The 67,446-nt window shown below is 52.9% G+C and overlaps 12 protein-coding genes across 12 annotated transcripts; all 12 read right to left on the bottom strand.

Annotated features, from left to right (window-relative positions):
• Nucleotides 1–26,892: 26,892 nt before the first annotated feature.
• LOC126159951 (trophinin-like) lies at nt 26,893–28,530 on the bottom strand. The gene has a single exon (XM_049916758.1). It carries the CDS (start codon nt 28,528–28,530, stop codon nt 26,893–26,895), a length of 1,638 nt encoding a protein of 545 aa, XP_049772715.1.
• A 2,278-nt stretch (nt 28,531–30,808) lies between these two features.
• Nucleotides 30,809–31,423, bottom strand: LOC126159950 (uncharacterized). The gene has a single exon (XM_049916757.1). The coding sequence runs from the start codon at nt 31,421–31,423 to the stop codon at nt 30,809–30,811; it is 615 nt and encodes a 204-aa protein (XP_049772714.1).
• A 141-nt stretch (nt 31,424–31,564) lies between these two features.
• On the bottom strand, nt 31,565–33,031 carry LOC126159949 (uncharacterized). The gene has a single exon (XM_049916756.1). It carries the CDS (start codon nt 33,029–33,031, stop codon nt 31,565–31,567), a length of 1,467 nt encoding a protein of 488 aa, XP_049772713.1.
• A 232-nt stretch (nt 33,032–33,263) lies between these two features.
• Nucleotides 33,264–33,794, bottom strand: LOC126159948 (trophinin-like). Its single transcript, XM_049916755.1, has one exon. The coding sequence runs from the start codon at nt 33,792–33,794 to the stop codon at nt 33,264–33,266; it is 531 nt and encodes a 176-aa protein (XP_049772712.1).
• Nucleotides 33,795–39,609: 5,815 nt separating this feature from the next.
• Nucleotides 39,610–40,224, bottom strand: LOC126159947 (uncharacterized). The gene has a single exon (XM_049916754.1). It carries the CDS (start codon nt 40,222–40,224, stop codon nt 39,610–39,612), a length of 615 nt encoding a protein of 204 aa, XP_049772711.1.
• A 789-nt stretch (nt 40,225–41,013) lies between these two features.
• Nucleotides 41,014–43,766, bottom strand: LOC126159946 (nuclear envelope pore membrane protein POM 121-like). The gene is made up of 3 exons (XM_049916753.1): nt 42,609–43,766; nt 41,909–42,466; nt 41,014–41,802 (listed from the first exon to the last, which is right to left on the bottom strand). The coding sequence occupies exons 1-3, from the start codon at nt 43,764–43,766 to the stop codon at nt 41,014–41,016; spliced, it is 2,505 nt and encodes an 834-aa protein (XP_049772710.1).
• A 1,128-nt stretch (nt 43,767–44,894) lies between these two features.
• On the bottom strand, nt 44,895–45,629 carry LOC126159945 (ovarian abundant message protein-like). The gene has a single exon (XM_049916752.1). The coding sequence runs from the start codon at nt 45,627–45,629 to the stop codon at nt 44,895–44,897; it is 735 nt and encodes a 244-aa protein (XP_049772709.1).
• Nucleotides 45,630–46,944: 1,315 nt separating this feature from the next.
• Nucleotides 46,945–47,865, bottom strand: LOC126159944 (uncharacterized). Its single transcript, XM_049916751.1, has one exon. The coding sequence runs from the start codon at nt 47,863–47,865 to the stop codon at nt 46,945–46,947; it is 921 nt and encodes a 306-aa protein (XP_049772708.1).
• A 717-nt stretch (nt 47,866–48,582) lies between these two features.
• On the bottom strand, nt 48,583–49,248 carry LOC126159943 (uncharacterized). Its single transcript, XM_049916750.1, has one exon. It carries the CDS (start codon nt 49,246–49,248, stop codon nt 48,583–48,585), a length of 666 nt encoding a protein of 221 aa, XP_049772707.1.
• A 3,607-nt stretch (nt 49,249–52,855) lies between these two features.
• Nucleotides 52,856–53,608, bottom strand: LOC126159942 (uncharacterized). Its single transcript, XM_049916749.1, has one exon. It carries the CDS (start codon nt 53,606–53,608, stop codon nt 52,856–52,858), a length of 753 nt encoding a protein of 250 aa, XP_049772706.1.
• A 4,953-nt stretch (nt 53,609–58,561) lies between these two features.
• Nucleotides 58,562–60,040, bottom strand: LOC126159941 (trophinin-like). The gene has a single exon (XM_049916748.1). It carries the CDS (start codon nt 60,038–60,040, stop codon nt 58,562–58,564), a length of 1,479 nt encoding a protein of 492 aa, XP_049772705.1.
• On the bottom strand, nt 60,037–61,140 carry LOC126159940 (uncharacterized). Its single transcript, XM_049916747.1, has one exon. The coding sequence runs from the start codon at nt 61,138–61,140 to the stop codon at nt 60,037–60,039; it is 1,104 nt and encodes a 367-aa protein (XP_049772704.1).
• Nucleotides 61,141–67,446: the final 6,306 nt, after the last annotated feature.

Raw genomic sequence — 67,446 nt, 5'->3', positions numbered from 1 at the left:
CAATCAAAAAAAATTTGCAAGATTGTTTTAATATATGGCAAGAATATGAAGGACACCACGGCAGAGTTTAGAGATTTGCCGAAGGTACGGAACACGGTTTGTGTCCAAAATTTTGCACAGGCGGACGTGCAGCGTGTAACGCTTTCAGGCACCGTGAACAAAGCTCCTGTGGCGTTGGTTCTCTCTCGCGAGCGGCTCTGCCCAGCAACAGGACAGAAGAATATGGATGAGACAAGTTTTTTTGTTTTAATTTTCTACCGCCTTGCCAGTGAATTACTGTTTGACTTGAACGTGTTCTTTGTCCTCACAGTTGCAGTGTCTAAAGGTTCTGGATAGATACATTTTATTCTGTTTCCAGTTACGAATGGAATCTATCGCACACCGCGTTTAAATTACGCATCGGCACAAAGCAGGTGACATTGTCGACAATTTTTTGTACATCTTCACAATCGATGTCTGTTGACGATATAGACGCTGACAATGCGTATATGATTAAGACTTGGCCGTGACTCAAGACGAATCTTTCTAGCCGTTGCAAGTCTTGATAACCTTGAAGCGTAAATACGTAACAACTCTTACCACACAAAGCGTGTGATCCGTGTGAGCATAATAAAACAGAATCTCATGCATTAACTGACCCGGATAAAAATGTTTTGACGGTGGTTTTTGACGATTTCTATACGTGTTTTCTGGAAGATTTTCTCACACAACCTCCTCCTCCTCCTCCTCAGAAATTTAGGATACCGTCAGCTGGAGGCAGCTGGAACAGAAGGCCGGCCATGAATGTGCGGACTGCGAAACAGCACTGTCGGGATGCATTAAAATGGTGCAACTGGCCATCGACTAGGCGTGTGATTCGCATGTTGGAACGGACCCGCATCTCGTGAATGGCGGGCGACGCGACATCCTGCTGTGGGTAGATTTTAAGAAAGGCCAGATAACAGCCGTCACTCGCGAGAGAGTCGAACTGCTGTCGTTTCGGAGCGCCATCACTGGCAAAGCTCTGTAGGCCGCAGGGGACGGAGAACTGACGGAGAAATGTGTTCGGCTTAACTATGTATAATATTTCGCACTTGGGTTTTAAGCAAAAATATTGGCAGCACTGTTAACGACGCAAAACCGAGACAAACAGACTTTTTTATTTCATACAAGGGTTTTACGTATTCTGTCATCAGAGAGGCCGCACAGATCAGATTTCGCAGCTGTAGTTTAATCCTGGACAGAGGCTGTACTCCAGAGTAATTCGTCGAATCATTGACGCCCCGACGTGGGGAAACAGCGTCGCAGACATCGACATCTTCCCTGGCAGCACGATGACAATGATACGGTCACCGAAAGAAGAGCCATGGAACTTTATAAGATAATCCTGAATCGCTACTCAAGTTTAACTCGGCGAGAACACGGACAGCGTCTGACGCGTCTGTCGCGAGCAACTCCATTCCCAGTCGTAACAGAATTTTCGGCCCACAGCAGGTTTCGTGGCAATTTATAAACAACTCGTCACTTTAGTTGTCCGTTTATCTCATAGCGAAGAGCTATAGAGCGGTGAACGAGAAAGAAATGCGATTACGATGATGAAGTTAAGGCTTTTCTGAACTGTAGTTTAATCGGAAGACCGTAATATTTCTTGTCGTGTTTTCTATGGGTTAAGGGAGACAACACTACGGTCTTTCAGTGAATTCCCCTAGGCAATGAAAGTAAAAAAAACATTTACCCAGAGTTGGGAAATCGCTTCATCGGCTCACTAGTAAAGGCGACCTCATTTCATGGCAGATGTGGTTTGGAAACTGAGTTTCAGCTGTGGGCAAAAGTTTGCTACCGAAACTAACTAGAGACGCTCCTTACTTCCCAAATAAAGCATCGCATACGGCGAGAACTGAATAACAGGCACAGAAGTGAAAGAGAGGAACTCATATATAATGATTTCATCATTGTTTTTCCTTTCTGGTCTCAATATACACCTGCGGCACAACCTGAGCAAAACGCGTGTGACGTTGTGGTCCACGTGTAGGAACGGTCAAGCATAGTCTGTCGGAACAAAGAGGTGCTATCAGTTTCTGAAGACCAGAAGACAAAACAGCTTCATTTGTCACCAATCCTGATTAGACTGAAAGCTGCTACATGTAGCCTCTGGAACCGTACGTGGATAAACTCCAAAGCAGTTTCGATGTTTACTTCGAAGCGTCGGTCGGAACGAAAGAAAAGTAGTAAGCGTCATTCACAGAAATATTCAGTGTACGTTATAGTGCTACAACGATGAAAAATAATATTACGACAATGTCAAACCTTAATTTCATAAAATAAAGAATAACTGACGATATTAAAAATGTAATTACAATTTTATTATTTTAATTTTTGTGCTCAGTGAATCAAAGACTTTCTATTGCACGGAATAAACTAGCATTGTTTGTACTACTAAACTATATATGATTCTTAAGTGAGAACTAATTCTATGTAAGACATTTTGTCTGGGCGGGTTTTGTTCTCGCACTGGTCGGTAGAGAAAGAAAAGTTTCTTAATCGATGTATGTAATGTGAATGTATAAAGGCTATAAAAAGGAGAGAGAGAGAGAGAGATAATCCTTGCGGAAAATGACCATATTGTATAAGAAAAGGTAAATACAAGTTATTCAAAACAAATATCTCTAAAGCGTATCGTACTGTGATTTAAAAACACTGAAAATTGCGGTGTTTAATCTAAACCTGTCCTGAATAACAGCGAAGGACATTTATGTCATCATATATTTTCTTCGTTTGACCACGGTTGCGATTCGCATGTTAGTTTTTGTTACGCGACGTGTTAGGAATATTTTCATTATACGCGCAAAAGTGCACACAGCTTTGATCGAACCTGCATATTTCGGAAACGATAACTCTTAATCAGTACAATTACGCGAATACCGTCTGAATCGCAACCGTGATCACTAAAGTGTTTCCTGGACCTGATTTTTATAAATGTGTAGACTTGAAAGCGAACAATATTGCACCATCGCTGGCTCGCAACAATTGAAAGAAAACAAAACAGGGACTGAACAACTTTAAATTTTAAGGCCGTCATCGTTACGAAATCTGAACGGCCTAAGTTACTTAATTAAATATTAACAGGAAGAGAATTATTAAATTTTAAAGATTAAATGATAGCAAGAATTTAAGGCATTTTAGCATCCGTACGTTTCTTTGCATTAGGAGTTGAGTATCACATACCATCATATCTGTTTAAAAGATAGTGCGTAAATAACATTGCCACCTTCTATAATTATTGTTCTAGCAATTCAACGTGAGACGCTTTCCTATGTAAAGTCAGTGTATTGGAGACATATTAAACATTTTATTGGTACACACTAGCTTTAGCTTAGCAAGTGTGCTTGCCGTAATTGGGACACGGTTTTTAAAGATTATCAACATACACAATGCGTGCCATTTTGTAGTGCGGTTTCCTGGTATGGACTGTTCTGACACGTCGGAGAGCGGACACCACACTTCGTACGAGCACCTAGTAATGTCAAATTTCTTCTCCATTTTCATTACGGCAACTTTCATGCTGATTTGATACGTGGATGGAATGTGTAAGAAATCACAGCACTACTTCGCAGAGGAGGAAGCAAACCACAACGAAAACTCTTTGGCAACAAAGGCTGTGCGATCCGATTGTCGATGCAGAAAATAAAGCGATGGAAATTTGTGCGTTTGGAACATGTAATCCCCGTTTTCCTAACGACCGATTAGATGTACGCCATTTATATGTTTAGATAACATATTGAAGCAGTAGCAGAACAAACAGTACACCATTTAAACGCTAAAACTTAATAATAGGACAAATCTTTCGCAATACTAAACGCATCGTCTTAGTGAGAAGACTGTAAGGCCGAGCTCTGTGGAAGGCAGGGGCTGCACGTGTGGCGCTGCAGAGTCGGCCGTAATAAACAGGGCGAGTGTGTCCGTGTTGTGGCGTCACGGTTGTGTACCACGTAATGCGGCCTGCCGCGATGGGTACAGAATGTGCGTACACTTTCCAAAGTAGGTGTCTACATCTGCATATTGTGCGTTTTCCGGGCTGGGTGGACGGCAGTGAATTATCAGCACTGCGGAAATACGGAAGCGTACGATCCAACCCGTCGGCTTTGACCCATGACGTCACAAATATGGCGGAAACGACCATAAACGACAATTCCAATATGGCGGATATAAAAACGTTGCATACGTATCACAAAGACGAAAACACATAGAAAAACAACACACACAAAGGTTTCAAAAGAACAATCTGCTAACATTGATAGCAAACAAAGATAATAATAAACAAGTGGTACTCAAGGCCAGGCAGGGGGGGGCTGAGCCCCCCCCTGACCCCCCCGCCAAAAAAAAACTCCCAACCTAACCTCGTATTCAGGGCTATGCTACAGATCAATGTGTAGGTCAATCAAAGGATAAAAAAAAAGAAACAAATAAAAAAAGTAAAAAAACAATATTGATTCATTAGACATAACGAGTAGCGACAAAACATATAGACCATAAAGATTGAACAATCTAATGGCAAACTGATAAAAGCCTCATAGACGACGTTAAAACAAAAAGTACAGTAAAAAGGTAAACTATATATTACAGGCCCTAAAACTCCTACTAAGGTAACGTCAACGAGGCAACATCTACAAACACGCCACACTCACAAACCAAACTCCGCGCCGTAATGACGTCACACACCACAACACCCTTACGTCACGGGTCAAAGCCGACGCGTGAGATCGGATGTTTCTGTTGACCCAGCACTGCTTACTATGCAAGTGCTTGCAGACCGGCACAAACGCACTTGAAACAAAAGTCGTTACAGTCTGACCAGTGACGGAGCACTGAGTAATGGTTGGACACTCTTCTTTCAAAAGGGAGGATTTTAACCCAACTGGCTCCACAAGCTACGCACCAAACCTGCTTCAGAATCCTTCCATGGGTTGAAAGCAGGGATGCGTGTCGGTCGGCAGGTCTAAAACGCTACGAATGGCGAAGATTTTGAGACGACGGGATGTTAATCTCTAACTCAGTATACGGGCGTCCTCCATCAGTAACGTATTCGGTTCTTCACGCTTCATATCTCGATACTGTGTCGCTATCTGTACTGGAGTATGCAGGGACCATAGCCTCTTATTCTGAGTAAATTCGGACATCACAGATGTTACTTCTTAAGGCATAATGACACACACCACACGTACTCCTGAGGAAACGGCCAGAAAACTGTGTGCTTCCTGCCAGGCCGATATTTGCTCTTCTGTAGAAGCGGCCAGCTAAATGAGCCACAGTCTAACAAGAACAGGAATTCTGTCGTTCGTGAAAATAAAGAATTGTCAGGACAGTGTGTGAAACGTTTGCTGTCGTCCCACCTGACCGAACGCAACAAGGATAGATGCCGGATTGGCACTGCGAGTCTTGGGGAAATTAGCTTAACGGAATTGCTACACGTGTGACGCTAATACGACACGGAGATCCGTCGTTGAAATGAGTGCTTAATACTGCAACTGTCGTATCCACCTGGTTTCGAACCTCGACACGGCAAGGATAGATGCACGGTCTAAAGTATGAAACGCTGTGTGTGTCCAAAGTTTCACGTGCGCCAACGAGAGCCGTACAACGCAAACAGGCGCCGTAAAATAAAATAAAGTTCTGGTGGCGTTCGTTCTCGCGTTCGGCGCTGCCCAGACACGACAGAATAATATCGCTGACGCAAGATTTTTTTTAATTTTTATTAACTTTCCAGTAAATAACTTGTTAGTTTCCATACGGTGCTCCTCTTCACATGCGCAGTGTGTTAGGGCCGATTATAGATCTTTTTCCTTATCCGTTACCATGTACGAATGCAGTCTGTAGAAACACAGAAGGACAACAGCTGGACACATTGCCACGAAGTAAGACAGGTTCTCACACTGCGATTATGTTCCGCCTCGATGCGAAACAGACGACGCTGTCAACTTGTTTATTAAACCTTCACAATCGATGGGTGGTGACAACATATCTGCTAATCCTGTGTACGTGTTTAAGGTTCCGCCTCGAGTCGACAGGAATTTTTCCAGCCATCACACGTCTTCAAAGCCGTGGAGTGTAAATACGTTCCACCCCTTACCGCTACGCATATTCTGCACCACGTGTGTCATTAAAGTGAGCATAATATAAGTAGCACAAGCGGTAACTGGCTTGGATGGAAAGGTTCTGAAGGTATTTTTTGACAATATCTATACGTGTTTTCCTGAAGATTTTCTCACAGAATGGTCTCCCTCTTAGGAGTGTAGGATACCATCAGCTGGACGCAGCTGAGACACAAGTCCATCCATGTAGGTGCGGTGTGCGAAAGAGCACACTTCGAATGCATTACAATGTTACAACTGCCAGCGACTGGGGGTGCGATTCACGTGTCGGAATGGACACGCATCTCGCAACTGGACGGCTACGCCAGGCTCTGCTGCCCGTAAATATTAAAAATTAAGTCGCTGTGCTAATTAGGGATTCACTCTCGATTAGATTATGCACATACATTTTTCTCCCGTTTTCGTTTGCTTTAGAAAACCGCCATTACTCGCGGCAGACTTTAAAATTGACATCGTTCTGGGTAGTAGCGGCAACAATCAGTCGCTGAGGCAGCGACAAAGCTCTGTCGGTTGCAGGACGCGGAAGACTAACGGAAAAAGAAATTCATCTTACACATTACTACTATCTACATTTGTCATTATCGTTTAAATATGGACATAATCGGTACAGTGTAATTACGCGGATCTGATACTGGTTTCGTGATTTTCTGTGTCGTGTGCTAGCCTTCTAGTGACGTGGCAGAATATGTGGGTGGCAGTCACCCAGCGTTCGTAAAAAAAGAAAAATTTAAGCTGTTGTGATTCAGCGAAGTTTGCCATCCGGCGTCGTCATACAGGGTGCATAGAAACAATCTGACCAAAAGTGTATCGTGGAAACGCAGCATGAAACACAAAAATTTGAGTATAGCAACTAGGCTTCGCGATTGAATATTTTCGGCGGCACCGGATCGTAATTAAAATCCCACACACGAGCGTCTTGGCTCTAAATGATTGGTAGTTTACAGAAAATGTATACGTAAACACAGGCTGTGTGAACTAACCAACCGCCACCATGAGAACAAGATAAATTTAAAGCGCCACTTACACGTGTATGGCACTTGGCTGACTTAGGACACTGCACGTTTTTAGAGATGATCAGAATCAGATGTCCATGTCTCATGTTTCAATACGTCTTAAAAAGGTGAAAATGAGTAAGAAGGGAGCCGCCACTTATTGCTATAAGTATGTCATAGCAAATCTTCAAAGTGACCACAGTTGCCATGTTGGGATAGCGCCCGAAATATTCAACTGACACTTGCAATACCGAAATTCCTTCATTTGATGCTGCCTTCCTGCTCTGCACTTTCGGTCAAATTATTTTCCCCCACCCTGTTTCTTCTAGACGTGACGCGACAGTAATGGTCGAGTGCTGAGCCATCCAATACACTTCGTCTATGGTAGAAAGTGCTAAATACGGCAAAATGACGGAATGCGTTACGAGCGACTTATAACTTTGAAGTTCAGTAGACAGTAACTATGTAAAAACACATGCGATACATTTAACCAAATCGTTAGGAAGCAAGGTGTAAAATACGTTTCTTGATTAGAAATCATTGCCCATAGTAGGCAATGATTTCTGAGGAGTATGTAGATACACAACTCATACCAATCTCTGCTACAACTGTGCTATGTCGGTCACTTAAACGCGACGGATAGCACACTTCAGAAGAAGAAATAAAAATGATAATTTTGTTTTTCGTGGTCGACAAAAAAAATTGCAGTATTTTTTAACGTATAGCAGAAAGGTGAAACAGAATGCTGTAGAATTTCGAGGTGGAAGGCGTGACGGGAACAATGTCAGCATGTTGCCAACAGAGGACAGGAGATTCGTTGGTCGAGGCGAAGACAATGCCTTAAAAAAGTATTTTTGCGCTTATCGCCCAGAGAGTAAAACAGTCGAACAGATATCCGCCATTTCCACGTTTTCAAACTGTATTACACTTACACTAGAACAAAAATGAGACGCTTTGAAATAGCGAAGAGTGTGTGTGTGTGTATTTTGGAGGTTTACAGGCGCTAAACAGCGTGGTCATCAGCGCCCATACGCATAAAAACAGGAAAACACGCAGTGAAGGGACTAAGACGAACAGCAAACAAGGATAACGGCTAAAAGACACAGACCTGACGCATGGCCAAATCCTCACATACGGAGGCAAAACGAGACGAGAATGAATGAGTCGCGAGTGTGGATGTCATGACGTCACCATAGAGTATCAGCAAAAGACGCCTGCCCTGATCATTAGATAATAAAGTACTGTCGCAAAGAAACTGCATAGGTACTCACTAAGCTCTTGACAGTACGAGACACAATAACAACAACTTTCTCTTTTCCATCATCATTGTCATCATGACAATCGTAACACTCTCTTAATATGTGGCCGGAATATGTAAAGGGCCACAGCCCCACTTCGCAATGGAAAATGCTGTAATAAGGAAAACATGTCACCAGTCAGCTAGTAGAAACACGGGTAAGGCGAGAAAAATAACATGTAAGGTGCAGAGTTGCAAACGGTTACATATACACGACTAAATGTTTTTATGGCGTTTTAAAGCTAGAGTCAAACAAAAAGTACGCCCTTTGACATTCCCTGACTTCCTAAACAGAGGGAATTTTTCGAGTGCTAATTTTATTTTCTTAGTGTGGCCAATAACAGAGTAAGCTGTGTAGGTTCCAGAATACATGTAAACTCTCGTAAGTAGCTACCTTTCTAGGTACGCAAATTCGTCTCCGAAGTTGGTTTGACGACGATGAGTTTTCTGCGCTGCTAATGATGCACTTGCTTGCCGACGACCACAAGCACATACGAAAACAGTTAAGGTATTACGAAACCTGTATACATTTAAGATGAGTAATGCGAAAAAGCAGTTACTAGTAACTGTAAATATTGCTGCGGTTGCTACGGCTGTAGACGCGCCTCAGCCGCTGCGGTCACGGCCAGGGTTTCATGAACCACTCGGCTGCAACGGTAGCTCTGTGTTGCCACTATTCTACAGCCAAATCTCGGCATTCACTGGTTGTTTGTTGTTGTTGCCACCAAAATTGCAGCAATTATTCACACTGTGCAGTATGTAATTCGGTTGGCCCACTTACTAAATATTGAGTACATAAAGTTACAGATGAATTCCATGTAGATGTAATCACAAAATCATTCCTATGCCGCAACAGAAAATGCTCTGACTGTAGAAATTGTATCCTGGATGATTGCATGCTAAACGCAAAACTGCTATTTTGCTAGTTCTTTAGCTAAGAAAGATACGATAGTAGTAATAGAAACAGACAACTTCGACATGAGTTATGGCCTCAGTTAAGTGCAGTTCATAAGAAGTAGTCAGAATCAGTTGTCTGTAAAATGAGAAGTGGCAAGGACGAAAACTTTAATCAGTTTGTCCATCGAGGGTATATTGCAGATTCCTGTGATAGCCCTTAGTTCCACTGCGTAGTTTATTGTTTAAAATTGTCATAGCATTAAACCACCAGGATCGTTGAGTTTGACTGCTAGTTGCCGCTTTCGTTACTTCTTTCCATTTTCATTTATATCGTAGAACCCCTTATACTTGGAGGAAATTTGAATTTTAACTGCCATCATTCCGTGGCGGCAACAATCGACCGCTGATGCAGCGATAGAGCTCTGTGGGTCGCACAGTACGGGAAACGACCGGAGAAACTAGACGAGACATATTCATCGCTGCTTTCTGCAATTGCGATTAATATCGAAAGTAGCACACGATTAATACAATAGCTTTACAAGAATGTGATGCATGTATCGTAATCAAAGTCTTAACTGTATTGTTCGCCGAAACTTTCAAAAATGACCATTCTACGTGAATCTATTGTGAAACGAATCAAAATTATATACACCTCTTAACCGAGCCAGTCAATTTACTTCCTCGCATCGTCAGTCAGGATGACCATGTGTGTCTTTGCATTAAGCTTTTGGAAGATGTTCACTACAACAACAACTTGCAATGTCATTTTACTTACGAAATTTATATTATCTCAGCAAACAAGAAGTGAATCATGACGATGTGTGTAGCTTACCTGACCCCATAAACTGAGTAGCTGTGACGTAAAGTCTTTATGTTATCTCGTTATATGCTGTAAGTAGGCTGTTTATGTTTTCTTTATGTAAGTTTGCTGTTTATGTTTTTTATTGGCAACGTTACGTAGCGCTCTCTATATGAAAATCACTGGCTGTGCTGTGTGCAGTATGTGGCTAGTTTGAATTGTTGTCTGCCATTGTTGATGCGAACAGCGCGTAGCGCTGGGCAGTTGGAGGTGAGCCGCCAGCAGTGGTGGATGTGGGGAGAGAGATGGCGGAGTTTTGTAATACAGGATGTTAATTATGAATATTAAGGTAAATACAGTGTTTGTTCTCTATTAATATCTTTCATTTGCTAACTATCCCTATCAGTAGTTAGTACCTTCAGTAGTTTGAATCTTTTATTTAGCTGGCAGTAGTGGCACTCGCTGTATTGCAGTAGTTCGAGCAGCGAAGATTTTTGTGAGGTAAGTGATTTGTAAAAGGTATAGGTTAAAGTTAGTCAGGGCCATTGTTTTGTAGGGGTTATTGAAAGTCAGATTGCGTTGCGCTAAAATTATTGTGTGCCAGGTTAAGCACAGTCTTGTACAATTGTTGTAAGTGGACGTTTCATATGTATAAATTCCTCTAAGGGGACGTTTCATATGTCGACCCTTAGCCTAGGATACCTCACTGGAATCTTCTGATTTTTTCTTGTAGTTTGTGTATTTAGTGTAGCTTTTGTTTATTGCTAGCGCGTAATTGTAGAGAGAATCTCCTTTGTAGTTGCAGTCTTTCATTGTTGTACAGTAAAACAGTTGTGGCATGCATGTAGCTTTGCGCCAAGTATTTCGCTGCTGCAATTAACTAGATATTATTTTCAGTGCTATGTTAATGTGTTCTCTTGTTTTTGCTATTCAAGTTGTGCTTTTCTGTGTTGTCGTGTGAAATATTGTGACAATAATGGCGTGTGAAAAACGTAACACTAGGCTCCAAACTAAATTGAGAAATAATAGTGACGACGAGCGTAGCTTATCAGCACCACTGGGTAGTGAATTAACTAATATTCAAAGTAGTAATTTGGTAACTGTGCATAGGGAAATGGAGCGGGCGTCAGACAATGGCGTAGGCAGTGAAACAGGTAGTGAACAGGGAAGCATTATCGATCGATCGGTCGGCAACAGCTCGCCTCAGGAATCCGAAATGACAGGACACAATTTTGCAAATACTGTAGATTCAGGTTTTGCGTCCTCACCGTTTTCTCAAATGAGTCAAGACACATTTTCTGCTTGTCAAAATGTGAATGCTGCCGGTGAAAACGCACTGCCAAAAAGCATAGAGAAACAGATTCCAGACACTAATACATTATTATTGCAATTAATGCAACAAATGGAACAAAATCTGAGACAGATGGGACAAAATCTTCTAAAGTTAGACACAATGGAACAAAATCAGAGACAAACACAGCAAAAGCTTCAAAAGTTAGACACAATGGAAAAAAAGCTTCAAAAGTTAGACTCAGTGGAACATATGCTTGAACAAACACGTGAAGATTTAACTACTGAGTTACATAAAATAGAATCGAAATGTCAGAAAGTCTGTAATGACGTAAAAACACAAATTTGTGAGCATTTCCAACCTATTTTTTCGCGTCATGAGAATGTATTACAGAATCACGAAGCAGCCATAAAAGAGCTGCAAACCATTGTTCATGAAAATCATGAGACCTTGTGGGCTAAAATTGACTCAGTTGCATCTACCGATTCGGTTACGCAACTGGCAAAAACTCAGGAAAACTTAAAGAACACAGTAGATTCGATTTCAACACAAATGGACACTCTGAAACTTGGTTCAGAAAAACACACTGAGGAAATGTGTTCACTATCGGAGAAAGTAGCTGAACTTTCGGATCAGGTCACTAACTTATCTACAAAGGTAGATGATGATCTGAATGACACAAGACCCGTAGCCTTCACTGACACAGAAGACTATGAACAAATAAGAAAATTCAAACAAAATCAAAATCAAATTAATACACAGTATAAAAGAGAAATCCGGGAAGTACAAGATCAGTTGACGCAGGTGATACAAGAATTACGTATTTCAGAGGACACTCGCGCCCCAATACTGGAAGAGGGACATAGAAATACGGAAAAGCCACAATATAATAACACAGAGCATTTCGGTAATTATGAAAGAAATTGGCAAGGTGCACCGAATTTTGAGATGGAACCGCCGACACGACGTAACAATGACCGATATGTGACTCGCAGACATGATGATTTTGACTATAAGCTGTTCATTACTACACGTAAATTCAAAACATTTAAGAATTCTGGCAACGACATTCATCCACAAGCGTGGCTCCATCAATTCTCTCATTGTTTTCCTCCCAACTGGTCATTAGAACACAGATTAGAATTTATGTGTGGCTACTTGGAGAATGAACCAGCTGTAAGAATGCGATCGGTCATTCACGATTGCCACAGTGAAGGAGAATTTTACCATGCGTTCCTCTCAGCATATTGGTCACAAGCTACACAAGATCGCGTAAAACATAGCATCATGATGATGAAACACTTCGAACAATCTGAATTTTCCAGTCTTGTGAAATATTTTGAAGACATGTTGCACAAGAATCAGTACCTGTCAAACCCATACAGCCCCTCAGAACTCATCCGCATTTGCTTAATTAAACTGCCCGAACATTTGAGACATATTATTTTAGCAGGACGTTGCAAAGACGACATTGAAGCTTTTCAGGGACTGTTACAAGAACTGGAAATTGACACAGACAGTCGCGGGATGCGAAAACAGGAAAACAATCACTACAGGTCACATCCGTCACAATTCCGTGACGACAGAAACAATAAATGGCCACGACAAACCTATTCTTACAACGTAAATCGTGACCAAAACAGACACCACCCATATGACAACCACTGGCAGAGTAATAGTTACAGGGAAAGATCACCTTTCCGCAGTAATGACTATCACAGAGACAATCAGAGAAACAGACAATATGGGAACCAAAATAACTATTATCAAGGGAGACAGAATAACTTTAGACGCAACGGTCCAGCACGCAGTTACGACTCAGGCAGAAATTCTCCACCACGTGACAGACAAGAAAGAAACTATCAAACCTACCGACATGACGACAGACGATATGATCGTAACGACAGACCTGAACTGCATCAGAACTGGCGAGTTTTAAACAGAGCTGGGCCCTCTCGGCAAGGCGAATTTGTGGAAGTTAGGCCTCCTAATCCCAATAACGGCGCGCGCCAACAAAGAAACAGACAATGACTCGCACCGCAGGCAGCTGCGTGCGCCGGCTGGCTCCGAGAAAAATAACATTGACGCTAACCTTGAGCAAAATTCCCGTATTCTTTACGGACGAATACCGCATGATACTTGCATTCAAGTTGAAACTCTGCGTACTGAGAAGAGCAAAGGGTAAAAGATTGCACCACATTTCTCATGTAAAACCATTTATTGACAGATAATCTGCTTTTTAACTTAGTCTTTGCAATTTTCACTTCACGCTACTTGTACAGTTTGTCAGACTTAAGAAACTGTTAACATGCAACTATGTTTTAAAGCTAACTAACTATCCAGTCAAGAACATAGCTAACTTAGACAAGTAATTGCGAATGCATTGTTATTGCGAACAGACGACACAGTGTTGTTATTTATACATTCCTCCTTGTTAGTTGCACGATTTTATCACGACGTTACTAATGAGTGACAGTTTACAATGTTGCTTTTGCGGTGTATCTGTTTGATATCTGCACAGTTTTTCTGAATTCTTCTGTAAAGTAAAACATGTTTTAGTAGTAACTTTTGTGCTATTGCTACAAGGAGACAGCCTTTTCCGTAGGACAACAATACGTTACAGCACAGTACTTTCCTCATCACGGCAATAAGCGTAATAAGTATGATATCTATACGCAAAGCATTTCACTTTTGTGTATCATGAGGTAAGTACATTGACTTCTGCAGAACTTAGCTTTCGGAGGACAATAACTACGACACTTCCCAGAGATTATCTTACAGCAAGACGCATATTTAGCGCTACAGGACACGTATTTGAATGATTAATTTTGTACTTAAAACATTTATTTTTAGAGATTTTTGAATTACAAAGAAAGTTTTTCGTGATACATTTCATTCCATTGCTGTAAGCTATTAAACCTGAGGATACAATTACAATAAACCTCAGGGGGGTACACGCCTACTTTGTGTACCATGTGTTTGGCAAGCACAAGGAGCCCTAGCTAATATGGTATTTGCTTATACAATTTAACACATCGGTACCATATTTCTCTAACACATAAATTACACAGCTATCTGATCATTTAACAGAGAAACAAACATTTTTTTTCTACGTCAGTGACACATGTTTACGCAATTACACCGTTGGATAACTTCACACTTACGAAATTGTATTTTGTCTGTACTGTGTGAACTCTTCATATTTTTTCGGACCCATTGTGATACTATGAGAGCTTTGAATGATGTATTTGGTAAGGGAGTATGATTTTAAAGTACGTTTGAGGTAGATGACACTACTGAAATGAGAAGAGAATTTTCTTTAGGTTTTGAAATTATTGGAGGAAGCTACGACGATTTTGAGATTTGACTGAGGTTTTATGATGTTATTTTTACGACGACGATGTGTATTATGCTGTTGCGGTAAGTTTATGATCCATAAGCTGATGCTATATGAGTTATTTGATTATGCTATGTATCTGTTATGATGAAATATGGAAAAAGTGTCGACGAATAAGGTAAGGAGTAATGAATAGTGGTTAGGGACTCTTGACCTGTGAAATATTTTTATATGAGACTGTCACTGTAGCGAAAACTGCTGTCGTAAATATTTCCATAAGAATGTTAAGTGACCACCTGCACATGCGTCGTGGGCACACAGCTGTGTAAGACACCTGGAGAACAAGCCATTAGTTTGAGTGCCTCGTTAGAAGCACAGGTAGAAAAAAACAGAAAGGGAAGCCCATTGTACGCGCCACTGACATTTCCTCGTTGAAAGCATACTGTGGAGCTCGTAATTTATGATATTTACTGAAATGCCTCATGAAACGATGCGAAACATTTCACCGCTATTGTCTTGCTAGTTGAGAAAAATGCCATATGGCTTGCTTTATGTATTTATTTACACATTTTGTTTAATATCAAGTTTCTAGCTGCACTGCAGCATTGGTTAAAATAAAATTTAATATATGCACTAATATAAATATTTTATGCCTACAGATCCAGTAAATAATTTTATGATCTATCCAAAAAAATGAGGGAGCACAAAAAAGGACATTTCCCTTCACAGGAATTGTATAAATTATTTTTTATGATTTGGTAACTTATCTACTAGCGTAAGTTTTTGTGATGCATCACTCTAATGTTAAGATGTGACATAGGTATTAGACATGGCCATTTTAGTGTAATATTTTTTCTGCTTGCGCTATGTCATGTCTAGGTATAAGTTGCTGCTGTTTGCCAGGCATAGTGTTATTGAATTTGACTTTTGCTAATTTCTTAATGCTGCTTGCTTCGCAAATCTGCGTTTTTTTTTTCATTGCTGTTTATATTAACTGTGTTTTGTGATGCTGCATTGCCTCGTCCCTTGGTATATACACTCCTGGAAATTGAAATAAGAACACCGTGAATTCATTGTCCCAGGAAGGGGAAACTTTATTGACACATTCCTGGGGTCAGATACATCACATGATCACACTGACAGAACCACAGGCACATAGACACAGGCAACAGAGCATGCACAATGTCGGCACTAGTACAGTGTATATCCACCTTTCGCAGCAATGCAGGCTGCTATTCTCCCATGGAGACGATCGTAGAGATGCTGGATGTAGTCCTGTGGAACGGCTTGCCATGCCATTTCCACCTGGCGCCTCAGTTGGACCAGCGTTCGTGCTGGACGTGCAGACCGCGTGAGACGACGCTTCATCCAGTCCCAAACATGCTCATTGGGGGACAGATCCGGAGATTTTGCTGGCCAGGGTAGTTGACTTACACCTTCTAGAGCACGTTGGGTGGCACGGGATACATGCGGACGTGCATTGTCCTGTTGGAACAGCAAGTTCCCTTGCCGGTCTAGGAATGGTAGAACGATGGGTTCGATGACGGTTTGGATGTACCGTGCACTATTCAGTGTCCCCTCGACGATCACCAGTGGTGTACGGCCAGTGTAGGAGATCGCTCCCCACACCATGATGCCGGGTGTTGGCCCTGTGTGCCTCGGTCGTATGCAGTCCTGATTGTGGCGCTCACCTGCACGGCGCCAAACACGCATACGACCATCATTGGCACCAAGGCAGAAGCGACTCTCATCGCTGAAGACGACACGTCTCCATTCGTCCCTCCATTCACGCCTGTCGCGAAACCACTGGAGGCGGGCTGCACGATGTTGGGGCGTGAACGGAAGACGGCCTAACGGTGTGCGGGACCGTAGCCCAGCTTCATGGAGGCGGTTGCGAATGGTCCCCGCCGATACCCCAGGAGCAACATTGTCCCTAATTTGCTGGGAAGTGGCGGTGCGGTCCCCTACGGCACTGCGTAGGATCCTACGGTCTTGGCGTGCATCCGTGCGTTGCTGCGATCCGGTCCCAGGTCGACGGGCACGTGCACCTTCCGCCGACCACTGGCGACAACATCGATGTACTGTGGAGATCTCACGCCCCACGTGTTGAGCAATTCGGCGGTACGTCCACCCGGCCTCCCGCATGCCCACTATACGCCCTCGCTCAAAGTCCGTCAACTGCACATACGGTTCACGTCCACGCTGTCGCGGCATGCTACCAGTGTTAAAGACTGCGATGGAGCTCCGTATGCCACGGCAAACTGGCTGACATTGACGGCGGCGGTGCACAAATGCTGCGCAGCTAGCGCCATTCGACGGCCAACACCGCGGTTCCTGGTGTGTCCGCTGTGCCGTGCGTGTGATCATTGCTTGTACAGCCCTCTCGCTGTGTCCGGAGCAAGTATGGTGGGTCTGACACACCGGTGTCAATGTGTTCTTTTTTCCATTTCCAGGAGTGTATATCTGAGCTCAGTAGATTTAAGTTAGCTTAAGAGGGGGTAGACTATATAAGAAACTGACTATGGAGAATAGGTAAAGTATGCATTGCAAGGTTACATGAAAAAGATTTGGGCCCAATGAGTATGGTACAATCAGAAATAATTATTTTGAAAGAAATATGAATAGAATACAGGAACGAGGTATAGGTAGGATTTTCTTGGAAATAAATGATGAGGTAAGCAATGTGTGAACATATAAATACAGAAAGCATGCTTGGATAGGATTTTTTTGGTGGAAACAAATGTTGAAATAAGACAAAAGATCTATCGAATGAAGTTGTGGGGTGGACTGCAGTACCAAATGTTACACTGAAAACACACCCTGTCCTTTCCTTTTGTGTTATTCCGCTATATGTTTGTGTACCCTTGTGTATTTGTGTTTTTCCTGTCCTTATGTGTTTAGCTGATGAGAGCTATGTTGTAGAATTTTTCTAATACTCTGTTATTTTCTTTGTAAAGATGCTTAGACTTTATTTATTCTGTTTTGTTTTAATGCTCATGTGTGAAGTTGACGTTTCAAAAGTGATTCTGATCTTTTATTTTTGTACTCATGTCATCATTCCTGTAACACTGATGTATCTGTTTATTTCTATTCTTTTGTAAAGCCTGTACTACAAATGTTATCTGTATTGTTATGTTTATAATGATGTATTTTGTATCTTTGTAATTGTATTCTTATGTTATAAAATTGTAATTGACGCCAGTTAATCTAATTAAGCAACTTGTACGCATTCATTTCACTGCACACATTCTGTTGGTCATAGTATATGGACAATATGTGAGAAGTAGGGACTGATAGTGTTTGCACGTGTGTTAATAATTCAGCAAGGGACTGGATAACAGCATTGCTGGTTATAAGGACAATTCCAAAAAACTTTGTGAGTGCACAAGTGGTGGTTATGGACTTGCTCTATTAGCCGCAAGACTCTTCAATGGTGATTGTGCACCTGCACAGTCGCAACAGATGGCTGCTGGCCATCTCTACAAGGACTACAGTGGGTCTACACCTCTGGTGGCCCACAAATACCACAATCTCTACAAGGACTACAGTGGGTCTACACCTCTGGTGGCCCACAAATACCACAATCTCTACCAGGACTACAGTGGGTCTACTCTTTGATGACCTATCTACCAATCTTCTTCAAAACGTGAAATGACTCTGCTGTGGGTTTGCTCTGTTGTGGCCCATTACCTGTCAGCATGTCAAGAGTCAGCACTGTCTTTCTGTTGGAAGGACAACACTACTTCTTCAAGACTGCATGGAAATCCACTACTTCTGTGTGCAATTTCTTTTACTAATGAGACTTTGTGAAAAAAACTGTAATTACTATTATGATGAATGATCAGGACTGTCTTTATGGACTGTGAGAAAATTTTAGCTTTTGACCAACATTGTATCAATAAGTGTGTGCATTGGATATCTTTGTTAGTGTAATTATGAAAAATTTTATCAAATCATTATTGGCCACTGGCCAAAAACATTTGTAAAATTTTTTGTGGGGAGCATGGGGGCTATGTAAGTAGGCTGTTTATGTTTTCTTTATGTAAGTTTGCTGTTTATGTTTTTTATTGGCAACGTTACGTAGCGCTCTCTATATGAAAATCACTGGCTGTGCTGTGTGCAGTATGTGGCTAGTTTGAATTGTTGTCTGCCATTGTTGATGCGAACAGCGCGTAGCGCTGGGCAGTTGGAGGTGAGCCGCCAGCAGTGGTGGATGTGGGGAGAGAGATGGCGGAGTTTTGTAATACAGGATGTTAATTATGAATATTAAGGTAAATACAGTGTTTGTTCTCTATTAATATCTTTCATTTGCTAACTATCCCTATCAGTAGTTAGTACCTTCAGTAGTTTGAATCTTTTATTTAGCTGGCAGTAGTGGCACTCGCTGTATTGCAGTAGTTCGAGCAGCGAAGATTTTTGTGAGGTAAGTGATTTGTAAAAGGTATAGGTTAAAGTTAGTCAGGGCCATTGTTTTGTAGGGGTTATTGAAAGTCAGATTGCGTTGCGCTAAAATTATTGTGTGCCAGGTTAAGCACAGTCTTGTACAATTGTTGTAAGTGGACGTTTCATATGTATAAATTCCTCTAAGGGGACGTTTCAATGCATACGACAGAGTAACGAATCTGCCCCTTGGATGGGACAGTGTACTGATACGAATTGTTAAGCTCTGTCTGTGGAAACAAATAATCGCTTTTAGTTTCTCCTGACCAGAGACTACTTTTATTCTACTTACTAACAATGTCAACAATATCGGAAGGTGGTAAATGTTTCCCATATTCCTTAATGTAGGTGAGCGACAAGAATAAAATACTTGCTGTAAGTTACACGATGGCGATATCGAGACATCAGTATGAACCATGCAACAGAATTCTTTGCGGAGGTTTCAAACACATGGTGGCATTACACTAGGCCCTGAATCACAGCTATCGAACTGATTCGGTCAATTTAAGAGTTTCACATGTGTGTCTGTGCACGATTTTCGCTGGATGCTCACTAAGATTGCAAGGGGGGGGGGGCGGGAATGGTTACCTCATCCAAACTAAGCGACAGAGGTGGATACGTATGTGACACTTATCCATAGCTTTCATACTGACTGCATGCGATGAAAGAGTTGAGTTTATAAAATGTGATACATTATGAATCCATAAACAGCATAGGGAGCTCCCTAAAAGCAAGTAGCTTGAAAGACTTTATGTATGAGGCAAACACTGATATTATTCTAGTTACAGAAGTAAAGGATACTGCACTACACGATGTATTGGGATATAGTGCTGTAATTAATGCTGGAACTGGATATGAATTAGAGACCGTGATACTCGCGAAAGAGGGCATAATAGTGGATCACGTTGAAAACTCACATGTAATACAGTTGTAGCTTGTACTGTTTACAACACCTGGCTATTTAATATATATGTTCCACCTGGTAGCAGTAAACGACGTAAACGAGCAGAGTTTCTTTAAATACGAAATTGTCCCTCTCTTCAGATTTCAGTAAGGTAATATCATTTTGGCAGAAGATTTCAAAGGCGCCCGTCCATTGTCTTCTGCTTTTCTAGTGTTTGCAGCCTTTCAGTGTGTGCTGCCTATCCACATTGTGACACTTTACAGTGTGTTGTTATTTCATTGTATGCTTGCTTCCCAGTGCATGCTGGGTTTCAGTGTGCAGTACCTTGCCATTGTGTGACGCCTTTCCAATATGTGCTGACTTTTCAGTTTGTGCTGCCTTTCTCAGCATGGGCTGCCTTTGCAGTGTGTGTTGCCTAGTATTGTGCGCCGCCTTTGTAACATGTGCTGCCTTCGTAGTGTGTGCTGCCATTGCAGCATGTGCTGCTGTTGCAGCATTTGCACCCTTTGCATGGTGTGCAACCTTAGTAGCATATGCAGCCTTTTTAGCATATGCAGCCATTGCAGCATGTGCTGCCTTTGCAGCTTGTGCTGCCATTCCATTGTGTGCTTGTTTTATAGTGCATATTGCCTTTATAGTGCATGCTGCCTTTCCAAGACAGCGAAGACAGTACGATTTCCAAAGGCAGTACACCGTGTGAAGATAGCACACCTTGTGTAGACAGCACGATTTGCAAAGATGGCACACCTTGCGAAGACAGCATGTCTTGCCAAGACAGCATGTCATGGCAACACAGCACGACTTGCATTGGCAGCACAACTCGTAAAGGCAGAATGACTTACAAAATCAGCTCACCTTGTGAGGACAGCACACCTTGCGAATGCAGAACTCGTAGTGACAAAGCTCGCCTTGCGAAGACAAATAGCCTTACAAAGGCAGCGTGGCTTGGAAAGACAGCACGCCTTGTGATGGAGGAACGCTTAGCAAAAGCAGGACTCCGTGTCGAGGCAGCCAACCTCAAGAAGGCAGCCAACCTCAAGAAGGCAGCATTCCTTGCGAAGGCAGGACGCCTTTTAAAGACAGCACGCCTTGCGAAGGCATCATGCCTTGTAGGGCAGCATGCCATGTGAAGGCAGCACTGCTTGCGAAGACAGCACATCTTGCAAAAACAGCACACCTTGCAAAGACAGCACGCCTTGCAAAGACAGCACACGTTTCAAAGATAGCATGCATTGTAGAGACAGCAGAATTTGCAGAGATGGCACGACTTGCAAAGACAGAACAACTTGCAAAGACAGCAAACCATGCAAATACAGCATGCCTTGCAAAGAATTCACAGCTTGCAAAGAATTCACACCTTGCAAAGATGGCACACATTTGAAAGATGGCACACCTTGCCAAGATGGAACACAATTCCCAGACAAAACACCTTGCATAGCCAGAACAGCATGCATTGACAAGGCAGGACACCTTGACAAGACAGCATGCCTTGAGAAGACAGCACGCATTGCCAAGACAGCACACCTTGCCAAGAAAGCATGCCTTGCCAAGACAGCATGCATTGCCAAGACAGCACACCTTGCCAAGACAGCATGCCTTGCCAAGACAGCACAACTTCCTAAAGCGGCATGCCTTGCGAAAACAGGATGGCTAGCGAAGACAGCACGCCCTCAAAAGATGCCATGGCATGCGAAAGCAGCATGCCTTGTGAAGACAGCACACCTTGTGTAGACAGCACGCCTTTTGCAGACAGCCATCCTTAAGTAGACAGCTCGCCTTGTGTAGGCAGCATGTCTTATGTAGACAGCACGCCTTGTGTAGACAGAACACATTGTGTAGGTAGAATGTCTTCCAAAGACATATTTAGACAGTACGCCATGTGTAGACAGCATGTCATGTGTAGACTGAACGAAATCTGCAGACAGCATGCCATGTGTAGATAGCACGCCATCTGTAGAAAGCACACAATGTGTAGACAGCATGCCTTGATAAGACAGTATGCGTAGCGAAGATAGTACGCATTGCCAAGACAGCACACTTTGCCCAGAGAGCACACATAGCCAAGAAAGCATGCCTTGCCAAGACAGCACGCCTTGCTGAGAAAGCATGCCTTGCTGAGACAGCAGGCCTTAATAAATCAGCACTCCTTGCAAAGACAGCACACCTTGCCAAGACAGCACACCTTGCCAAGATGGCACACCTTACCAAGACAGCACAACCTTGCCAAGACAGCACACCTTGCCAAGACTGCATATCTTGCCAAGAGAGCACACCTTGCCAAGACAGCACTCCTTGCAAAGACTGCACCCCTTGCACAGACAGAAGGCTTGCAAAGACACCACGGCTTGTCAAGACAGTACGACTCACGAAGACAGAATGCCTTGCGAAGTCAGGACGCCTTTTAAAGACAGCACGCCTTGCGAAGGCATCATGCCTTGTAGGGCAGCATGCCATGTGAAGGCAGCACTGCTTGCGAAGGCAGCACATCTTGCAAAGACAGCACGCCTTCCAAAGACAGCATACGTTTCAAAGATAGCATGCATTGCAGAGACAGCAGAATTTGCAGAGACGGCACGATTTGCAAACTCTTAGCTGACTTAGGACACAGCACGTTTTTAGAGATGAAGAGAACCAGCACTCCCTGCGAAGGCAGCACTACTAGCGAAGGCAGCACTCCTTGTGAAGGCGGCACTCCTTGCGAAGGCAGCACCCTCTGCAAAGGCAGCACTCCTTGCGAAGGCAGCACTCCTTGCGAAGGCAGCACTCTGAGCAAGGGCAGCACTCGCTGCGAAGGCAGCACTCCGTGCGAAGGCAGCACTCTGTGCGAAGGCAGCACTCCCTGCAAAGGCAGCACACCGTGCGAAGTCAGCACCCTGTGCAAAGGCAGCACTCCGTGCAAAGGCAGCACTCCTTGCGTAGGCAGCACTAGTAGCAAAGGCTGCACTTCCTAGCGAAGGCAGCACTCCTTGTGAAGGCAGCACTCTGTGCAAAGGCAGCACTCCGTGCAAAGGCAGCACTCTGTGTGAAGGCAGCACTCCTAGCAAAGGCTGCACTCCTTGCGAAGGCAGCACTCCTTGCAAAGGCAGCACTCATTGGAAGGCAGCACTCGTTGCAAAGGCAGTACTCCCTGCGAAGGCAGCAGTACTTGCGAAGGCATTACCCCTTGCGAAGGCAGCCCTCCGTGCGAAGGCAGCACTTCTAGCAAAGGCAGCACTCCTTGGAAGGCAGCACTCCTTGCGAAGGCAGCACTCCTTGCGAAAGCAGTACTACTTGCGAAGGCAACACTCCTTGCGAAGGCAGCAGTCCTTGCGAAGGCAGCACTCCATGTGAATGCAGCACTCCTTGCGAAGGCAACACTCCTTGCAAAGGCAGCACTCCCTGCGAAGGCAGCACTCCTTGCGAAGGCGCCACCCCATGCGAAGGCAGCACTCCCTGCGAAGGCAGCACTTCTTGCGAAGGCAGCACTCTGTGCGTAGGCTGCACTCCGTGCGAGGGCAGCAATCTGTGCAAAGGCAGCACTCCTTGCGAAGGCTGCACTCCGTACGAAGGCAGCACTCCTAGCGAAGGCAGCACACCGTCCTAAGGCAGCACTCCTTGGGAAGGCAGCACTCCTTGCGAAGGCAGCAGTCCTTGCGAAGGCTCCACTCCTTGCGAAGGCAGCACTCCTTGCGAAGGCAGCACTCCTAGCGAAGGCAGCCCTCATTGCGAAGGCAGCACTCCTTGCGAAGGCATTTCTCCTTGCGAAGGCAGCACTCCTTGCAAAGGCAGCACTCCTGGCGAAGGCAAAACCCCTTGCGAAGACAGCACACCCTACAAAGGCAGCCCTCGTTGCGAAGGCAGCACTCCTTGCGAAGGCACTCCTTGCGAAGGCAGCACTCCTTGCAAAGGCAGCACTCGTTGCAAAGGCAGTACTCCCTGCGAAGGCAGCAGTACTTACGAAGGCATTACCCCTTGCGAAGGCAAAACTCCCTGCGAAGGGAGTCCTCCTTGCGAAGGCAGCCCTCCGTGTCAAGGCAGCACTTCTAGCGAAGGCAGCACTCCTTGGAAGGCAGCACTCCTTGCGAAGGCAGCACCCCTTGCGAAGGCAGTACTGCTTCCGAAGGCAGCACTCCTTGCGAAGGCAGCACTCCTTGCGAAGGCAGTACTCCTTGCAAAGGCAGCACTCCTTGCGAAGGCAGCACTCCTTGCGGAGGCACCACTCCTTTTGAACGCAGTACTCCTTGCGAAGGCAACACTGCTAGCGAAGGCAGCACTCCATGCGAAGGCAGCACTCCTTGCGAAGGCAGTACTCCTTGCAAAGGCAGCACACCTTGCGAAGGCAGCACTCCTTGCGAAGGCTGCACTCTGTATGAAGGCAACACTCCTAGGGAAGGCAGCACTCGGTCCCAAGGCAGCACTCCTTGGGAAGGCAGCATTCCTTGCGAAGGCAACACTCCTTGCGAAAGCAGCACTCCTAGCGAAGGCAGCACTCCTTGTGATGGCAGCGGTCCTTGCAAAGGCAGCACTTCTTGCGAAGGCAGCACACCTTGCGAAGGCAGCACTCCTTGCGAAGTCAGCCCTCCTTGCGAAAGCAGCACTCCTAGTGATGGCAGCACTCCTAGCGAAGGCAGCACTCCTAGCGAAGGCAGCACTCCTAGCGAAGGCAGCACTCCTAGCGAAGGCAGTAATGCTTGCAAAGGCGGCACTCCTTGCGAAGGCAACAGTCCATGCAAAGGCAGCACTCTTTGCGGAGGCAGCACTCTGTGCAAAGGCAGCACTCTGTGCAAAGGCAGCAGTCCTTGCGAAGGCAGCACTCTGTGCAAAGGCAGCACCCCGTGAGAAGGGAGCATTCCTTCGAAGGCAGCACTCCTTGCGAAGGCAGAACTCCATGCGAAGGCTGCACTCCGTGCGAAGGCAGCACTCCGTGCAAAGGCAGCCACCTGCGCGAAGGCAGCACTATGTGCATAGGCACCACTCCTTGCGAAGGCAGCACTCCCTGCGAAGGCAGCAATCCCTGCTGAGGTAGCCCTCTTTGTGAAGGAAGCACTCCTTGCGAAGGCAACACTCCTTGCAAAGGCAGCACTCCTTGCGAAGGCAGAACTACTTGCAAAGGCAGCATACCGTGCAAAGGAAGCACTACTTGCGAAGGTTGCTTTCTGTGCGGAGACAGCACTCCGTGCAAAGGCAGCAATCTGTGCAAAGACAGCACTCCGTGCGAAGGCAGCACCCCTTGCGAATCCACCACTACTTGCGAAGGCAGCACTCCGTGCGAAGGCAGCACTACGTGCGTAGGCACCATCCCTTGTGAAGGCAGCATTCCCTGTGAAGGCAGCACTCCTAGAGAACGCAGCACTCCTTGCGAAGGCATCACTCCTTGTGAAGGCAGCACTCTGTGCAAAGGCAGCATTCCCTGCGAAGGAAGCATACCTTGCGAAGGCACCACCCCATGCGAAGGCAGCACTCCCTGCGAAGGCAACCCTCATTGCGAAGGCAGCACTCCTTGCGAAGGCAGCACTCCTTGCGAAGGGAGCACTCCTTGCAAAGGCAGCACACCTTGCGAAGGCAGCACTCCTTGGAAGGCAGCACTCCTTGCAAAGGCAGTACTCCCTGCGAAAGCAGAACTACTTGCGAAGGCATTACTCCTTGCGAAGGCAGCACTCCCTGCGAAGGCAGCCCTCTTTGCGAAGGCAGCCCTCCTTGGGAAGGCAGCACTCCTAGCGAAGGCAGCACTCCTTGCGATGGCAGCGCTCCTTGCAAAGGCAGCACTCCTTGCGAAGGCAGCACACCTTGCGAAGGCAGCACTCCTTGCGGATGCAGCACTCCCTGCGACGGCAGCACTCCTTGCGAAGGCACCACTCCTTGCGAAGGCAGCACTCCCTGCAAAGGCAGCACTCCCTGCGAAGGCAGCCCTCCTTGCGAAAGCGGCACTCCTAGCGAAGGCAGCACTCCTTGCGAAGGTAGCTCTCCTTAGAAGGGCAGCACTCCTAGCGAAGGCAGCACTCCTTGCGAAGGCATATCTCCTTGCGAAGGCAGCACTCCTTGCAAAGGCAGCACTCCTTGCGAAGGCACCACCCCTTGCGAAGGCAGCACTCCCAGCAAAAGCAGCCCTCATTGCGAAGGCAGCACTCCTTGCGAAGGCAGCACTCCTTGCGAAGGCAGCACTCCTTGCGAAGGCAGCACTCTTTGCGAAGGCACCACCCCTTGCGAAGGCAGCACTCCCTGCAAAGGCAGCCCTCATTGCGAAGGCAGCACTCCTTGCGAAGGCAGCACTCATTGGAAGGCAGCACTCGTTCAAAGGCAGTACTCCCTGAGAAGGCAGCACTACTTGCAAAGGCATTACCCCTTGCGAAGGCAGCCCTCCTCTCGAAGGCAGCCCTCCTTGCGAAGTCAGCACTCCTAGCGAAGGCAGCACTCCTTGTGAATGCAGCACTCCTTGCGAAGGCAACACTCCTTGCGAAGGCACCACCCCTTGCGAAGGCAGCACTCCCTGCGAAGGCATTACCCCTTGTGAAGGCAGCACTCCCTGCGAAGGCAGCCCTCCTTGCGAAGGCTGCCCTCCTTGTGAGGACAGAACTCCTAGCGAAGGCAGCACTCCTTGCGAAGGCAGCACTCCTTGCGAAGGCAGTACTCGTTGCAAAGGCAGCACTCCTTGCGAAGGCAGCCCTCCTTGTGAGGGCAGCACTCCTAGCGAAGGCAGCACTCCTTGCGAAGGCAGCGCTCCTTGCGAAGGCAGTACTCCTTGCAAAGGCAGCACTCCTTGCGAAGGCAGCACTCCTTGCGGAGGCACCACTCCTTCTGCACGCAGTACTCCTTGCGAAGGCAACACTGCTAGCGAAGGCAGCACTCCTTGCGAAGGCAGCACTCCTTGCGAAGGAAGTACTCCTTGCAAAGGCAGCACACCTTGCGAAGGCAGCACCTTGCGAAGGCTGCACTCTGTACGAAGGCAACACTCCTAGGGAAGGCAGCACTCGGTCCCAAGGCAGCACTCCTTGGGAAGGCAGCATTCCTTGCGAAGGCAGCACTCCTTGCGAAAGCAGCACTCCTAGCGAAGGCAGCACTAATTGTGATGGCAGCGCTCCTTGCAAAGGCAGCACTTCTTGCGAAGGCAGCACACCTTGCGAAGGCAGCACTCCTTGCGGATGCAGCACTCCACGCGAAGGCAGCACTCCTTGTGAAGGCACCACTCCTTGCGAAGGCAGCACTCCTTGCAAAGGCAGCACTCCCTGCGAAGTCAGCCCTCCTTGTGAAAGCAGCACTCCTAGCGATGGCAGCACTCCTTGCGAAGGCAGCTCTCCTTAGAAGGGCAGCACTCCTAGCGAAGGCAGCACTCCTTGCGAAGGCAGCAATCCCTTCAAAGGCAGCATTCCTTGTGAAGGCAGCTCTCCTTGCAAAGGCAGCACTCCCTGCGTAGGCAGCACTGCCTGTGAAGGCAGCGCTCCTTGCAAAGGCAGCACTTCTTGCGAAGGCAGCACACCTTGCGAAGGCAGCACACCTTGCGAAGGCAGCACTCCTTGAGGATGCAGCACTCCATGCGAAGGCAGCACTCCTTGCGAAGGCACCATTCCTTGCGAAGGCAGCACTCCTTGCAAAGGCAGCACTCCCTGCGAAGTCAGCCCTCCTTGCGAAAGCAGCACTCCTAGCGATGGCAGCACTCCTTGCGAAGCCAGCTCTCCTTAGAAGGGCAGCACTCCTAGCGAAGGCAGCACTCCTTGCGAAGGCAGCAATCCTTGCAAAGGCAGCATTCCTTGTGAAGGCAGCTCTCCTTGCGAAGGCAGCACTCCCTGCGTAGGCAGCACTGCCTGCGAAGGCAGCACTCCTTGCGATGGCTGCACTCCTTGCGAAGGCAGCACTCTGAGCAAAAGCAGCACTCCATGCGAAGGCTGCACTCTGTGCGAAGGCAGCACTCCATGCAAAGGCAGCAACCTGTGCGGAGGCAGCACTATGTGCATAGGCACCACTCCTTGCGAAGGCAGCACTCCCTGCGAATGCAGCAATCCTTGCTGAGGCAGCCCTCTTTGTGAAGGGAGCACTCCTTGCGAAGGCAGCACTCCTTGCAAAGGCAGCACTCCTTGCGAAGGCAGAACTACTTGCAAAGGCAGCATACCGTGCAAAGGAAGCACTACTTGCGAAGGTTGCTTTCCATGCGGAGACAGCACTCCGTGCAAAGGCAGCACTCTGTGCAAAGACAGCACTCCGTGCGAAGGCAGCACCCCTTGCGAATCCACCACTTTTTGCGAAGGCAGCACTCCGTGCGAAGGCAGCACTACGTGCGTAGGCACCATCCCTTGTGAAGGCAGCACTCCCTGTGAAGGCAGCACTCCAAGAGAACGCAGCACTCCTTGCGAAGGCTTCACTCCTTGTGAAGGCAGCACTCTGTGCAATGGCAGCACTCCCTGCGAAGGAAGCATACCTTGCGAAGGCACCACCCCATGCGAAGGCAGCACTCCCTGCGAAGGCAGCCCTCATTGAGAAGGCAGCACTCCTTGCGAAGGCAGCACTCCTTGCGAAGGGAGCACTCCTTGCGAAGGCAGCACTCCTTGCGAAGGCAGCACTCCTTGGAAGGCAGCACTCCTTGCAAAGGCAGTACTCCCTGCGAAAGCAGAACTACTTGCGAAGGCATCACTCTTTGCGAAGGCAGCACTCCTTGCGAAGGCATCACTCCTTGTGAAGGCAGCAATCTGTGCAAAGGCAGCACTCCTTGCGAAGGCAGCACACCTTGCGAAGGCAGCACTCCTTGCGGATGCAGCACTCCCTGCGAAGGCAGCACTCCTTGCGAAGTCACCACTCCTTGCGAAGGCAGCACTCCCTGCAAAGGCAGCACTCCCTGCGAAGGCAGACCTCTTTGCGAAAGCAGCACTCCTAGCGAAGGCAGCACTCCTTGCGAAGGTAGCTCTCCTTAGAAGGGCAGCACTCCTAGCGAAGGCAGCACTCCTTGCGAAGGCATATCTCCTTGCGAAGGCAGCACTCCTTGCAAAGGCAGCACTCCTTGCGAAGGCACCACCCCTTGTGAAGGCAGCACTCCCAGCAAAGGCAGCCCTCATTGCGAAGGCAGCACTCCTTGCGAAGGCAGCACTCCCTGCGAAGGCAGCACTCTTTGCGAAGGCACCACCCCTTGCGAAGGCAGCACTCCCTGCAAAGGCAGCCCTCATTGCAAAGGCAGCACTCCTTGCGAAGGCAGCACTCCTTGCGAACGCAGCACTCCTTGCGAAGACAGCACTCCTTGCGAAGGCAGCACTCATTGGAAGGCAGCACTCGTTCAAAGGCAGTACTCCCTGAGAAGGCAGCACTACTTGCGAAGGCATTACCCCTTGCGAAGGCAGCCCTCCTCTCGAAGGCAGCCCTCCTTGCGAAGACAGCACACCTAGCGAAGGCAGCACTCCTTGTGAAGGCAGCACTCCTTGCGAAGGCAGTACTCCTTGCGAACGCAGTACTCCTTGCGAAAGCAGCACTCCTTGCGGAGGCAGCACTCCTTGTGAATGCAGCACTCCTTGCGAAGGCAACACTCCTTGCGAAGGCACCACCCCTTGCGAAGGCAGCACTCCCTGCGAAGGCATTACCCCTTGTGAAGGCAGCACTCCCTGCGAAGGCAGCCCTCCTTGCGAAGGCAGTCCTCCTTGTGAGGGCAGCACTCCTAGCGAAGGCAGCCCTCATTGCGAAGGCAGCACTCCTTGTGAAGACAGCACTCTTTGCGAAGGGAGCACACCTTGCGAAGGTAGCACTCCTTGGAAGGCAGCACTCCTTGCAAAGGCAGTACTCCCTGCGAAAGCAGAACTACTTGCGAAGGCATTACCCCTTGCGAAGGCAGCACTCCCTGCGAAGGCAGCCCTCTTTGCGAAGGCAGCCCTCCTTGCGAAGGCAGCAATTCCTAGCGAAGGCAGCACTCCTTGCGATGGCAGCGCTCCTTGCAAATGCAGCACTCCTTGCGAAGGCAGTACTCCTTGCGAAGGCAGCACTCCTTGCGGATGCAGCACTCCCTGCGAAGGCAGCACTCCTTGCGAAGGCACCACTCCATGCGAAGGCAGCACTCCCTGCAAAGGCAGCACTCCCTGCGAAGTCAGCCCTCCTTGCAAAAGCAGCACTCCTAGCGATGGCAGCACTCCTTGCGGAACCAGCTCTCCTTAGAAGGGCAGCACTCCTAGCGAAGGAAGCACTCCTTGCGAAGGCAGCACTCCTTGCAAAGGCAGCACTCCTTGCGAAGGCACCACCCCTTGCGAAGGCAGCACTCCCTGCAGAGGCAGCCCTCATTGCGAAGGCAGCACTCCTTGCGAAGGCAGCACTCCTTGCGATGGCAGCACTCCTTGCGAAGGCAGCACCCATTGGGAGGCAGCACTCTTTGCAAAGGCAGTACTCCCTGAGAAGGCAGCACTACTTGCGAATGCATTACCCCTTGCGAAGGCAGCACTCCCTGCGAAGGCAGCCCTCCTCTCGAAGGCAGCCCTCCTTGCGAAGACAACACTCCTAGCGAAGGCAGCACTCCTTGCGAAGGCAGCACTCCTTTCGAAGGCAGTACTCCTTGCGAAGGCAGCACACCTTGCGAATGCAGCACTTCTTGCGAAGGCACCACACCCTGCGAATGCAGATCACTGTGCAAAGGCAACACTCCGTGGGAAGACAGCACTACGTGAGAAGGCTGCGCTCCGTGCGAAGGCAGCACTCCTTGCGAAGGCAGAACTCCTTGCGAAGGCAGCACTCCTAGCGAAGGCAGCACTCCTTGTGAAGGCAGCACTTCTTGCGAAGGCACCACTCAATGCGAATGCAGATCTCTGTGCAAAGGCAGCACTCCGTACGAAGGCAGCACTACGTGCGAAGGCTGCACTCCGTGCGAAAACAGCACTCTGTCAAAGGAAGCACTCCGTGTGAAGGCAGCACTATGTGCGAAGGCTGCACTCCGTGCGAAAGCAGCACTCCTTGCGAAGGCAGCACTCCTTGCAAAGGCAGCACTCCTTGTGAAGGCAGCTCTCCTTGCGAAGCCAGCACTCCCTGCGTAGGCAGCACTCCCTGCGAAGGCAGCACTCGTAGCGAAGGCAGCACTCCTAGCGAAGGCAGCACTCCTAGCGAAGGCAGCACTCCTTGCGAAGGCAGCAATCGTTGCAAAGGCAGCACTCCTTGCGAAGGAAACAGTCCATGCAAAGGCAGCACTCCTTGCGGAGGCAGCACTCTGTGCAAAGGCAGCACTCCCTGCAAAGGCAGCACTCTGTGCAAAGGCAGCACTCCTTGCGAAGGCAGCACTCCTTGCGAAGGCAGCACTCCTTGTGAAGGCTGCACTCCTTGCGAAGGCAGCACTCTGAGCAAAAGCAGCACTCCATGCGAAGGCTGCATTCCGTGTGAAGGCAGCACTCCTTGCAAAGGCAGCACTCATTGGAAGGCAGCACTCGTTGGAAAGGCAGTACTCCCTGCGAAGGCAGCAGTACTTGCGAAGGCATTACCCCTTGCGAAGGCAACACTCCATGCGAAGGGAGCCCTCCTTGCGAAGGCAGCCCTCCGTGCGAAGGCAGCACTTCTAGCGAAGGCAGCACTCCTTGGAATACAGCACTCCTTGCGAAGGCAGCACTCCTTGTGAAGGCAGCTCTCCTTGCGACGGCAGCACTCCCTGCATAGGCAGCCCTCTTTGCGAAGGCAGCACTCCTTGCGAAGACAGCACTCTTTGCAAAGGGAGCACACCTTGCGAAGGCAGCACTCCTTGGAAGGCAGCACTCCTTGCAAAGGCAGTACTCCCTGCGAAAGCAGAACTACTTGCGAAGGCATTACCCCTTGCGAAGGCAGCACTCCCTGCGAAGGCAGCCCTCTTTGCGGAGGCAGCCCTCCTTGCGAAGGCAGCAATTCCTAGCGAAGGCAGCACTCCTTGCGATGGCAGTGCTCCTTGCAAATGCAGCACTCCTTGCGAAGGCAGTACTCCTTGCGATGGCAGCACTCCTTGCGGATGCAGCACTCCCTGCGAAGGCAGCACTCCTTGCGAAGGCAGCACTCCTTGGAAGGCAGCACTCCTTGCAAAGGCAGTACTACCTGCGAAAGCAGAACTACTTGCGAAGGCATCACTCTTTGCGAAGGCAGCACACCTTGCGAAGGCATCACTCCTTGTGAAGGCAGCACTCTGTGCAAAGGCAGCACTCCTTGCGAAGGCAGCACACCTTGCGAAGGCAGCACTCCTTGCGGATGCAGCACTCCCTGCGAAGGCAGCACTCCTTGCGAAGGCACCACTCCTTGCGAAGGCAGCACTCCCTGCAAAGGCAGCACTCCCTGCGAAGGCAGACCTCTTTGCGAAAGCAGCACTCCTAGCGAAGGCAGCACTCCTTGCGAAGGTAGCTCTCCTTAGAAGGGCAGCACTCCTAGCGAAGGCAGCACTCCTTGCGAAGGCATATCTCCTTGCGAAGGCAGCACTCCTTGCAAAGGCAGCACTCCTTGCGAAGGCACCACCCCTTGTGAAGGCAGCACTCCCAGCAAAGGCAGCCCTCATTGCGAAGGCAGCACTCCTTGCGAAGGCAGCACTCCTTGCGAAGGCAGCACTCTTTGCGAAGGCACCACCCCTTGCGAAGGCAGCACTCCCTGCAAAGGCAGCCCTCATTGCAAAGGCAGCACTCCTTGCGAAGGCAGCACTCCTTGCGAACGCAGCACTCCTTGCGAAGGCAGCACTCCTTGCGAAGGCAGCACTCGTTGGAAGGCAGCACTCGTTCAAAGGCAGTACTCCCTGAGAAGGCAGCACTACTTGCGAAGGCATTACCCCTTGCGAAGGCAGCCCTCCTCTCGAAGGCAGCCCTCCTTGCGAAGACAGCACTCGTAGCGAAGGCAGCACTCCTTGTGAAGGCAGCACTCCTTGCGAAGGCAGTACTCCTTGCGAAGGCAGTACTCCTTGCGAAAGCAGCACTCCTTGCGGAGGCAGCACTCCTTGTGAATGCAGCACTCCTTGCGAAGGCAACACTCCTTGCGAAGGCACCACCCCTTGCGAAGGCAGCACTCCCTGCGAAGGCATTACCCCTTGTGAAGGCAGCACTCCCTGCGAAGGCAGCCCTCCTTGCGCAGGCAGTCCTCCTTGTGAGGGCAGCACTCCTAGCGAAGGCAGCCCTCATTGCGAAGGCAGCACTCCTTGCGAAGACAGCACTCTTTGCGAAGGGAGCACACCTTGCGAAGGCAGCACTCCTTGGAAGGCAGCACTCCTTGCAAAGGCAGTACTCCCTGCGAAAGCAGAACTACTTGCGAAGGCATTACCCCTTGCGAAGGCAGCACTCCCTGCGAAGGCAGCCCTCTTTGCGAAGGCAGCCCTCCTTGCGAAGGCAGCAATTCCTAGCGAAGGCAGCACTCCTTGCGATGGCAGCGCTCCTTGCAAATGCAGCACTCCTTGCGAAGGCAGTACTCCTTGCGAAGGCAGCACTCCTTGCGGATGCAGCACTCCCTGCGAAGGCAGCACTCCTTGCGAAGGCACCACTCCATGCGAAGGCAGCACTCCCTGCAAAGGCAGCACTCCCTGCGAAGTCAGCCCTCCTTGCGAAAGCAGCACTCCTAGCGATGGCAGCACTCCTTGCGGAACCAGCTCTCCTTAGAAGTGCAGCACTCCTAGCGAAGGCAGCACTCCTTGCGAAGGCAGCACTCCTTGCAAAGGCAGCAGTCCTTGGGAAGGCACCACCCCTTGCGAAGGCAGCACTCCCTGCAGAGGCAGCCCTCATTGCGAAGGCAGCACTCCTTGCGAAGGCAGCACTCCTTGCGATGGCAGCACTCCTTGCGAAGGCAGCACCCATTGGGAGGCAGCACTCTTTGCAAAGGCAGTACTCCCTGAGAAGGCAGCACTACTTGCGAATGCATTACCCCTTGCGAAGGCAGCACTCCCTGCGAAGGCAGCCCTCCTCAAGAAGGCAGCCCTCCTTGCGAAGACAACACTCCTAGCGAAGGCAGCACTCCTTGCGTAGGCAGCACTCCTTTCGAAGGCAGTACTCCTTGCGAAGGCACCACTCAATGCGAATGCAGATCTCTGTGCAAAGGCAGCACTCCGTGCGAAGGCAGCACTACGTGCGAAGGCTGCACTCCATGCGAAGGCAGCACTCTGTGAAAGGAAGCACTCCGTGTGAAGGCAGCACTATGTGCGAAGGCTGCACTCCGTGCGAAAGCAGCACTCCTTGCGAAGGCAGCACTCCTTGCAAAGGCAGCACTCATTGTGAAGGCAGCTCTCCTTGCGAAGCCAGCACTCCCTGCGTAGGCAGCAGTCCCTGGGAAGGCAGCACTCGTAGCGAAGGCAGCACTCCTAGCGAAGGCAGCACCCCTAGCGAAGGCAGCACTCCTTGCGAAGGCAGCAATCGTTGCAAAGGCAGCACTCCTTGCGAAGGAAACAGTCCATGCAAAGGCAGAAATTCTTGGGGAGGCAGCACTCTGTGCAAAGGCAGCACTCCCTGCAAAGGCAGCACTCTGTGCAAAGGCAGCACTCCTTGCGAAGGCAGCACTCCTTGCGATGGCAGCGCTCCTTGCGAAGGCAGCACTCATTGCGAAGGGAGCCCTCCTTGCGAAGGCAGCCCTCCGTGCGAAGGCAGCACTTCTAGCGAAGGCAGCACTCCTTGGAATACAGCACTCCTTGCGAAGGCAGCACTCCTTGCGGAGGCAACAGTCTATGCAAAGGCAGCACTCCTTGCGGAACCAGCTCTCCTTAGAGGGGCAGCACTCCTAGCGAAGGAGCACTCCCTGCGAAGGCAGCCCTCCTCTCGAAGGCAGCCCTCCTTGCGAAGGCAGCACTCCTTTCGAAGGCAGTACTCCTTGCGAAGGCAGCACACCTTGCGAATGCAGCACTTCTTGCGAAGGCACCACACCCTGCGAATGCAGAACTCTGTGCAAAGGCAACACTCCGTGGGAAGACAGCACTACGTGCGAAGGCTTCGCTCCGTTCCAAGGCAGCACTCCTTTCGAAGGCAGTACTCCTTGCGAAGGCACCACTCAATGCGAATGCAGATCTCTGTGCAAAGGCAGCACTCCGTGCGAAGGCAGCACTACGTGCGAAGGCTGCACTACGTGCGAAGGCAGCACTCCTCGCGAAGGCAGTACTGCTTGCGAAGGCAGCACTCCTTGCGAAGGCAGCACTACTTGGGAAGGCAGAACTCACTGCGTAGGCAGCACTCCCCGCGAAGGCAGCACTCCTAGCTAAGGCAGCACTCCTTACGAAGGCAGCACTCCTTGCAAAGGCAGCACTCCTTGCAAAGGCAACAGTCCATGCAAAGGCAGCACTCCTTGCGGAGGCAGCACTCTGTGCAAAGGCAGCACTCCCTGCAAAGGCAGCACTCTGTGCAAAGGCAGCACTCCTTGCGAAGGCTGCACAATTTGCAAAGGCAGCCCTCCTTGCGAAGGCAGCACTCTGTCAAAGGAAGCACTCCGTGTGAAGGCAGCACTATGTGCGAAGGCTGCACTCCGTGCAAAGGCAGCACTCCTTGCGAAGGCAGCACTCCTTGCGAAGGCAGCACTCCTTGCGAAGGCAGCACTCCTTGCGAAGGGAGCACTCCTTGCGAAGGCAGCACTCCCTGCGTAGGCAGCACTCCCTGCGAAGGCAGCCCTCCTTGCGAAGGCAGCACTCTGTCAAAGGAAGCACTCCGTGTGAAGGCAGCACTATGTGCGAAGGCTGCACTCCGTGCGAAAGCAGCACTCCTTGCGAAGGCAGCACTCCTTGCGAAGGCAGCACTCCTTGTGAAGGCAGCTCTCCTTACGAAGCCAGCACTCCCTGCGTAGGCAGCACTCCCTGCGAAGGCAGCACTCGTAGTGAAGGCAGCACTCCTAGCGAAGGCAGCACTCCTAGCGAAGACAGCACTCCTTGCGAAGGCAGCAATCGTTGCAAAGGCAGCACTCCTTGCGAAGTAAACAGTCCATGCAAAGGCAGCACTCCTTGCGGAGGCAGCACTCTGTGCAAAGGCGGCACTCCCTGCAAAGGCAGCACTCTGTGCAAAGGCAGCACTCCTTGCGAAGGCAGCACACCTTGCGAAGGCAGCACTCCTTGCGGATGCAGCACTCCCTGCGAAGGCAGCACTCCTTGCGAAGGCACCACTCCTTGCGAAGGCAAACTCCCTGCAAAGGCAGCACTCCCTGCGAAGGCAGACCTCTTTGCGAAAGCAGCACTCCTAGCGAAGGCAGCACTCCTTGCGAAGGTAGCTCTCCTGAGAAGGGCAGCACTCCTAGCGAAGGCAGCACTCCTTGCGAAGGCATATCTCCTTGCGAAGGCAGCACTCCTTGCAAAGGCAGCACTCCTTGCGAAGGCACCACCCCTTGTGAAGGCAGCACTCCCAGGAAAGGCAGCCCTCATTGCGAAGGCAGCACTCCTTGCGAAGGCAGCACTCCTTGCGAAGGCAGCACTCTTTGCGAAGGCACCACCCCTTGCGAAGGCAACACTCCCTGCAAAGGCAGCCCTCATTGCAAAGGCAGCACTCCTTGCGAAGGCAGCACTCCTTGCGAACGCAGCACTCCTTGCGAAGGCAGCACTCCTTGCGAAGGCAGCACTCGTTGGAAGGCAGCACTCGTTCAAAGGCAGTACTCCCTGAGAAGGCAGCACTACTTGCGAAGGCATTACCCCTTGCGAAGGCAGCCCTCCTCTCGAAGGCAGCCCTCCTTGCGAAGACAGCACTCCTAGCGACGGCAGCACTCCTTTTGAAGGCAGCACTCCTTGCGAAGGCAGTATTCCTTGCGAAGGCAGTACTCCTTGCGAAAGCAGCACTCCTTGCGGAGGCAGCACTCCTTGTGAATGCAGCACTCCTTGCGAAGGCAACACTCCTTGCGAAGGCACCACCCCTTGCGAAGGCAGCACTCCCTGCGAAGGCATTACCCCTTGTGAAGGCAGCACTCCCTGCGAAGGCAGCCCTCCTTGCGAAGGCAGTCCTCCTTGTGAAGGCAGCACTCCTTGCGAAGGCAGTATTCCTTGCGAAGGCAGTACTCCTTGCGAAAGCAGCACTCCTTGCGGAGGCAGCACTCCTTGTGAATGCAGCAATCCTTGCGAAGGCAGCACCCATTGGGAGGCAGCACTCTTTGCAAAGGCAGTACTCCCTGAGAAGGCAGCACTACTTGCGAATGCATTACCCCTTGCGAAGGCAGCACTCCCTGCGAAGGCAGCCCTCCTCAAGAAGGCAGCCCTCCTTGCGAAGACAACACTCCTAGCGAAGGCAGCACTCCTTGCGAAGGCAGCACTCCTTTCGAAGGCAGTACTCCTTGCGAAGGCAGCACACCTTGCGAATGCAGCACTTCTTGCGAAGGCACCACACCCTGCGAATGCAGATCTCTGTGCAAAGGCAACACTCCGTGGGAAGACAGCACTACATGCGAAGGCTGCGCTCCGTGCGAAGGCAGCACTCCTTGCGAAGGCAGAACTCCTTGTGAAGGCAGCAATCGTTGCAAAGGCAGCACTCCTTGCGAAGTAAACAGTCCATGCAAAGGCAGCACTCCTTGCGGAGGCAGCACTCTGTGCAAAGGCGGCACTCCCTGCAAAGGCAGCACTCTGTGCAAAGGCAGCACTCCTTGCGAAGGCAGCACACCTTGCGAAGGCAGCACTCCTTGCGGATGCAGCACTCCCTGCGAAGGCAGCACTCCTTGCGAAGGCACCACTCCTTGCGAAGGCAGCACTCCCTGCAAAGGCAGCACTCCCTGCGAAGGCAGACCTCTTTGCGAAAGCAGCACTCCTAGCGAAGGCAGCACTCCTTGCGAAGGTAGCTCTCCTTAGAAGGGCAGCACTCCTAGCGAAGGCAGCACTCCTTGCGAAGGCATATCTCCTTGCGAAGGCAGCACTCCTTGCAAAGGCAGCACTCCTTGCGAAGGCACCACCCCTTGTGAAGGCAGCACTCTTTGCGAAGGCACCACCCCTTGCGAAGGCAACACTCCCTGCAAAGGCAGCCCTCATTGCGAAGGCAGCACTCCTTGCGAAGGCAGCACTCCTTGCGAAGGCAGCACTCTTTGCGAAGGCACCACCCCTTGCGAAGGCAACACTCCCTGCAAAGGCAGCCCTCATTGCAAAGGCAGCACTCCTTGCGAAGGCAGCACTCCTTGCGAACGCAGCACTCCTTGCGAAGGCAGCACTCCTTGCGAAGGCAGCACTCGTTGGAAGGCAGCACTCGTTCAAAGGCAGTACTCCCTGAGAAGGCAGCACTACTTGCGAAGGCATTACCCCTTGCGAAGGCAGCTCTCCTCTCGAAGGCAGCCCTCCTTGCGAAGACAGCACTCCTAGCGAAGGCAGCACTCCTTGTGAAGGCAGCACTCCTTGCGAAGGCAGTATTCCTTGCGAAGGCAGTACTCCTTGCGAAAGCAGCACTCCTTGCGGAGGCAGCACTCCTTGTGAATGCAGCACTCCTTGCGAAGGCAACACTCCTTGCGAAGGCACCACCCCTTGCGAAGGCAGCACTCCCTGCGAAGGCATTACCCCTTGTGAAGGCAGCACTCCCTGCGAAGGCAGCCCTCCTTGCGAAGGCAGTCCTCCTTGTGAGGGCAGCACTCCTAGCGAAGGCAGCCCTCATTGCGAAGGCAGCACTCCTTGCGAAGACAGCACTCTTTGCGAAGGGAGCACACCTTGCGAAGGCAGCACTCCTTGGAAGGCAGCACTCCTTGCAAAGGCAGTACTCCCTGCGAAAGCAGAACTACTTGCGAAGGCATTACCCCTTGCGAAGGCAGCACTCCCTGCGAAGGCAGCCCTCTTTGCGAAGGCAACCCTCCTTGCGAAGGCAGCAATTCCTAGCGAAGGCAGCACTCTTTGCGATGGCAGCGCTCCTTGCAAATGCAGCACTCCTTGCGAAGGCAGTACTCCTTGCGAAGGCAGCACTCCTTGCGGATGCAGCACTCCCTGCGAAGGCAGCACTCCTTGCGAAGGCACCACTCCATGCGAAGGCAGCACTCCCTGCAAAGGCAGCACTCCCTGCGAAGTCAGCCCTCCTTGCGAAAGCAGCACTCCTAGCGATGGCAGCACTCCTTGCGGAACCAGCTCTCCTTAGAAGGGCAGCACTCCTAGCGAAGGCAGCACTCCTTGCGAAGGCAGCACTCCTTGCAAAGGCAGCACTCCTTGCGAAGGCACCACCCCTTGCGAAGGCAGCACTCCCTGCAGAGGCAGCCCTCATTGCGAAGGCAGCACTCCTTGCGAAGGCAGCACTCCTTGCGATGGCAGCACTCCTTGCGAAGGCAGCACCCATTGGGAGGCAGCACTCTTTGCAAAGGAAGTACTCCCTGAGAAGGCAGCACTACTTGCGAATGCATTACCCCTTGCGAAGGCAGCACTCCCTGCGAAGGCAGCCCTCCTCAAGAAGGCAGCCCTCCTTGCGAAGACAACACTCCTAGCGAAGGCAGCACTCCTTGCGAAGGCAGCACTCCTTTCGAAGGCAGTACTCCTTGCGAAGGCAGCACACCTTGCGAATGCAGCACTTCTTGCGAAGGCACCACACCCTGCGAATGCAGATCTCTGTGCAAAGGCAACACTCCGTGGGAAGACAGCACTACGTGCGAAGGCTGCGCTCCGTGCGAAGGCAGCACTCCTTGCGAAGGCAGAACTCCTTGCGAAGGCAGCACTCCTAGCGAAGGCAGCACTCCTTGTGAAGGCAGCACTTCTTGCGAAGGCACCACTCAATGCGAATGCAGATCTCTGTGCAAAGGCAGCACTCCGTGCGAAGGCAGCACTACGTGCGAAGGCTGCACTCCGTGCGAAGGCAGCACTCTGTCAAAGGAAGCACTCCGTGTGAAGGCAGCACTATGTGCGAAGGCTGCACTCCGTGCAAAAGCAGCACTCCTTGCGAAGGCAGCACTCCTTGCAAAGGCAGCACTCATTGTGAAGGCAGCTCTCCTTGCGAAGCCAGCACTCCCTGTGTAGGCAGCACTCCCTGCGAAGGCAGCACTCGTAGCGAAGGCAGCACTCCTAGCGAAGGCAGCACTCCTAGCGAAGGCAGCACTCCTTGCGAAGGCAGCAATCGTTGCAAAGGCAGCACTCCTTGCGAAGGAAACAGTCCATGCAAAGGCAGCACTCCTTGCGGAGGCAGCACTCTGTGCAAAGGCAGCACTCCCTGCAAAGGCAGCACTCTGTGCAAAGGCAGCACTCCTTGCGAAGGCAGCACTCCTTGCGAAGGCAGCACTCCTTGTGAAGGCTGCACTCCTTGCGAAGGCAGCACTCTGAGCAAAAGCAGCACTCCATGCGAAGGCTGCATTCCGTGTGAAGGCAGCACTCCTTGCAAAGGCAGCACTCATTGGAAGGCAGCACTCGTTGGAAAGGCAGTACTCCCTGCGAAGGCAGCAGTACTTGCGTAGGCATTACCCCTTGCGAAAGCAACACTCATTGCGAAGGGAGCCCTCCTTGCGAAGGCAGCCCTCCGTGCGAAGGCAGCACTTGTAGCGAAGGCAGCACTCCTTGGAATACAGCACTCCTTGCGAAGGCAGCACTCCTTGTGAAGGCAGCTGTCCTTGCGAAGGCAGCACTCCCTGCGTAGGCAGCCCTCTTTGCGAAGGCAGCACTCCTTGCGAAGACAGCACTCTTTGCGAAGGGAGCACACCTTGCGAAGGCAGCACTCCTTGGAAGGCAGCACTCCTTGCAAAGGCAGTACTCCCTGCGAAAGCAGAACTACTTGCGAAGGCATTACCCCTTGCGAAGGCAGCACTCCGTGCGAAGGCAGCCCTCTTTGCGAAGGCAGCCCTCCTTGCGAAGGCAGCAATTCCTAGCGAAGGCAGCACTCCTTGCAATGGCAGTGCTCCTTGCAAATGCAGCACTCCTTGCGAAGGCAGTACTCCTTGCGATGGCAGCACTCCTTGCGGATGCAGCACTCCCTGCGAAGGCAGCACTCCTTGCGAAGGCACCACTCCATGTGAAGGCAGCACTCCCTGCAAAGGCAGCACTCCCTGCGAAGTCAGCCCTCCTTGCGAAGGCAGAACTCCTTGCGAAGGCAGCACTCCTTGTGAAGGCAGCACTCCTTGCAAAGGCAGCACTCCTTGCGAAGGCAACAGTCTATGCAAAGGCAGCACTCCTTGCGGAACCAGCTCTACTTAGAGGGGCAGCACTCCTAGCGAAGGAGCACTCCCTGCGAAGGCAGCCCTCCTCTCGAAGGCAGCCCTCCTTGCGAAGACAACACTCCTAGAGAAGGCAGCACTCCTTGCGAAGGCAGCACTCCTTTCGAAGGCAGTACTCCTTGTGAAGGCAGCACACCTTGCGAATGCAGCACTTCTTGCGAAGGCACCACACCCTGCGAATGCAGAACTCTGTGCAAAGGCAACACTCCGTGGGAAGACAGCACTACGTGCGAAGGCTGCGCTCCGTTCCAAGGCAGCACTCCTTGCGAAGGCAGAACTCCTTGCGAAGGCAGCACTCCTAGCGAAGGCAGCACTCCTTGTGAAGGCAGCACTTCTTGCGAAGGCACCACTCAATGCGAATGCAGATCTCTGTGCAAAGGCAGCACTCTGTGCGAAGGCAGCACTACGTGCGAAGGCTGCACTCCGTGCGAAGGCAGCACTCCTCGTGAAGGCAGTACTGCTTGCGAAGGCAGCACTCCTTGCGAAGGCAGCACTACTTGGGAAGGCAGCACTCACTGCGTAGGCAGCACTACCCGCGAAGGCAGCACTCCTAGCTGAGGCAGCACTCCTTACGAAGGCAGCACTCCTTGCAAAGGCAGCACTCCTTGCAAAGGCAACAGTCCATGCAAAGGCAGCACTCCTTGCGGAGGCAGCACTCTGTGCAAAGGCAGCACTCCCTGCAACGGCAGCACTCTGTGCAAAGGCAGCACTCCTTGCGAAGGCAGCACAATTTGCAAAGGCAGCCCTCCTTGCGAAGGCAGCACTCTGTCAAAGGAATCACTCCGTGTGAAGGCAGCACTATGTGCGAATGCTGCACTCCGTGCAAAGGCAGCACTCCTTGCGAAGGCAGCACTCCTTGCGAAGGAAGCACTCCTTGCGAAGGCAGCACTCCTTGCGAAGGCAGCACTCCTTGCGAAGGCAGCACTCCCTGCGTAGGCAGCACTCCCTGCGAAGGCAGCCCTCCTTGCGAAGGCAGCACTCTGTCAAAGGAAGCACTCCGTGTGAAGGCAGCACTATGTGCGAAGGCTGCACTCCGTGCGAAAGCAGCACTCCTTGCGAAGGCAGCACTCCTTGCGAGGGCAGCACTCCTTGTGAAGGCAGCTCTCCTTGCGAAGCCAGCACTCCCTGCGTAGGCAGCACTCCCTGCGAAGGCAGCACTCGTAGTGAAGGCAGCACTCCTAGCGAAGGCAGCACTCCTAGCGATGGCAGCACTCCTTGCGAAGGCAGCAATCGTTGCAAAGGCAGCACTCCTTGTGAAGTAAACAGTCCATGCAAAGGCAGCACTCCTTGCGGAGGCAGCACTCTGTGCAAAGGCGGCACTCCCTGCAAAGGCAGCACTCTGTGCAAAGGCAGCACTCCTTGCGAAGGCAGCACTCCTTGCGAAGGCAGCACTCCTTGTGAAGGCTGCAATCTTTGCGAAGGCAGCACTCTGAGCAAAAGCAGCACTCCATGTGAAGGCTGCATTCCGTGCGAAGGCAGCACTCCTTGCAAAGGCAGCACTCATTGGAAGGCAGCACTCGTTGCAAAGGCAGTACTCCCTGCGAAGGCAGCAGTACTTGCGAAGGCATTACCCCTTGCGAAGGCAACACTCCCTGTGAAGGGAGCCCTCCTTGCGAAGGCAGCCCTCCGTGCGAAGGCAGCACTTCTAGCGAAGGCAGCACTCCATGGAATACAGCACTCCTTGCGAAGGCAGCACTCCTTGTGAAGGCAGGTCTCCTTGCGAAGGCAGCACTCCCTGCGTAGGCAGCACTCGTTGCGAAGGCAGCACTCCTAGTGAAGGCAGCACTTCTAGCGAAGGCAGCACTCCTTGCGAAGGCAGCACTCCTTGCAAAGGCAGCACTCCTTGCGAAGGCAACAGTCCATGAAAAGGCAGCACTCCTTGCGGAGGCAGCACTCTGTGCAAAGGCAGCACTCCCTGCCAAGGCAGCACTCTGTGCAAAGGCAGCACTCCTTGCGAAGGCAGCACTCCTTGCGAAGGCATTTCTCCTTGCGAAGGCAGCACTCCTTGCAAAGGCAGCACTCCTGGCGAAGGCACAACCCCTTGCAAAGACAGCACTCCCTACAAAGGCAGCCCTCGTTGCGAAGGCAGCACTCCTTGCGAAGGCAGCACTCCTTGCGAAGGCAGCACTCGTTGCAAAGGCAGCACTCATTGGAAGGCAGCACTCGTTGCAAAGGCAGTACTCCCTCTTTGCGAAGGCAGCCCTCCTTGCGAAGGCAGCACTCCTAGCGAAGGCAGCACTCCTTGCGATGGCAGCGCTCCTTGCAAAGGCAGCACTCCTTGTGAAAGCAGCACACGTTATGAAGGCAGCACTCCTTGCGGATGCAGCACTCCCTGCGACGGCAGCACTCCTTGCGAAGGCACCACTCCTTGCGAAGGCAGCCCTCCTTGCGAAAGCAGCACTCCTAGCGAAGGCAGCACTCCTTGCGAAGGCAGCTCTCCTTAGAAGGGCAGCACTCCTAGCGAAGGCAGCACTCCTTGCGAAGGCATAACTCCTTGCGAAGGCAGCACTCCTTGCAAAGGCAGTACTCCTTGCGAAGGCACCACCCCTTGCGAAGGCAGCACTCCCAGCAAAGGCAGCATTCATTGCAAAGGCAGCACTCCTTGCGAAGGCAGCACTCCTTGCGAAGGCAGCACTCCTTGCGAAGGCAGAACTCCTTGCGAAGGCAGCACTCCTTGCGAAGGCACCACCCTTTGCGAAGGCAGCACTCCCTGCAAAGGCAGCCCTCATTGCGAAAGCAGCACTCCTTGCGAAGGCAGCACTCCTTGCGAAGGCAGCACTCCTTGCAAAGGCAGCACTCCTTGCGAAGGCAGCACTCCTTGCGAAGGCAGCACTCATTGGAAGGCCACACTCGTTGGAAAGGCAGTGCTCCCTGAGAAGGCAGCACTACTTGCGAAGGCATTACCCCTTGCGAAGGCAGCACTCCCTGCGAAGGCAGCCCTCCTCTCGAAGGCAGCCCTCCTTGCGAGGGCAGCACTCCTAGCGAAGGCAGCACTCCTTGCAAAGGCAGCACTCCTTGCGAAGGCAGTACTCCTTGCAAAGGCAGCACTCCTTGCGAAGGCAGTACTCCTTGCAAAGGCAGCACTCCTTGCGAAGGCAGCACTCCTAGCGAGGGCAGCCCTCCTTGCGAGGGCAGCACTCCTAGCGAAGGCAGCACTACTTGCGAAGGCATTACCCCTTGCGAAGGCAGCACTCCCATCGAATGCCGCCCCCTTTGCTTAGGCAGCCCTCCTTGCGAAGGTAGCACTCCTAGCGAAGGCAGCACTCCTTGCGAAGGCAGTGCTCCTTGCAAAGACAGCACTCCTAGCGAAGGCAGCACTCCCTGCGAAGGCAGCCCTCCATGCGATGGCAGCCCTCCTTGCGAGGGCAGCACTCCTAGCGGATGCAGCACTTTTTGCGAAGGAAGCACTCCTTGCGAAGGCAGTACTCCTTGCGAAGGCAGCACTCCTTGCGAAGGCAGCACTCCTCGCGGAGGCACCACTCCTTCTGAACGCAGCACTCCTTGCGAAGGCAACACTGCTAGCGAAGGCAGCACTCCTTGCGAAGGCAGCACTTCTTGCGAAGGCAGTACTGCTTGCAAAGGCAACACTCCTTGCGAAGGCAGCACTCCTTGCGAAGGCTGCACTCTGTATGAAGGCAACACTCCTAGCGAAGGCAGCACTCTGTCCCAAGGCAGCACTCCTTGGGATGGCAGCACTCCTTGCGAAGGCAGCACTCCTTGCGAAGGCAGCACTCCTTGCGAAGGCAGCACTCCTTGCGAAGGCAGCACTCCTAGCGAAGGCAGCCCTCATTGCGAAGGCACCACAACCTGCGAATGCAGATCTCTGTGCAAAGGCAGCACTCCGTTGGAAGGCAGCACTACGTGCGAAGGCTGACTCCGTGCGAGGGCAGCACTCCTTGCGAAGGCAGCACTCCTTGCGAAGGCAGCACTCCTAGCGAAGGCAGCACTCGTTGCGAAGGCAGCACTTCTTGCGAAGGCACCACTCCCTGCGAATGCAGATCTCTGTGCAAAGGCAGCACTCCGAGCGAAGGCAGCACTACGTGCGAGGGCTGCACTCTGTGCGAAGGCAGCACTCCTTGCGAAACCAGCACTTCTTGCGAAGGCAGCACTCCTTGCGAAGGCAGCACTCCTTGAGAAGGCAGCACTCCTTGCGAAGGCAGCACTCCTTGCGAAGGCAGCACTCCGTGCGTAGGCAGCACTCCCTGCGAAGGCAGCATTCCTAGCGAAGGCAGCACTCCTAGCGAAGGCAGCACTCCTTGCGAAGGCAGCACTCCTTGCAAAGGCAGCACTCCTTGCGAAGGCAACAGTCCATGCAAAGGCAGCATTCCTTGCGGAGGCAGCACTCTGTGCAAAGGCAGCACTCCCTGCAAAGGCAGCACTCTGTGCAAAGGCAGCACTCCTTGCGAAGGCAGCACTCTTTGCGAAAGCAGCACTCCTTGCCAAGGCTGCACTACTTGCGAAGGCAGCATTCCTAGCGAAGGCAGCACTCCTAGCGAAGGCAGCACTCCATGCGGAGGCTGCACTCCGTGCGAAAGCAGCACTCGTTGCAAAGGCAGTACTCCCTGCGAAGGCAGCAGTACTTGCGAAGGCATTACCCCTTGCGAAGGCAGCACTCCCTACGAAGGGAGCCCTCCTTGCGAAGCAGCCCTCCGTGCGAAGGCGGCACTTCTAGCGAAGGCCGCACTCCTTGGAATGCAGCACTCCTTGCGAAGGCAGCACTCCTTGCGAAGGCAGCTCTCATTTCAAAGGCAGCACTCTGCATAGGCAGCACTCCCTGCGAGGGCAGCACTCCTAGCGAAGGCAGCACTCCTAGCGAAGGCAGCACTCCTTGTGAAGGCAGCACTCCTTGCAAAGGCAGCACTCCTTGCGAAGGTAACAGTCTATGCAAAGGCAGCACTCCTTGCGGAGGCAACAGTCTATGCAAAGGTTGCACTCCTTGCGGAGGCAGCACTCTGTGCAAAGGCAGCACTCCCTGCAAAGGCAGCACTCTGTGCAAAGGCAGCACTCCTTGCGAAGGCAGCACTCCTTGCGAAGGCATTTCTCCTTGCGAAGGCAGCACTCCTTGCAAAGGCAGCACTCCTGGCGAAGGCACAACCCCTTGCGAAGACAGCACTCCCTACAAAGGCAGCCCTCATTGCGAAGGCGGCACTCCTTGCGAAGGCAGCACTCCTTACGAAGGCAGCACTCCTTGCAAAGGCAGCACTCATTGGAAGGCAGCACTCGTTGCAAAGGCAGTACTCCCTCTTTGCGAAGGCAGCCCTCCTTGCGAAGGCAGCACTCCTAGCGAAGGCAGCACTCCTTGCGATGGCAGCGCTCCTTGCAAAGGCAGCACTCCTTGTGAAAGCAGCACACGTTACGAAGGCAGCACTCCTTGCGGATGCAGCACTCCCTGCGACGGCAGCACTCCTTGCGAAGGCACCACTCCTTGCGAAGGCAGCACTCCTTGCAAAGGCAGCACTCACTGCGAAGGCAGCCCTCCTTGCGAAGCAGCACTCCTAGCGAAGGCAGCACTCCTTGCGAAGGCAGCTCTCCTTAGAAGGGCAGCACTCCTAGCGAAGGCAGCACTCCTTGCGAAGGCATAACTCCTTGCGAAGGCAGCACTCCTTGCAAAGGCAGTACTCCTTGCGAAGGCACCACCCCTTGCGAAGGCAGCACTCCCAGCAAAGGCAGCCCTCATTGCAAAGGCAGCACTCCTTGCGAAGGCAGCACTCCTTGCGAAGGCAGCACTCCTTGCAAAGGCAGCACTCCTTGCAAAGGCAGCACTCCTTGCAAAGGCAGCACTCCTTGCGAAGGCACCACCCCTTGCGAAGGCAGCATACCCTGCAAAGGCAGCCCTCATCGCGAAGGCAGCTCTCCTTGCAAAGGCAGCACTCCTTGCGAAGGCAGCACTCCTTGCGAAGGCAGCACTCATTGGAAGGCCACACTCATTGCAAAGGCAGTGCTCCCTGAGAAGGCAGCACTACTTGCGAAGGCATTACCCCTTGCGAAGGCAGCACTCCCTGCGAAGGCAGCCCTCCTCTCGAAGGCAGCCCTCCTTGCGAGGGCAGCACTCCTAGTGAAGGCAGCACTCCTTGCAAAGGCAGCACTCCTTGCGAAGGCAGTACTCCTTGCAAAGGCAGCACTCCTTGCGAAGGCAGCACTCCTTGCGAGGGCAGCCCTCCTTGCTGGGGCAGCATTCCTAGCGAAGGCAGCACTACTTGCGAAGGCATTACCCCTTGCGAAGGCAGCACTCCCATCGAAGGCCGCCCTCTTTGCGAAGGCAGCCCTCCTTGCGAAGGCAGCACTCCTAGCGAAGGCAGCACTCCTTGCGAAGGCAGTGCTCCTTGCAAAGACAGCACTCCTAGCGAAGGCAGCACTCCCTGCGAAGGCAGCCCTCCTTGCGATGGCAGCCCTCCTTGCGAGGGCAGCACTCCTAGCGGATGCAGCACTCCTTGCGAAGGCAGCACTCCTTGCGAAGGCAGTACTCCTTGCAAAGGCAGCACTCCTTGTGAAGGCAGCACTCCTCGCGGAGGCACCACTCCTTCTGAACGCAGCACTCCTTGCGAAGGCAACACTGCTAGCGAAGGCAGCACTCCTTGCGAAGGCAGCTCTCCTTGCGAAGGCAGTACTGCTTGCAAAGGCAACACTCCTTGCGAAGGCAGCACTCCTTGCGAAGGCTGCACTCTGTACGAAGGCAACACTCCTAGCGAAGGCAGCACTCTGTCCCAAGGCAGCACTCCTTGGGATGGCAGCACTCCTTGCGAAGGCAGCACTCCTTGCGAAGGCAGCACTCCTTCCGAAGTCAGCACTCCTTGCGAAGGCAGCACTCCTAGCGAAGGCAGCCCTCATTGCGAAGGCAGCACTCCTTGCGAAGGCAGCACTCTTTGCGAAGGGAGCACTTCTTGCGAAGGCACCACTCCTTTTAAGGCAGCACTCCTTGCAAAGGCAGTAGTCCCTGCGAAAGCAGAACTACTTGCGAAGGCATTACCCCTTGCGAAGGCAGCATTCCCTGCGAAGGCAGCCCTCTTTGCGAAGGCTGCCCTTCTTGCGAAGGCAGCACTCCTAGCGAAGGCAGCACTCCTTGCGATGGCAGCGCTCCTTGCAAAGGCAGCACTCCTTGCGAAGGCAGCACTCCTTGCGAAGGCAGCACTCCTTGCAGATGCAGCACTGCCTGGGAAGGCAGCACTCCTTGCGAAGGCACCACTCCTTGCCAAAGCAGCACTCCCTGCAAAGGCAGCACTCCCTGCAAAGTCAGCCCTCCTTGCGAAACCAGCACTCCTAGCGATGGCAGCACTCCTTGCGAAGCCAGCCCTCCTTAGAAGGGCAGCACTCCTAGCGAAGGCAGCACTCCTTGCGAAAGCAGCACTCCTTGCAAAGGCAGCACTCCTTGCGAAGGCACCACCCCTTGCGAAGGCAGCACTCCCTGGAAAGGCAGCCCTCATTGCGAAGGCAGCACTCCTTGCGAAGGCAGCACTCCTTGCGAAGGCAGCACTCCTTGCGAAGGCAGCACTCATTGGGAGGCAGCACTCATTGCAAAGGCAGGACTCCCTGAGAAGGCAGCACTACTTAAAATGCATTACCCCTTGCGAAGGCAGCACTCTTTGTGAAGGCAGCCCTCCTCTCGAAGGCAGTCCTCCTTGCGAAGACAACACTCCTAGCGAAGGCAGCACTCCTTGGTAAGGCAGCACTCCTTTCGAAGGCCGGACTCCTTGCGAAGGCAGCACTGCTTGCGAAGGCAGTGCTCCTTGCAAAGACAGCACTCCTAGCGAAGGCAGCACTCCCTGCGAAGGGAGCCCTCCTTGCGAAGGCAGCCCTCCTTGCGAGGGCAGCACTCCTAACGAAGGCAGAACTCCTTGCGAAAGCAGAACTCCTTGCGAAGGCAGTAGTCCTTGCAAAGGCAGCACTCCTTGCGAAGGCACCACACCTTGTGAAGGCAGCACTCCCTGCAAAGTCAGCACTCCCTGCAAAGTCAGCCCTCCTTGCGAAAGCAGCTTTCCTAGCGATAGCAGCACTCCTTGCGAAGCCAGCTCTCCCTAGAAGGGCAGGACTCCTAGGGAAGGCAGCACCCCTTGCGAAGGCAGCACTCCTTGCAAAGGCAGCTCTCCTTGCGAAGGCACCACCCCTTGCGAAGGCAGCACTCCCTGGAAAGGCAGCCCTCATTGTGAAGGCAGCATTCCTTGCGAAGGCAGCACTCCTTGCGAAGGCAGCATTTCTTGCGAAGGCAGCACTCATTGGGAGGCAGCACTCGTTGCAAAGGCAGTATTCCCTGAGAAGGCAGCACTACTTGCGAATGCAGCACTCTTTTCGAAGGCAGTGCTCCTTGCGAAGGCAGCACTCCTTTTGAAGACAGGACTCCTAACGAAGGCAGCACACCTTGCGAAGGCAGCACTTCTGGCGAAGGCACCACACCCTGCGAATGCAGATCTCAGTGCAAAGGCAGCACTCCGTGGGAAGGCAGCACTACGTGCGAAGGCTGACTCCGAGCGAAGGCAGCACTCCTTGCGAAGGCAGCACTCCTTGCGAAGGCTGCACTCCTTGCGAAGGCAGCACTCCTTGCGAAGGCAGCACTCCTTGCGAAGGCAGCACTCTGTCAAAGGAAGCACTCCGTGTGAAGGCAGCACTATGTGCGAAGGCTGCACTCCATGCGAAGGCAGCACTCCTTGCGAAGGCAGCACTCCTTGCGAAGGCAGCCCTCCTTGCGATGGCAGCCCTCCTTGCGAGGGCAGCACTCCTAGCGGATGCAGCACTCCTTGCGAAGGCAGCACTCCTTGCGAAGGCAGCACTCCTTGCGAAGGCAGTACTCCTTGCAAAGGCAGCACTCCTTGCGAAGGCAGCACTCCTCGCGGAGGCACCACTCCTTCTGAACGCAGCACTCCTTGCGAAGGCAACACTGCTAGCGAAGGCAGCACTCCTTGCGAAGGCAGCACTCCTTGCGAAGGCAGTACTGCTTTCAAAGGCAACACTCCTTGCGAAGGCAGCACTCCTTGCGAAGGCTGCACTCTGTATGAAGGCAACACTCCTAGCGAAGGCAGCACTCTGTCCCAAGGCAGCACTCCTTGGGAAGGCAGCACTCCTAGCGAAGGCAGCCCTCATTGCGAAGGCAGCACTCCTTGCGAAGGCAGCACTCTTTGCGAAGGGAGCACTTCTTGCGAAGGCAGCACTCCTTGGAAGGCAGCTCTCCTTGCAAAGGCAGTAGTCCCTGCGAAAGCAGAACTACTTGCGATGGCATTACCCCTTGCGAAGGCAGCATTCCCTGCGAAGGCAGCCCTCTTTGCGAAGGCAGCCCTCCTTGCGAAGGCAGCACTCCTAGCGAAGGCAGCACTCCTTGCGATGGCAGCGCTCCTTGCAAAGGCAGCACTCCTTGCGAAGGCAGCACTCCTTGCGAAGCAGCACTCCTTGCAGATGCAGCACTCCCTGCGAAGGCAGCACTCCTTGCGAAGGCACCACTCCTTGCGAAGGCAGCACTCCCTGCAAAGGCAGCACTCCCTGCAAAGTCAGCCCTCCTTGCGAAAGCAGCACTCCTAGCGATGGCAGCACTCCTTGCGAAGCCAGCCCTCCTTAGAAGGGCAGCACTCCTAGCGAAGGCAGCACTCCATGCGAAAGCAGCACTCCTTGCAAAGGCAGCACTCCTTGTGAAGGCACCACCCCTTGCGAAGCAGCACTCCCTGGAAAGGCAGCCCTCATTGCGAAATCAGCACTCCTTGCGAAGGCAGCACTCCTTGCGAAGGCAGCACTCCTTGCGAAAGCAGCTTTCCTAGCGATAGCAGCACTCCTTGCGAAGCCAGCTCTCCCTAGAAGGGCAGGACTCCTAGGGAAGGCAGCACCCCTTGCGAAGGCAGCACTCCTTGCAAAGGCAGCTCTCCTTGCGAAGGCACCACCCCTTGCGAAGGCAGCACTCCCTGGAAAGGCAGCCCTCATTGTGAAGGCAGCATTCCTTGCGAAGGCAGCACTCCTTACGAAGGCAGCATTTCTTGCGAAGGCAGCACTCATTGGGAGGCAGCACTCGTTGCAAAGGCAGTATTCCCTGAGAAGGCAGCACTACTTGCGAATGCATTACCCCTTGCGAAGGCAGCTCTCCCTGTGAAGGCAGCCCTCCTCTCGAAGGCAGCCCTCCTTGCGAAGACAATACTCCTAGCGAAGTCAGCACTCCTTGCGAAGGCAGCACTCTTTTCGAAGGCAGTGCTCCTTGCGAAGGCAGCACTCCTTTTGAAGACAGGACTCCTAACGAAGGCAGCACACCTTGCGAAGGCAGCACTTCTGGCGAAGGCACCACACCCTGCGAATGCAGATCTCTGTGCAAAGGCAGCACTCCGTGGGAAGGCAGCACTACGTGCGAAGGCTGACTCCGAGCGAAGGCAGCACTCCTTGCGAAGGCAGCACTCCTTGCGAAGGCAGCACTCCTTGCGAAGGCAGCACTCTGTCAAAGGAAGCACTCCGTGTGAAGGCAGCACTATGTGCGAAGGCTGCACTCCATGCGAAGGCAGCACTCCTTGCGAAGGCAGCACTCCTTGCGAAGGCAGCCCTCCTTGCGATGGCAGCCCTCCTTGCGAGGGCAGCACTCCTAGCGGATGCAGCACTCCTTGCGAAGGCAGCACTCCTTGCGAAGGCAGCACTCCTTGCGAAGGCACCACTCCTTCTGAACGCAGCACTCCTTGCGAAGGCAACACTGCTAGCGAAGGCAGCACTCCTTGCGAAGGCAGCACTCCTTGCGAAGGCAGTACTGCTTGCAAAGGCAACACTCCTTGTGAAGGCAGCATTCCTTGCGAAGGCTGCACTCTGTATGAAGGCAACACTCCTAGCGAAGGCAGCACTCTGTCCCAAGGCAGCACTCCTTGGGAAGGCAGCACTCCTTGCGAAGGCAGCACTCCTTGCGAAGGCAGCACTCCTAGCGAAGGCAGCCCTCATTGCGAAGGCAGCACTCCTTGCGAAGGCAGCACTCTTTGCGAAGGGAGCACTTCTTGCGAAGGCAGCACTCCTTGGAAGGCAGCTCACCTTGCAAAGGCAGTAGTCCCTGCGAAAGCAGAACTACTTGCGATGGCATTACCCCTTGCGAAGGCAGCATTCCCTGCGAAGGCAGCCCTCTTTGCGAAGGCAGCCCTCCTTGCGAAGGCAGCACTCCTAGCGAAGGCAGCACTCCTTGCGATGGCAGCGCTCCTTGCAAAGGCAGCACTCCTTGCGAAGGCAGCACTCCTTGCGAAGCAGCACTCCTTGCAGATGCAGCACTCCCTGCGAAGGCAGCACTCCTTGCGAAGGCACCACTCCTTGCGAAGGCAGCACTCCCTGCAAAGGCAGCACTCCCTGCAAAGTCAGCCCTCCTTGCGAAAGCAGCACTCCTAGCGATGGCAACACTCCTTGCGAAGCCAGCCCGCCTTAGAAGGGCAGCACTCCTAGCGAAGGCAGCACTCCTTGCGAAAGCAGCACTCCTTGCAAAGGCAGCACTCCTTGTGAAGGCACCACCCCTTGCGAAGCAGCACTCCCTGGAAAGGCAGCCCTCATTGCGAAGGCAGCACTCCTTGCGAAGGCAGCACTCCTTGCGAAGGCAGCACTCCTTGCGAAGGCAGCACTCATTGGGAGGCAGCACTCGTTGCAAAGGCAGGACTCCCTGAGAAGGCAGCACTACTTGCGAATGCATTACCCCTTGCGAAGGCAGAACTCTTTGTGAAGGCAGCCCTCCTCTCGAAGGCATTCCTCCTTGCGAAGACAACACTCCTAGCGAAGGGAGCACTCCTTGCTAAGGCAGCACTCCTTTCGAAGGCAGGACTTCTTGTGAAGGCAGCACTCCTTGCGAAGGCCGTGCTCCTTGCAAAGACAGCACTCCTAGCGAAGGCAGCACTCCCTGCTAATGGAGCCCTCCTTGCGAAGGCGGCCCTCCTTGCGAGGGCAGCACTCCTAGCGAAGGCAGAACTCCTTGCGAAAGCAGAACTCCTTGCGAAGGCAGTAGTCCTTGCAAAGGCAGCACTCCTTGCGAAGGCACCACTCCTTGCGAAGGCAGCACTCCTGCAAAGGCAGCACTCCCTGTGAAGTCAGCCCTCCTTGCAACAGCAGCTCTCCTAGCGATAGCAGCACTCTGAGCGAAGGCAGCACTACGTGCGAGGGCTGCACTCCGTGCGAAGGCAGCACTCCTTGCGAAACCAGCACTCCTTGCGAAGGCAGCACTCCTTGCGAAGGCAGCACTCCTTGCGAAGGCAGCACTCCTTGCGAAGGCAGCACTCCGTGCGTAGGCAGCACTCCCTGCGAAGGCAGCATTCCTAGCGAAGTCAGCACTCCTAGCGAAGGCAGCACTCCTTGCGAAGGCAGCACTCCTTGCAAAGGCAGCACTCCTTGCGAAGGCAACAGTCCATGCAAAGGCAGCATTCCTTGCGGAGGCAGCACTCTGTGCAAAGGCAGCACTCCCTGCAAAGGCAGCACTCTGTGCAAAGGCAGAACTCCTTGCGAAGGCAGCACTCTTTGCGAAAGCAGCACTCCTTGCCAAGGCTGCACTCCTTGCGAAGGCAGCACTCCTTGCGAAAGCAGCACACTGAGCAAAAGCAGCACTCCATGCGGAGGCTGCACTCCGTGCGAAGGCAGCACTCCTTGCAAAGGCAGCACTCATTGGAAGGCAGCACTCATTGCAAAGGCAGTACTCCCTGCGAAGGCAGCAGTACTTGCGAAGGCATTACCCCTTGCGAAGGCAGCACTCCCTGCGAAGGGAGCCCTCCTTGCGAAGCAGCCCTCCGTGCGAAGGCAGCACTTCTAGCGAAGGCAGCACTCCTTGGAAGGCAGAACTCCTTGCGAAGGCAGCACTGCTTGCGAAGGCAGCTCTCCTTTCAAAGGCAGCACTCCCTGCATAGGCAGCACTCCCTGCGAGGGCAGCACTCCTAGCGAAGGCAGCACTCCTAGCGAAGGCAGCACTCCTTGTGAAGGCAGCACTCCTTGCAAAGGCAGCACTCCTTGCGAAGGCAACAGTCTATGCAAAGGCAGCACTCCTTGCGGAGGCAACAGTCTATGCAAAGGCAGCACTCCTTGCGGAGGCAGCACTCTGTGCAAAGGCAGCACTCCCTGCAAAGGCAGCACTCTGTGCAAAGTCAGCACTCATTGCGAAGGCAGCACTCCTTGCGAAGGCATTTCTCCCTGCGAAGGCAGCACTCCTTGCTTAGGCAGCACTCCTGGCGAAGGCAAAACCCCTTGCGAAGACAGCACTCCCTACAAAGGCAGCCCTCGTTGCGAAGGCAGCACTCCTTGCGGAGGCAGCACTCCTTGCGAAGGCACCACTCCTTGCAAAGGCGGCACTCATTGGAAGGCAGCACTCGTTGCAAAGGCAGTACTCCCTGCGAAGGCAGCAGTACTTCCGAAGGCATTACCCCTTGCGAAGGCCGCACTCCCTGTGAAGGGAGCCCTCCTTGCGAAGGCAGCCCTCCGGGCAAAGGCAGCACCTCTAGCGAAGGCAGCACTCCTTGGAAGGCAGCACTCCTTGCGAAGGCAGCTCTCCTTGCGAAGGCAGCACTCCGTGTGAACGCAGCACTCCTTGCGAAGGCAACACTCCTTGCAAAGGCAGCACTCCCTGCGAAGGCAGCACTCCTTGCGAAGGCGCCACCCCATGCGAAGGCGCCACCCCATGCGAAGGCAGCACTCCCTGTTAAGGCAGCACTTCTTGCGAAGGCAGCACTCTGTGCGTAGGCTGCACTCCGTGCGAAGGCAGCAATCTGTGCAAAGGCAGCACTCCTTGTGAAGGCAGCACTCCTTGCGAAGGCAGCACTCCTTGCGAAGGCTGCACTCCGTACGAAGGAAGCATTCCTAGCGAAGGCAGCACTCCGTCCTAAGGCAGCACTCCTTGGGAAGGCAGCACTCCTTGCGAAGGCAGCACTCCTTGCGAAGGCAGCACTCCTAGCGAAGGCAGCACTCCTTGCGAAGGCAGCACTCCTTGCGAAGGCAGCAATCCTTGCAAAGGCAGCACTCCTGGCGAAGGCAACAGTCCATGAAAAGGCAGCACTCCTTGCGGAGGCAGCACTCCTTGCGAAAGCAGCACTCTGAGCAAAAGCAGCACTCCATGCGAAGGATGCACTCCTTGCGAAGGCAGCACTCCTTGCAAAGGCAGCACTCATTGGAAAGCAGCACTCGTTGCAAAGGCAGTACTCCATGCGAAGGCAGCAGTACTTGCAAAGGCATTACCCCTTGCGAAGGCAGCACTCCCTGCGAAGGGAGCCCTCCTTGCGAAGCAGCCCTTTGTGCGAAGGCAGCACTCCTTGCGAAGGCAGCACTCCTTGCGAAGGCATTTCTCCTTGCGAAGGCAGCACTCCTGGCGAAGGCAAAACCCCTTGCGAAGACAGCACTCCCTACAAAGGCAGCCCTCGTTGCGAAGGCAGCACTCCTTGCGAAGGCAGCACTCCTTGCGAAGGCAGCACTCCTTGCAAAGGCAGCACTCATTGGAAGGCAGCACTCGTTGCAAACGCAGTACTCCCTGCGAAGGCAGTAGTACTTGCGAAGGCATTACCCGTTGCAAAAGCAGCACTCCCTGCGAAGGGAGCCCTCCTTGCGAAGGCAGACCTCCGTGCAAAGGCAGCACTTCTAGCGAAGGCAGCACTCCTTGGAAGGCAGCACTCATTGCGAAGGCAGCACTCCTTGCGAAGACAGTACTACTTGCGAAGGCAACACTCCTTGCGAAGGCAGCACTCCTTGCGAAGGCAGCACTCCTTTCGAACGCAGCACTCCTTGCGAAGGCAACACTCTGTGCGTAGGCTGCACTCCGTGCAAAGGCAGCAATCTGTGCAAAGGCAGCACTCCTAGCGAAGGCAGCACTCCCTGCTAAGGCAGCACTTCTTGCGAAGGCAGAACTCTGTGCGTAGGCTGCACTCCGTACGAAGGCAGCACTCCTAGCGAAGGCAGCACTCCGTCCTAAGGCAGCACTCATTGGGAAGGCAGCACTCCTTGCGAAGGCAGCACTCCTTGCGAAGGCTGCACTCCTTGCGACGGCAGCACTCCTTGCGAAGGCAGCACTCCTTGCGAAGGCAGCACTCTGTCAAAGGAAGCACTCCGTGTGAAGGCAGCACTATGTGCGAAGGCTGCACTCCGTGCGAAGGCAGCACTCCTTGCGAAGGCAGCACTCCTTGCGAACTCAGCACTCCTTGCGAAGGCAGCACTCCTAGCGAAGGCATCCCTCATTGCGAAGGCAGCACTCCTTGCGAAGGCAGCACTCTTTGCGAAGGGAGCACTCCTTGCGAAGGCAGCACTACTTGCGAAGGCAGCACTCTTTGCGAAGGCATTACTGCTTGCGAAGGCAGCACTCCCTGGGAAGGCAGCCCTCTTTGCGAAGGCAGCCCTCCTTGCGAAGGCAGCACTCCTAGCGAAGGAAGCACTCCTTGCGATGGCAGCGCTCCTTGCAAAGACAGCACTCCTTGCGAAGGCAGCACTCCTTGCGAAGGCAGCACTCCTTGCGGATGCATCACTCCCTGCGAAGGCAGCACTCCCTGCGAAGGCACCACTCCTTGCGAAGGCACCACTCCCTGCGAAGGCAGCACTCCCTGCGAAGTCAGCCCTCCTTGCGAAAGCAGCACTCCTAGCGATGGCAGCACTCCTTGCGAAGCCAGCTGTCCTTAGAAGGGCAGCACTCCTTTCGAAGACACCTTCCCTTGCGAAGGCAGCACTCCCTGCAATGGCAGCCCTCATTGCGAAGGCAGCACTCCTTGCGAAGGCAGCACTCCTTGCGAAGGCAGCACTCCTTGCGAAGGCAGCACTCATTGGGAGGCAGCACTCGTTGCAAAGGCAGTACTCCCTGAGAAGGCAGCACTACTGGCGAATGCATTACCCCTTGCGAAGGCAGCACTCCCTGCGAAGGCAGCCCTCCTCTGGAAGGCATCGCTCCTTGGATGACAACACTCCTAGCGAAGGCAGCACTCCTTGCGAAAGCAGCACTCCTTTCGAAGACAGTACTCCTTGAAAGGCAGCACTCCTTTTGAAGGCAGCACTCCTAGCGAAGGCAGCAAACCTTGCGAAGGCTGCACTTCTTGCGAAGGCACCACACCCTGCGAATGCAGATCTCTGTGCAAAGGCAGCACTCCGTGGGTAGGCAGCACTACGTGCGAAGGCTGCACTCCGTGCGAAGGCTGCACTCCTTGTGAAGGCAGCACTCCTTGCGAAGGCAGCACTCCTTGCGAAGGCAGCTCTCCTTAGAAGGGCAGCACTCCTAGCGAAGGAAGCACTCCTTGCGAAGGCATATCTCCTTACGAAGGCAGCACTCCTTGCAGAGGCAACACTCCTTGGGAAGGCACCACCCCTTGCGAAGCTAGCACTCGCTGCAAAGGCAGCCCTCATTGCGAAGGCAGCACTCCTTGCGAAGGCAGCACTCCTTGTGAAGGCAGCACTCCTTGCGAAGGCAGCACTCCTTGCTAAGGCAGCACTCCTTGCAAAGGCAGCACTCCTTGCGAAGGCACCACTCCATGCGAAGGCAGCACTCCCTGCGAAGGCAGCACTTATTGCGAAGGCAGCACACTGTGCGTAGGCTGCACTCCATGTGAAGGCAGCTATCTGTGCGAAGGCTGCACTCCGTGTGAAGTATGCACTCCTTGCGAAGGCAGCACTCCCTGCGAAGGCAGCACTCCTTGCGATGGCAGCACTCCTTGCGAAGGCAGCACTCCCTGCGTAGGCAGCACTCCCTGCGAAGGCAGCCCTCCTTGCGAAGGCAGCACTCTGTCAAAGGAAGCACTCTGTGTGAAGGCAGCACTATGTGCGAAGGCTGCACTCCGTGCGAAAGCAGACCTCCTTGCGAAGGCAGCACTCCTTGCAAAGGCAGCACTCCTTGTGAAGGCAGCTCTCCTTGCGAAGGCAGCTCTCCCTGCGTAGGCAGCACTCTCTGCGAAGGCAGCACTCCAAGCGAAGGCAGCACTCCTAGCGAAGGCAGCACTCCTTGCAAAGGCAGCAATCCTTGCAAAGGCAGCACTCCTTGCGAAGGCAACAGTCCATGCAAAGGCAGCACTCCTTGCGGAGGCAGCACTCTGTGCAAAGGCAGTACTCCCTGCAAAGGCAGCACTCTGTGCAAAGGCAGCAATCCTTGCGAAGGCAGCACTCCTTGCGAAGGCAGCACTCCTTGCGAAGGCTGCACTCCTTGCAAAGGCAGCACTCCTTGCAAAGGCAGCACTCCTTGCAAAGGCAGCACTACTGGCGAAGGCAAAACCCCTTACGAAGACAGCACTCCCTACAAAGGCAGCCCCAGTTGCGAAGGCAGCACTCCTTGCGAAGGCAGCACTCCTTGCGAAGGCAGCACTCCTTGCGAAGGCAGCACTCCTTGCAAAGGCAGCACTCATTGGAAGGCAGCACTCGTTGCAAAGGCAGTACTCCCTCTTTGCGAAGGCAGCCTTCCTTGCGAAGGCAGCACTCCTAGCGTAGGCAGCACTCCTTGCGATGGCAGCGCTCCTTGGAAAGGCAGCACTCCTTGCGAACGCAGCACACCTTGTGAAGGCAGCACTCCTTGCAAAGACACCACTCCTCTCGAAGGCAGTACTCCCTGCAAAGGCAGCACTCTCTGCGAAGGCAGCCCTCCTTGCGAAAGCAGCACTCCTTGGGAAGGCAGCACTCATTGGAAGGCAGCACTCGTTGCAAAGGCAGTACTGCCTGAGAAGGCAGCACTACTTGCGAAGGCATTACCCCTTGCGAAGGCAGCATTCCCTGCGAAGGCAGCCCTCTTCTCGAAGGCAGCCCTCATTGCGAAGACATCACTCCTAGCGAAGGCAGCACTCCCTGCGAAGGCAGCCCTCCTTGCGAAGGCAGCCCTCTTTGCGAGGGCAACACTCCTAGCGAAGGCAGCACTCCTTGCGAAGGCAGCCCTCCTTGCGAAGGCAGTACTCCTTGCAAAGGCAGCACTCCTTGCGAAGGCATCACCCCTTGCGGAGGCACCACTCATTCTGAACGCAGCACTCCTTGCGTAGGCAACACTGCTAGCGAAGGCAGCACTCCTTGCGAAGGCAGCACTCCTTGCGAAGGCAGTACTCCTTGCAAAGGCAGCACACCTTGCGAAGGCAGCACTCCTTGCGAAGGCTGCACTGTGTACGAATGCAACACTCCTAGCGAAGGCAGCACTCTGTCCCAAGGCAGCACTCCTTGGGAAGGCAGCACTCCTTGCGAAGGCAGCACTCCTTGCGAAGGCAGCACTCCCTGCGAAGGCAGCACTCCTTGCGAAGACAGCACTCCTTGCAAAGACAGCACTCCTTGCAAAGACAGCACTCCTTGCGAAGGCAGCACTCCTTGCGAAGGCAGCACTCCTTGCGAAGGCAGCACTCCTTGCGAAGGCAGCACTCCTTGCGAAGGCAGCACTCATAGCGAAGGCAGCCCTCATTGCAAAGGCAGCACTCCTTGCGAAGGCAGCACTCCTTGCGAAGGCAGCACTCTTTGCGAAGGCAGCACTACTTGCGAATCCAGAACTACTTGCGAAGGCATTACCCCTTGCGAAGGCAGCACTCCCTGCGAAGGCAGCCCTCTTTGCGAACGCAGCCCTCCTTGCGAAGGCAGCACTCCTAGCGAAGGCAACAGTCCTTGCGATGGCAGCGCTCCTTGCAAAGGCAGCACTCCTTGCGAAGGCAGCACTCCTTGCGAAGGCAGCACTCCCTGCGAAGGCAGCACTCCTTGCGAAGGCAGCACTCCTTGCGAAGTCAGCACTCCTTGCGGATGCAGCTCTCCCTGCGAAAGCAGCACTCCTTGTGAAGGCACCACTCCTTGCGAAGGCAGCACTTCCTGCAAAGGCAGCACTCCCTGCGAAGTCAGCCCTCCTTGCGAAAGCAGCACTCCTAGCGATGGCAGCACTGCTTGCGAAGCCAGCACTCCTTAGAAGGGAAACACTCCAAGTGAAGGCAGCACTCCTTGCGAAAGCAGCACTCCTTGCAAAGGCAGCACTCCTTGCAAAGGCACCAGCCCTTGCGAAGGCAGCACTCCCTGCAAAGGCAGCCCTCATTGCGAAGGGAGCACTCCTTGCGAAGGCAGCACTCCTTGGGAAGGCAGCACTCCTTGCGAAGGCAGCACTCCTTGTGATGGCAGCACTCCTTGTGATGGCAGCACTCATTGGGAGGCAGCACTCGTTGCAAAGGCAGTGCTCCCTGAGAAGGCAGCACTACTTGAAAATGCATTACCCCTTGCGAAGGCAGCACTCCCTGCGAAGGCAGCCCTCCTTTCGGAGGCAGCCCTCCTTGTGAAGACAACACTCCTAGCAAAGGCAGCACTCCTTGCGAAGGCAGCACTCCTTTCGAAGGCAGTACTCCTTGCGAAGGCAGCACTCCTTTTGAAGGCAGCACTCCTACCGAAGGCAGCACACCTTGCGAAGGCACCACACCCTGCGAATGCAGATCTCTGTGCAAAGGCAGCACTCCGTGGGAAGACAGCACTACGTGCGAAGGCTGCACTCCTTGCGAAGGCAGCACTCCTTGCGAAGGCAGCACTCCTTGTGGAGGCAGCACTCCTTGTGAAGGCAGCTCTCCTTGCGAAGGCAGCACTCCCTGCGTAGGCAGCTCTCCCTGCGAAGGCAGCACTCCTAGCGATAGCAGCACTCCTAGCAAAGGCAGCACTCCTAGCGAAGGCAGCACTCCTTGCGAAGGCAGGAATCCTTGCAAAGGCAGCACTCCTTGCGAAGGCAGGAATCCTTGCAAAGGCAGCACTCCTTGCGGAGGCAGCACTCTGTGCAAAGGCAGCACTCCCTGCAAAGGCAGCACTCTGTGCAAAGGCAGCACTCCTTGCGAAGGCAGCACTCCTTGCGAAGGCATTTCTCCTTGCGAAGGCAGCACTCCTTGCAAAGGCAGCACTCCTGGCGAATGCAAAACCCCTTATGAAGACAGCACTCCCTACAAAGGCAGCCCTCGATGCGAAGGCAGCACTCCTTGCGAAGGCAGCACTCCTTGCGAAGGCAGCAATCCTTGCAAAGGCAGCACTCATTGGAAGGCAGCACTCGTTGCAAAGGCAGTACTCCCTCTTTGTGAAGGCAGCCCTCTTTGCGAAGGCAGCACTCCTAGCGAAGGCAGCACTCCTTGTGATGGCAGCGCTCCTTGCAAAGGCAGCACTCCTTGCGAAGGCAGCACACCTTGCGAAGGCAGCATTCGTTGCAGATGCAGCACTCCCTGCGAAGGAAGCACTCCTTGCGAAAGCAGCACTCCTTGCGAAGGCAGCACTCATTGGAAGGCAGCACTCGTTGCAAAGGCAGTACTCCCTGAGAAGGCAGCACTACTTGCGAAGGCATTACCCCTTGCGAAGGCAGCACTCCCTGCGAAGGCAGCCCTCCTCTCGAAGGCAGCCCTCCTCGCGAAGGCAGCACTCCTTGCGAAGGCAGCACTCCTTGCGAAGGCAGCACTCCTTGCGAAGGCAGTACTCCTTGCAAAGGCAGCACTCCTTGCGAAGGCAGCACCCCTTGCGGAGGCACCACTCCTTCTGAACGCAACACTCCTTGCGAAAGCAACACTGCTAGCGAAGGCAGCACTCCTTGCGAAGGCAGCACTCCTTGCGAAGGCAGTACTCCTTGCAAAGGCAGCACACCTTGCGAAGGCAGCACTCCTTGCGAAGGCTGCACTGTGTACGAAGGCAACACCCCTAGTGAAGGCAGCACTCTGTCCCAAGGCAGCACTCCATGCGATGGCAGCACTCCTTGCGAAGGCAGCACTCCTTGCGAAGGCAGCACTCCTTGCGAAGGCAGCACTCCTTGCGAAGGCAGCACTCCTTGCGAAGGCAGCACTCCTTGCGAAGGCAGCACTCCTTGCGAAGGCAGCACTCCTTGCGAAGGCAGCACTCCTTGCGAAGGCAGCACTCCTTGCGAAGGCAGCACTCCTTGCGAAGACAGCACTCCTTGCGAAGACAGCACTCCTTGCGAAGACAGCACCCCTTGCGAAGACAGCACTCCTTGCGAAGACAGTACTCCTTGCGAAGACAGCACTCCTTGCGAAGGCAGCACTCCTAGCGAAGGCAGCCCTCATTGCGAAGGCAGCACTCCTTGCGAAGGCAGCACTCCTTGCGAAGGCAGCACTCCTTGCGAAGGCAGCACTCCTTGCGAAGGCAGCACTCCTTGCGAAGGCATTACTCCTTGCGAAGGCAGCACTCCTTGCAAAGGCAACAGTCCATGCAAAGGCAACAGTCCATGCAAAGGCAGCAGTCCTTGCGGAGGCAGCACTCTGTGCAAAGGCAGCACTCCCTGCAAAGGCAGCACTCTGTGCAAAGGCAGCACTCCTTGCGAAGGCAGCACTCTTTGCGAAGGCAGCCCTCCTTGCGAAGGCAGCACTGTGTCAAAGGAAGCACTCCGTGTGAAGGCAGCACTATGTGCGAAGGCTCCACTCCATGCAAAGGCAGCACTCCGTGCGAAAGCAGCACTCAGTGCAAAGGCAGGCCTCGGTACGAAGGCAGCACTACGTGTGACGGCTGCACTCCATGCAAAGGCAGCACTCCTTGCGAAGGCAGCACTCCCTGCGAAGGCAGCACTCCATGCGAAGGCAGCACTCCATGCGAAGGCTGCACTCTGTGTGAACCAGCACTCCGTGCGAAGGCAGCACTCTGTGTGAAGGCAGCACTCCTTGCGAAGGCAGCACTCTGTGTGAAGGCAGCACTCCTTGCGAAGGCAGCACTCCTTGCGGAGGCAGCACTCCTTGCGAAGGCAGCACTCCCTGCGAAGGCAGCACTTCGAGAGAAGGCGCACTCTGTGCAAAGACAGCTCTCCTTGCTTAGGCAGCACTCCATGCAAAGGCAGCACTCCTTGCGAAGGCAGCACTCCTTGCGAATGCATCATACCTTGCGAAGTCAGCACTCTTTGCGAAGGCAGCACTCCTTGCGAAGGCAGCAATCTGTAGAAAGGCAGCACTCCATGCAAAGTCAGCACTACGTGCGAAGGCTGCACTCAGTGCGAAGGCAGCACTCCGTGCAAAGGCAGCACTCCTTGCGAAGGATACTTTCCGTGCGAAGGCAGCACTCCTTGCAAAGGCAGCACTCCTTGCAAAGGCAGCGTTCCTTGCGAAAGCAGCACTCCTTGCGAAGGCAGCACTCCTTGCGAAGGCTGCACTCCTTGCGAAGGCTGCACTCCGTACGAATTCAGCACTCCTAGCGAAGGCAGCACTCCGTCCTAAGGCAGCACTCCTTGGGAAGGCAGCACTCCTTGCAAAGGCAGCACTCCTTGCGAAGGCTGCACTCCTTGCAAAGGCTGCACTCCTTGCGAAGGCAACACTCCTTGCGAAGGCAGCACTCCTTGCGAAGGCAGCACTCCTTGCGAAGGCAGCACTCCTTGCGAAGGCAGCACTCTGTCAAAGGAAGCACTCCGTGTGAAGGCAGCACTATGTGCGAAGGCTGCACTCTGTGCAAAGGCTGCACTCTGTGCGAAGGCAGCACTCCTTGCGAAGGCAGCACTCCTTGCGAAGGCAGTACTCCTTGCGAAGGCAGCACTCCTAGCGAAGGCAGCACTCCTAGCGAAGGCAGCACTCCTAGCGAAGGCAGCCCTCATTGCGAAGGCAGCACTCCTTGCGAAGGCAGCACTCTTTGCCAAGGGAGCACTCCTTGCGAAGGCAGCACTCCTTGGAAGGCAGCACTCCTTGCAAAGGCAGTACTCCCTGCGAAAGCAGAACTACTTGCGAAGGCATTACCCCTTGCGAAGGCAGCACTCCCTGCGAAGGCAGCCCTCTTTGCGAAGGCAGCCCTCCTTGCGAAGGCAGCACTCCTTTTGAAGGCAGCACTCCTAGCGATGGCAGCACACCTTGCGAAGGCAGCACTTCTTGCGAAGGCACCACACCCTGCGAATGCAGATCTCTGTGCAAAGGCAGCACTCTGTGGGAAGGCAGCACTACGTGCGAAGGCTGCACTCAGTGCGAAGGCAGCACTCCTTGCGAAGGATGCTTTCCGTGCGAAGGCAGCACTCCTTGCAAAGGCAGCACTCCTTGCGAAGGCAGCAATCTGTAGAAAGGCAGCACTCCATGCAAAGTCAGCACTATGTGCAAAGGCTGCACTCCGTGCGAAGGCAGCACTCCGTGCAAAGGCAGCACTCCTTGCAAAGGATGCTTTCCGTGCGAAGGCAGCACTCCTTGCAAAGGCAGCACTCCTTGCAAAGGCAGCGTTCCTTGCGAAGGCAGCACTCCTTGCAAAGGCAGCACTCCTTGCGAAGGCAGCACACCTTGCGAAGGCAGCACTCCTTGCGAAGGCAGCACTCCTTGCAAAGGCAGCACTCCTTGCGAAGGCAGCACTCCTTGCGATGGCAGCACTCCTTGCGAAGGCAGCTCTCCTTGCAAAGGCAGCACTCCTTGCGAAGGCAGCACTCCTTACGAAGGCAGCACTCCTTGTGAAGGCAGCACTCCTTGCGACGGCAGCACTCCTTGGGAAGGCAGCACTCCGTGCAAAGGCAGCACTCCATGCAAAGGCAGCACTCCGTGCGAAGGCAGCACTCCGTGCGAATTCAGCACTCCATGCGAAGGCAGCACTCCTTGCGAAGGCTGCACTCCTTGCGAAGGCTGCACTCCATGCGTAGGCTGCACTATCATGCGAAGGCTGCACTCCATGCGAAGGCTGCCTTCCATGCGAAGGCTGCACTGCATGCAAAGACTGCACTGCATGCAAAGACTGCACTCTGTGCGAAGTGTGTACTCCGTGTGGAGGCTTCACTCCCTGTGAAAGGTGTACTCCCAGTGCAGGGTGCAATCCATGCAGAGACTGCACTCCATGTGGTGGCTGCACTCACTCCATGTGGAGTCTGCACTTATTGTGAAGGCTCCAGTCATTGAAAGTCTCACCCTTTGCAAGGGCTGCACTCCTTAAAAAGGCCACACTCCTTAAAAAGGCTGCACACCTTGCGAAGTCTTCACACACTGTTAATACTGCGTAGTCTGATTTCGTCACTCCTAATAAGTGAGAAGATCTTTGTGGACGTAAGGACTGCAAACCATGTCCAAGCATCATGACGTGTAGTCAGTACACCTTGTGGGATAGCTCTTTTAATGTAATAATCCCAGGTTGTGATTAAGATAATTTAAGAAAGAGACATGTTGCTACAGGTAGAGGAGCATACGTTCTGATATCAGTCGCTCTTGTCAGCGTAGCTCACAGCTCACCATGAAAGGAAAGCACATCTACCAGGGCCAACACACATTCGAAAGACAGTACAGATTGTGAGAGGCTACACTGATCTTAGATGGCACATATTATTAGGAAGTGACTCTATTGAAGGACAGAACGTGAAGTGTGGGCACCACTTTATTTGAGGGCAGCATCCCTACTGAGGACAGCGCATTATGTGAGGTCAGAACATCTTGGGATGGTAGAACCACACAATGTGAGCTTAGCTTGCTCTGCAAGGGGGGCTTGTCATGCATTGTATGTGAGTACAGCACAGCTAGCAATGTTGGCACTCCTTGCAAGGATGGCACTCCCTGAGAGGACAGCACTGCTTGCGAGGATGGCACACCTTGCGAGGACAGGACACCTTGTGAGGACAGCACACCTTGTGAGGACAGCACACCTTGTGAGGACAGCACACCTTGTGAGGACAGCACACCTTGTGAGGACAGCACACCTTGTGAGGACAGCACACCTTGCAAGGATGGCACACCTTGCGAGGACGGCACACCTTGCGAGGACGGCACACCTTGCGAGGACAGCACACCTTGCGAGGCCAGCACACCTTGTGAGGATGGCACCCTTTGTGAGGAAGGCACATCTTGTGGGGATGGCACACCTTGCAAGGATGGCACACCAAGCGTGGATGGCACACCATGTGAGGTTGGCACACCATTCGAGGTTGGCACACCATTCGAGGATGGCACACCATGTGAGGATGGCACACCATGTGAGAATGGCACACCATGTGAGAATGGCACACCATGCAGGGACATCACACCTTGCAAGCACTGCACACCTAGTGAAGACAGCACACCTGTGAAGTTAGCATGCCATGCGAAGACAGTTCGCCCTGCAAAGATACCTTCAGAACACAAGACACCAATAAAATTGCACACCTGCTGAGTACATCAAGCATTAAGAAGATGGCAGATTTGCAGAGGTCAGCTCACTTTAGGCAGTCTGCACATCTTAAAGGGAGAGCACATGTTGGAATGAGAGGACATTTTATAAGGGAGGCACACCCCAAGAGGAGAGAACGCCTTGTAATGTTAGTACACTGTGTGGGGATAGTACAATATATGAAGAAGGCATATTTTCTGAAAAATTATGTGTTCCAATGACTGCATGCCTTCTGATTGCTGCACTCATTATGAGGTTAGCACATGTTGGCAATACAGCTCACCATGTGGGGGACAATAATTTTCACGACTAGCACAACCAGTGAGGACAGCGCACCGCGCACCTTGCACAGAATCCACTCCCCTTGCAGGGACAAAACAGCCTGCAAGGAAAGGACATCTTTCGAGGACAACACACCTTGTGCAGCAGCATACTTTTTGAGGACAGTATAGTAAGTTTTGCGTAAGCAGTCACTTCCCCATGCAAGGTATATCTTGCAAGTTCAGTAACAGATGCTTTTGCAATCCGCACAATGACAGAACACATAGTTAGTGTATGTGACTTTGTGAACACAGCATACTTTTTGAGGACAGCACAGCACACATTGCAAGGACAGCACATCTTGCTAGGACAGCACAGCTTGCGAGGACAGCACAGTTTGCGATGACAGCACAGCTTGTGATGACAGCACAGCTTGCGAGGACAGCACAGCTTGCAAGGACAGCACAGCTTGCAAGGACAGCACAGCTCGTGAGGACAGCTCAACTTGAGAGGACAGCTCAACTTGAGAGGACAGCTCAACTTGAGAGGACAGCTCAACTTGAGAGGGCAGCTCAACTTGAGAGGAGAGCTCAAGTTGATAGCTCAACTTGAGACGACAGCTCAACTTGAGAGGACAGCTCAACTTGAGAGGACAGCTCGAGAGGACAGCTCAACTTGAGAGGACAGCTCAACTTGAGAGGACAGCACAACTTGAGAGGACAGCACAACTTGAGAGGACAGCACAGATTGCGAGGACAGCAAAGCTTGTGAGGACAGCACGGCTTGCGAGGACAGCACGGCTTGCGAGGACAGCACGGCTTGCGAGGACAGCACGGCTTGCGAGGACAGCACAGCTTTCGAGGACAGCACAGCTTTCGAGAACAGCACAGCTTTCGAGGACAGCACAGCTTGCGAGGACAGCACAGCTTGCGATGACAGCACAGCTTGCGATGACAGCACAGCTTGCGATGACAGCACAGCTTGTGATGACAGCACAGCTTGCGAGGACAGCACAGCTTGTGAGGACAGCACAGCTTGCGAGGACAGCACAACTTGCAAGGACAGCACAGCTTGTGATGACAGCACAGCTTGCGAGGACAGCACAGCTTGCGAGGACAGCACGGCTTGCGAGGACAGCACAGCTTGCGAGGACAGCACAGCTTGCGAGGACAGCTCAACTTGAGAGGACAGCTCAACTTGAGAGGACAACACAACTTGAGAGGACAGCACAGCTTGCGAGGACAG

Source organism: Schistocerca cancellata, unplaced genomic scaffold (genome assembly GCF_023864275.1).
Source record: "Schistocerca cancellata isolate TAMUIC-IGC-003103 unplaced genomic scaffold, iqSchCanc2.1 HiC_scaffold_1150, whole genome shotgun sequence".
In the NCBI taxonomy this organism is placed as follows: Eukaryota; Metazoa; Arthropoda; class Insecta; order Orthoptera; family Acrididae; genus Schistocerca; species Schistocerca cancellata.
Note: the sequence above shows the minus strand (reverse complement) of the source record. Positions and strands in the feature narration are given on the sequence as shown.

What these genes read in the sequence shown, in the direction of transcription:
- LOC126159949 (XM_049916756.1), bottom strand. Translation starts at nt 33,031, where the DNA reads ATGCCTTCGCAGGGAGTGCTGCCTTCGCAAGGGGTGGTGCCTTCGCAA.
- LOC126159947 (XM_049916754.1), bottom strand. Translation starts at nt 40,224, where the DNA reads ATGAGTGCTGCCTTTGCAAGGAGTGCTGCCTTCACACGGAATGCAGCC.
- LOC126159940 (XM_049916747.1), bottom strand. Translation starts at nt 61,140, where the DNA reads ATGAGTGCTGCCTTCGCAAGGAGTGCTGCTTTCGCAAGGAGTGCTTCC.
- LOC126159950 (XM_049916757.1), bottom strand. Translation starts at nt 31,423, where the DNA reads ATGAGTGCTGCCTTTGCAAGGAGTGCTGCCTTCACACGGAATGCAGCC.
- LOC126159945 (XM_049916752.1), bottom strand. Translation starts at nt 45,629, where the DNA reads ATGCCTTCGCAAGTACTGCTGCCTTCGCAGGGAGTACTGCCTTTGCAA.
- LOC126159951 (XM_049916758.1), bottom strand. Translation starts at nt 28,530, where the DNA reads ATGAGGGCTGCCTTCGCAGGGAGTGCTGCCTTCGCATGGGGTGGTGCC.
- LOC126159943 (XM_049916750.1), bottom strand. Translation starts at nt 49,248, where the DNA reads ATGAGTGCTGCCTTCGCAAGAAATGCTGCCTTCGCAAGGAGTGCTGCC.
- LOC126159941 (XM_049916748.1), bottom strand. Translation starts at nt 60,040, where the DNA reads ATGAGTGCTGCCATCACAAGGAGTGCTGCCATCACAAGGAGTGCTGCC.
- LOC126159942 (XM_049916749.1), bottom strand. Translation starts at nt 53,608, where the DNA reads ATGAGTGCTGCCTTTGCAAGGAGTGCTGCCTTCGCACGGAGTGCAGCC.
- LOC126159948 (XM_049916755.1), bottom strand. Translation starts at nt 33,794, where the DNA reads ATGGGTGCTGCCTTCGCAAGGAGTGCTGCCATCGCAAGGAGTGCTGCC.
- LOC126159946 (XM_049916753.1), bottom strand. Translation starts at nt 43,766, where the DNA reads ATGAGGGCTGCCTTTGCAGGGAGTGCTGCCTTCGCAAAGGGTGGTGCC. An exon ending in GAGTGTTGCCTTCGCAAGGG is followed by an intron (nt 42,467 to 42,608) that starts GTAATGCCTTCG and finishes GCTTTTGCTCAG; the next exon opens with AGTGCTGCCTTCGCAAAGAT. An exon ending in GAGTGCTGCCTTCGCAAGGA is followed by an intron (nt 41,803 to 41,908) that starts GTGCTTCCTTCG and finishes TTCCTTTGACAG; the next exon opens with AGTGCTGCCTTCGCAAGGAG.
- LOC126159944 (XM_049916751.1), bottom strand. Translation starts at nt 47,865, where the DNA reads ATGAGGGCTGCCTTCGCTAGGAGTGCTGCCTTCGCAAGGAGTGCTGAC.